Source organism: Zalophus californianus, chromosome X (assembly GCF_009762305.2).
Source record: "Zalophus californianus isolate mZalCal1 chromosome X, mZalCal1.pri.v2, whole genome shotgun sequence".
NCBI lineage: Eukaryota > Metazoa > Chordata > Mammalia > Carnivora > Otariidae > Zalophus > Zalophus californianus.
Window position 1 is genome coordinate 30803406 of NC_045612.1, and position 71123 is coordinate 30874528.

The window sequence follows — 71123 nt, forward strand, 5'->3', positions numbered from 1 at the left end:
CGTTAAGCGTCTGCCTTCGGCTCGGGTCATGATCCCAGGGTCCTGGGATCGAGCCCCGCATTGGGCTCCCTGCTCGGCGGAAGCCTGCTTCTCCCTCTCCCACTCCCCCTGCTTGTGTTCCCTCTCTCGCTGTGTCTCTCTCTCTGTCAAATAAATAAAATAAAACCTAAAAAAATAAAAAATAAAAATAAAAGGGAAAAGAACCCAACATACGCAATAAGCACATACTCTCTCACATACAGAACATCTTAACAAGTTGGGGTTTTGTAAGTTAAAGTGAAGGAAATGAAGGAAAAGGGCCATGACCTCTGGCCTTCAAACTGCCAACCTTAATGGAATGAGTCTGAATATTATTTAATGACACTCCGCAGGAAGACAATCCCAGTCTCAGCTGCCTGGAGGAATCTGAAGTCCAATCATTACAAATAGCTGCCTGATGTCTGTGTGGCAATGGGAATGGAAGCAGCATCATTACCCTCTATTCGGAAGCACCTGATGAAGGGATCAAGTCAGATTTTTTAAAATCACATTGTTATGCCTCCATACCTGACACATGTAGGTGCTCAGGATATGTATTCAATGAATGAATCAAATACATCAATAGGTCAGGATTAGGAGGGTAGGGAGCAGTTTATTCCAGACTTTGTATCAAAAGGGCATAGAAGTGGTTGGAGACTGTGGCTCATTTGAGAAACAGCAGGAAGTTCAGTCGATCTGAAGTATTGAGTGCTCTGGGATGGAGGTAAAACAGCTAGGAATGAGGCTGGGCGGGTGAGGCCAGATCACCAAGGGTTTCACAGGCTCTGCGGGGGTTCTGGATCTCATCCTGGAGGCAAACGGTGGGGGGGGGGGCTGGAAAAGAACTAGGAAAGGATTTGAAGCCGGGGGTGGGCTTTTAGGCTGCGTGGGGTGACAGGATTATCTGTGTTTTTAGAGACCACTGTGGCTTCTGGTGTCAGATGGATGAGGACAGGAGCCCTGGCAGGCCACCCAGGAGGGTACAAGCCTAGAGGTAAGGTGCTCTGTGAGGAGACTCTATGGCAGTTGTGCACACAGGATGAGGGCCTGAGCTTGGCGGTGGGAGCAAGACAAATGGAGAGAGATTAAGTACAGAATGAGCTGGCAAAGAGGTCTTGATAGAAAACAGTGAAATTAGCACCCCCCCCCCCCACAAAACCCAATGACATTTACCAGCTAATCAAGTAGAAAACAGAGCCTTGTGTTAGCAGCAGCAGTGAGAAATAGCCCCGGGGGTTAGTTGACAGTAAATCTAATATTCGTCAGCTATGATATGGCAGTCAGGAAAGCAAATGCCATCCTAGGGAGCTGGACTAGAAAAATCTACTGTCTAGACAAGGGACGTGACTGTCCCAGTCTGCTCTATGCAGAAGGGCCTATGCCTCCAGGCTGGCGGTTAGGGGGGAGGAGAGACTTATTTCCCACCTTCCACTTTTGAAAGATAATAAAGGAATTGGCTTAAACTCAAAGAAGAGCCTCGAACTTGGTTCCTTGGAGCAACAGAGCCTGGAATAACTGTGGGGCCAGATTTGTCTTCAAATTGTTGGGCCCTTGTGGGAAGAGGGGCAAAGCTGCCTTTGTGTGGCTTCAAGGGGGCAGAAGTTACCAGGGGGGCCTGTTTCACTCAGCCTCGTGCTACCCAAGGGGCTGTTCGTGGTGCCAGTGAGTCCTTGTCCCTGGAAGTCGTCCAGCCTAGAGGGCAGAGCCTCTGTACACAGGACAAACAACAACAAAACACAAACAAAACACGCAGCATTGCGGGGACAGGGTCAGTGGATGACCTTCGAGATTCTTGCTGACCCTGTGATGTGCAAGTTCTGGCCAGGCGGGTGCACATTTCGCGGCAGCCCTGCTGGGGGATGAGGAGGACAACAGTACCTCTCTCATTAGCTCTTTAAATACTCACTTATTCAAAAGACTAGGTCGCGTGGGGGTCGGCAGACCAGGTGAGTTGCAGCCTTGAAATCAGTGTAACTTCGTGCGGGGGCTTGGGGGTGGGGGGAGCCTGGGCACAGCCTCGCCATCGTCAGGAGCAACCGCGCAGGGGGATAAACTTTGGCTGCAGCTTTGCCGCACGAGAGGGGCGGGGTTACTTGAACGGGTCCTCAGGAGAAGGCGATTGGCCCCAGGGGAATCGAGGGGGCGGGACTAGCCCATTGTTGCCATTGGTCCTGCGGGCCAGTTGAGGGATGGCAGCGAGGGGGCGGAGCCGGCCAGGGGAGGCAATTGGTTTGGCGAGAGCCCACCGAGGGGAGCAGGCGGGCGGGCGAGCCCGCAGCCGGGCGCCGGGAGCCGGGAGCGCGGGGCCGGGAAGCAGCCGCGGCGAGCTCGCCAGGGCCGCAGCGGGGCGAGGGGCGCACGGGGCGTTGGCACCGGCGCGCGCGCGCGTCGCCGACTTGGATGCGACGGGGACGCTTCTGCGCCGGGTGCGCTCGGCGCGAGCCATTCAACAGCTGGCCTCGCGGGCCACAGTCGCAGGGAGAGACCGGGAGCGTTGGCCGTTACGACTGCGGCGGTTGGAGGGAGACGGCGGCGGCAGCGGCAGCAGCAGTAGCAGTCCCGCTACCCCAGCGGAGGCCGGAGTGGAGACGCAGCGGCTCCTTAGACTCCCGGTAAAATGCCCACCTCCCCCCCACCCCCCCGCTCTGCTCGCAGGCAGGCAGCCACGTCCCGCTGCGTCTCGCCGCTCCGGCCTAGGGGAGCTCCGGTACCTTGCAGAGCCACGCGGGGCCCCGGGTGGGGGCCGGGGAGGGGATGCGCGGGAGACCCGGGCCACCCCGACCTGCCCCTGCAGAGTCAGGTTTTCCAGAGATGCGCCTGGGCTCTTCCCCTGGTCCTCTCCCTTCTCCCTAGACCGTGCCGCACCTCCTCGGGCCCTGGCGCCGCACTAGGGGGCGCTCTGGCACCCGCTCCGGGGCTCCCTCAGGCCGCTGTTCCAGCAGAGGTCACTCGAGGCACTCCCCTGGGCTACGCTGGCAGTGGCATCCCGCTTCTGGGAACTGAAGGTGCCCTCTCCTGTTCGAGCCACACGCCAAGGGCCGGGGCTTCCTCCCCCGGCTCCGCCTGCACTCACCCACTTAATCCTGAGCAGGGCTCCACCGCCTCCGCCCCACTGGTGACCGGGTCCTTGGCTTCACTTGTCAAGAGTCTCGCTTGAGGTTTCTGGTACGGGTGCAGTAATACCATTTCCAGTCTGACTGGGAGAGCGGGACTCACCCACGGGGCACGAAGCCCCGGGTCCTGAGCTTGGGTTGGGGGTCAGCGGGGCGAGGGGAAGAAGCAAGTTGGAGAGGCCCAAGCTGTGGGAGAAGCTGCGATTCCCGAACTGGGGGGGGGGGGGGGGGGGATCGAGGGTAGTCTTGGTCCTTGGGACCCGCGTCCTCACGTTTGTTCTCCTGCCTTTTCTGCGTTTTTTTTTTTTTTTTTTTTGGGGAAGCCAACCGTTACCGGAGAACTTTACAGGGCCGCTAACACTGAGGCGGGACTTACTTGTATTGATTGGAACACGGGCTTCTTACCTTTGGGGTCTCTTCATTTTCCCCGTGTCTTTTCCAGTTTGAGAATAAGGTCTCAAAGATCAGGCCCATGTTGTGCTTTTTTTCTTGCCTGCTTCTGCTACTAACTTTGCCACTTGGTGCTGTGGAAGTAGTGTAGACTTGTCCGGCGGCCTCGGTGGGGCTCAGTCCTCAGGCTGAGGAAACCACTCCTTGGGGTCATCTAGTTGGGACCTCTCAAGGGTTTTTGTTTGGTTGGTTGCTTGGTTGCTTTTTAAAGAGTATGGCATTCCAGGAGTCACATTTTTCTATGCCCCGTTTTTGTTTGGGAGGGAGTCACTCAAAGCACGAGTAACTGGAAGGGGGGGGGGCGGGGTGGAAATTGCACCAAGGTATTTTTACTCTGATTCTTGTTAAGCCCAGAGAAAAGTGAAAGTGACAAGTGACCCAGGGGATCCCAGCCATGGTGCTTGTGGCAGGATGAATGGGCCTGACCTGAGGTGGAGTAACACTGGGGGGACAGGGCCTGCAGAAGCCATCTTGAAGCCATCTTGGCTCCTGTTGTGAGTCACGGGCTTTCCATTTAATCCCAGCCAAAATGACGCTTGCTGTGTGGCCCATTTGTCCAGGTTCCCCCGCATCATACACTCGTGTGAAGAGAGTGGACACTGACTGGCTTTGTGTATCATCTCCAGCATCAGAAGGAAAGGTGAGGAGCCCGGAGCAGGGAATGTGAAGGAGGTGGTGAGGGGGAGGGGGGGGGAGAGCTTGTTTCTCTCTGTCCCTGGCTACGTGTGTCTCTTCCCAGCATGCATTTCTGCCGCTGCTTGAGAGAGGGACTTTTACGGAGTCGTTTCAGAGCCAGGGTTGGGTTACTTGGGCAACTCTCGGATTTAGTGTCCTCTTGGGTCTCTGTGAGTTCTAGGTTCTATCCAACATGGCCCTGGAACTTTAAGAAGCGTTAAAGCCAAGCTGGGAACTGAGGTAGACCAACGCCCGGGGCTCATTCTGAGCAAATGTGGGCCCTGTGGAGTCCATTGGTGCTTTGCCCAGAAGAGAGAGACAGTGTAAGGCTAGAACACTTTATAGGAGGAGAGGGAGGTCAACCATAATAGGAATAAGAGTCCACATTAATTGAGCACTTACTGGGAGTTAAGTATTTTATTTGTATCATTTCCCTTAATCCTTCACAATTTCTGTAAGGTAGGCACTATGACTGATCATCTTCTGAAGCTCCAAGAAGTTTGGTAAATCATCCAGCTGCTTGATGGGAGAGGTGGAATTTGAACCCAGGTCTCCTAGGCACGAGCCCTTGAGCTCAGAAGCATTTTCCTCTTTACTGTCACAAAGGCTTCTGAAAGGAGGTGGGAGGTGAGCCAGGCTTTGAAGGGTGGGTGGGATTTACATAGGGAGAGAGGACGTCTGGCTGAGGGGATTGCTGGTTTGAGTTTGAAGGAGCTTGAGGAACGCTGGCCCAACTAGAATGGAGAAGGGACACAGGAACACGATGAAATATAAGGCTACTGAGGTGGGTGGGCTCACATTTCGGAGAGCCTGGACAGAAACTTGGGATTTGATGTTGTAAGAATTAGGGAGATGCTGGGGATTTTTCACCAAGGAAGAGCACAGTGAAACCAGTGTCCACCCCTTGGCGGGCCCTCCTTGGGTCCCCGAGCCTATCCCCTGTCCTGCTCTTTCTTGAGAACCTTGCCCGGTTGTCAGCATATTTAACTCTTGTTTTTGAATTTCCTGAACCCTCGGGGAGCACCAGTTGCCTGCAAACAAACAGATTCCGGGGTTCAGTGTACAAAAGGAGCAAACTAGGTGAGGGGCCCCAGATCAGCCTCAGATGGGTGTGCTTCAGCCTCCACAATATTTTAAAAAGCCATTGAATTAGGGGTCAACATTGAAAATCCAAAAGATCTTGGGGCGCCTGGCTGGCTCAGTCGGTGGAGCATGCGACTCTTTGTCTCAGGGTCATGAGTTTGAGCCCCAAGTGGGGGGTAGAGATTACTTAAAAAAAAAAAAAAAAAGAAAGAAAAAAACCAAAAGATCTCAGTAAAAATCGGGATTTCCAGTTTCTCTGGAAACCTCAGAAGGCTTGATCCATGTTCCATCTGTGAAGGGCAGAGCTGTGCCTGACGGACTCCCTTAGCTGGGGCCTGAGTGCTCCACATCCGCCCAGTCTTGGGACCTCCTTGCTCCCTGCTGCTGTAGGCCCCAGACCACCACTCTAGGGAAACAACCCCCACTCGGGAAGACTGATTCAGGATCAGCTTCTTGTCTTACTAATTGCTGGACATGCAGTAGAGCCGACTCAGAAATGCAAATAAAGATCCCCCCCAGGGAGGTCGGTGTCACTGGGGACAGTCTGATGGCCAGGGACTGAGCATTATCCACAGGTGGCACCTTTCTTTTGGGCTGGGGTTTTGAAGCCCACGATGCTAGGGCCCCAAGGAGACATTTTGGCGGGCCTTGCTGTTCCCCTCCATCCTTTGCTTGGACTCGGGTTTCCTTTCTGCTGCGGACCTGGTGGATACGTATAGCAGGTACGTGGAAATGGTAAAAAGAGTTCAGGGAGAGAAAAAGAACTCAGGAACGACTACCTAGTGACCAGCATGTTAAGCGTGTCAATCCAGAAGTCCCTGAAGGTACTCCCTGTGTTCTGGATGGACAGGCGTAAGCCATTTCTGCATTGGCATTTGGGGTGGTGGCCTCTTCATTGTGCAGAGGACGTTTGGCACCTCTCTGGCCCCCAGCTGACCACATGGCAGGGGTGCCCTTCCCTCTGCCGGCCCCTGTGACAACTACAACCCACTGTTGCTACACACGTCCCAGCGCTCTTGAAGGGAGCATATTCCAGAAGCCCAGAAGCATATTCCCAGGGCCTCTCACACTCATTCCGTGTGAAAGGGTGTTCAAACCCTATTCGCTTACCTGTGGCCCAGAAGTATCCTCTGCTTCTCGTGGCACTCGCCATTTGATTTCTCACATTCCAGTTTGCCTTTGTTTCTTTTCCTCTCAGTTCTTTGAGGGTGACTCCTCACTGTAGCCCCTAAAGTGTCACAAACAGCATAGTTGCTTGGTAGGTACACCTGATGGATCTTGACGACATTCGTTCCCTGATTAACATTAATAGCTCTAGAAGCCCGAAGGAGCATTTCGCTGTTCAGCTCTAGGCGCTATTATTAGTATTTTCAATATGGAAGTAACACCATTTAAATGTAGCTGATGTGCATCATCTCCGAGGTAACGTTTAGCATTATGAAGTTCCCTCGATGTGCCAGACACCATTCTAGGCTCTGAAGATAAACTGGTGACCCAGACAGATGCCATCCCTGCCCTCAGGGAAATTCCAGACTGGGGGTGGGGGCAGGGCAGATAAAAGCCACATTAACAAATGCACCCGACTGAGCCTGTCAGTGTTACAGTGGAAATAAGATGGGTGTTATGCCTCAACACTATGGGCTGGGGTGGGGGCGTGGGGGGGAGGGGGAGCCGTGCTATTTAAGATAGTGTTCTGGGAAGGCTTCTCTGAGGAGGTGACATTTAAGCGAAATCTGAGAAATGAGAAGGAGCCAGCCATGAGAAAATCTTAGGGGAGAGAGCACTTGAGCCAGAGGGAACCGCAAGTGCAAAGGCCCTGTGGTGCATTGGAGGACCAGTAAACAGGCAGAGATGGAGAGAGAACCAGAGCAGTAGGGGAGAAGGGTACAAAATGAGTTGAACCAGGTGAGCAGGGGCTGGATTTGAGGGTAAGCAGTTTGAATTTTGTTCAGAGCATGTTGAGAAGCCCCTGGAGGGTTTTGAACGGAGTGACACGATCTGATTTAAGGTTAAAAAAAAAAAAATCATTTTGCCTGTCACTTCTTAGCATAGACTCTATGGGAGCAAGGACAGCAGGAGAGACTGGTTGGGAGGCTGTGGCAGTAATCCAGGTTCCAGATGACGCTGGCTTGGACCCGGCGGCAATGGTGGACCTAGCCTTGGAATGTGGTAAAGGTGGGGTCAGGAAGACTTGGCTCAAGGGTAGAATGTGAGGGGAAGGGAGGGACAGCTCCTGATTTTGAGCCTGAGCAACTGGGAGGAGGGTGGCTCTGGTTAGGGAGATGGGAATCACTGGGTGGGTGGGGGGCAAGTGGAGGTGGAGAGCAGGTTGTTGGGGCGGGGAATGGAACTGAAGAGTTCTGTTGCATTTGTAAGCTTGGGATGTGAACGGGACCTTCAGGTTGGAGACCTCGAACAGGCTGTGGATTATCAATGTGGGCTGGAGCCAACCTTTAATTTTTATTTAGTTTCATAAAAAACGAAATGCAAACTCAAGTCACTTCAGGTGGGCTCTTTAATACTACTGATGTCATGATAAATTGTCATCATCTTTCACAAGAGCAGTTTGCCAGTATGTCATGAGCTATATAAGCCCATTCCTGCCCTCCGACACGGTAACATGTTTTGAGGAAATGATGTGTTAAGAGACGTGTACAAAGATGTTCATAGTGGTTCTCTTTCCCATTCTAGTAGTATAGAGTAGCAGTGGTACCCCTTTGGAAAGAGTGCTCTTTCATTCAAAAAGACAAACTGGAAAATGCAAATCCCTGGAGATGGGGGAATAGCCAACCAAATACATAGTAAGTCTCTCCAGCACTTCTATATAGAGTTTCTTTCTATATAGAATTTCTGCAGAAATTTGCGGTGGCCACAAAAAATGAGAAGTGTGTTGACCACGTCGATATCTGGAATTGCTATTAAACAGGTACAAAAACAAAACAGAACGAACAAACAAAAAAACGGTCACAAAAACCAGATCGTGATGGTCTGTAAGCACAACTACGTAAATCTCAGCGCTGTCTGTGCCCAAAGTCATAAATATACAGGTGCCTTATTTTCTCAAGTCATTTCATCTGCTTTTGACTTTGTACCCCTTTCTCTCTTACAGCGTTCGGTGGTCCAGATGCCACGACGTAGCAGGCTACCGTGACGAGCTCACGTGAACTGTGGCTTCTCCAGTCTTTCCTTCCTTGATCACATTTTCGCCATAAGGTATTGGGAAATATCCTCTTCTGTAGGACTTGTATTCAAATAAGTTCACCTCGGGATTATAAAAAGGTGGGGAAATAACTGCTTAGTTGTACAAAGCCCAGTCCCATGTATGGCTTACTTTTCCCCTGTAGGTGGCGACTAGCGGGCAGGGATTTTGTTGGTCCTTTTCAGATGGGAGGGTAACACTGAGAAGGAAAACATTGGTTACGCCATGAGATGCACTTCCCACAAATCATGCCCTGACTGTTCAGTGAGTGAGGTAAAAAGATTCCCAGCCACATTCCTTTAAATCCCTGGTAGCTCTTATTTTGTAACGTGAAGGAGAAGTCTGCTTCAGGAGCGTTATAGTATATTAATCTAAGATATGAAGTGGTGTTCCTGGCTAGAAAGGGTTGTTCTACAACAAGAATGTTTCTGGTGCTGAAGAAGGGGCCAGAGACCAAAGGATCGGTCAGCTGGGTCTGCTGTCCTGTGCATATTTAAAAAAAAAGAGCGCCCCGTCTCCAAATTAAAAAATAAAAAATAAAAAACCAGCTTCCTCCCATGCTCCTGTCCTCACCAATATATAGCATTATGTAAATGCATTTGCATGGAGAGGGCTAACACATATCTTTCCTTAGGTTAATTTATTTTTATTGGTTTTATTTATTTATGTATTTATTTAAGATAGAGCATGCGCACACAAGTGGCACAAGTCGGGGAGGGGCAGAGGCAGAGGGAGAGAGAGAATCTCAGTGCGGGGCTCGATCTCACAACCCTGAGATCATGACCTGAGCCAAAATCTAGAGTCAAATGCTTAACCGACTGAGCCACCCAGGCACCCTGATTAATTTTTATCAGTTTTAGAAACTCTTTACTTTTACAAACATTATCGCACCAAGGAACCATTTGTATGATCTTTCAAAATAAGGAAACGAAAACAGGAAATTAAGTTGCCCAAAGAGATGAATTAACAGGAATCCAGGTTTCTTCAGTTCAGGGTCAGAATTTCCTGTACTCTTAGGGAAATGCAAATCAAAACCGCCGTGAGCTGTCTATCACCTCACACCTCACCTGTCAGAATGGCTAGTGTAAAAGACAAGAAATCACAAGTGTTGGCCAGGATGTGGAGAAAAGGGAGTCCTTGTGCACTGTCGGTGGAATATAAGTTGGTGCAACCGCCATGGAAAACAGTGTGGAGATTTCCTCAAAAAAATTAAGACTAGAACTACCATATGACCCAGCCAGTACATTACTGGATATTTACCTGAATATGAAAACACTAATTTAAAAAGATATATGCACCTCTATATTTATTGCAGCATCATTTATAGTAGCCAAGATAGGGAAACAACCTAAATGTCCATTGAGGGATGAATAGATAAAGAAGATATGAAGATATGTGTGTGTGTACACACACACACACACACACAGGAATACTACTCAGCCATCAAAAAGAATGAGATCTTGCCATTTGTAACAACGTGGATAGACCTAGAGGGTATCATGCTAAGTGAAGTAAGTCAGAAGGAGAAAGACAAATACTCTATGATCTCACTCATACGTAGAATCTAAAAACCAAGCCACACGAAGACAAGCAAAACAAAACAAAGCAAAAACAAATTCATAGATACAGAGAACAGATCAGTGGTTACCAGAGGGGAAGGGGGATGGAGGATGAGCAAAAGGGGTGCAGGGGGTCAAGTGTAGGGTGATGGATGGTAATTAGACTTTTGGGAGCGATCACTTTGTAGTGCAAACAGATGTCAAATTACAGCGTTATACACCTAAAACTTAATAATAAAAATGGTCGAACTGAACTCTACCTGAGAGCAGATTTTCTTTGAGTGCTGGTAGAAGAGATTCTCCCTCAGCAGGACTCCGGAATTCAGTGGTCACTAATTTATCACTGCTGCGTGGCTGTGGGTCCCCAGAAGCCCCTTTCTCTCTGTCCCCAAAGCCCCCAGTGCCCCAATAAACCCTCTGGGACCATCTTGATTTGTAGTCATTTGATGGGTCCCGTATTGGCTCTATTTCTGTTACTGCAACACTGAGTGCCATTCATTTTAATGATGTGATTTTTAATTTTGTTAAGATCAGAGCATATGGTCAGCCTCAGTTTGAAAATTGCTGTTTGGGTTAATGGTGTGTCAAAACATATGAATGTTTATCTAGGACCTCTCGACTGGAGAGCCAGGGAATATTTCTCTTTGGTCAAGAGTCCCTGGGTTCTGTACTAGCCAGGAAACGAAATTGGCTAGGTGGCTTTGACCCGAATACATTTTGGCTGCCCCACTGACTGTAAATATGTTGATAGAATCTTATCCATCTTAAATGCTTTCAAAATGACCAACTTTAAGGTTCAAAGGCCTGGAAGGAAACAGAAAGGCAGCAAAGAACTACTTTGAAAGACGATATGCAGTTGTGCAGATGGTTCCATTTTTTTTTCCACTGTTTTTAAAAAAAACATGCCTCGTTGATGTGGCCTCGCTAGCACTCTGATAGCAAATATTTATGAGCGTGAGGAAAAGTGAGAGAGGATGAATGATGCATACTTTGCTTATGATTGAAATGCTTTTAAAGTTGTAAAGTTATACTTCTGATCTAAAAGCCCCGTGACATGGGGCGCCTGGGTGGCTCAGTCGTTAAGTGTCTGCCTTCGGCTCAGGTCATGATCCCAGGGTCCTGGGATCAAGCCCCGCATCAGGCTCCCTGCTCAGCAGGGAGCCTGCTTCTCCCTCACCCACTCCCCCTGCTTGTGTTCCCTCTCTCCCTGTCTCTCTTTCTGTCAAATAAAATGAATAAAAATCTTAAAAAAAAAAAATAAAAGCCCCAAGACATAGCAGAGGACTCTTTCTGAAAGAAGGTATTGGAGTGGCTTTGGATGCAGACCTGGCAGAATTTCTGGAATTTTCACTGCTGGTCAGAAGAACCATTTTACACTTGACCGGTTTCTTTTCTCTGTTCTCTTATCCTGCTGCTGTTTGGTCAGCTTTGCCACCAGGTATAGAGACAAGAAAGGTGAGGTGAACAGATGACTAGAGAAAGCAGTCTTTTTCTCTGCAAATCTGCTAGAAACGTTCTGGCACTGGGAGCGAGTTGAGTGAAATGCCTGTGTACACAAGATACCGCTGGAATGCACGCTGTGTAAACGTTATTGAATGACCATCATTTCTGAAGGCTGGAGGAGCTCTTGTTTGCCTTTGCAAAGGTGTTAAAGAATTAAGCTTTCTCAGAAGTGTTGCTTTTAATCACAAGGACTAGAAGAAAGGTGTGGGCACGTGGGGGGGGGGGACTGGGGAGGTCATGGTGGAACATTAAGAGAATGTGAGAAGAGTTAAACTTTTTATTAAAATTCAGCTTTTTATAATTTATGGAGGCATAATTATGGCCTTCCTTGCGATCCAGGCTTGGTTGATACGAGGCTGTCAAACCTTCGTCGAATAAAGTGATCTGTGCCACTGACAGCGATGGGTGAAAATGAAGGGAAAATTGTCAGTGAATTCTACCACCACTGTCAGTTGAAGCACAGATGTATGAAAGGGGAATTTAAAGGGCCAATTAGGATGTGCTAGAGAATCAATGTTGTCATGGCCTAATAACTTGATCTTGGTGATTCCATCTATTTTAAGTAGATATAGGTTTATTCCTATGTATAAATATGCATAAAGTATACAACTGTATCTACTCAATAATATATCTCATTTAGAACAGATAGTTTTTTGAATGTTTGTTTGGTTTAACCAGGGTTAAGAACAGGGATTGTATGGGGACAGCATAAACCATTTTAGATCTATTTTTCAAGAGCAAAGTAGGGCCCTATACAGCTTTTTAAAACATTTTAAAATTTAAATTCAATTTAGTTAACATACAGTGTATTATTAGTTTCAGGGGTAGAATTTAGTGATTTATCAGTTGCATATCATACCCAGGGCTCATCCCAACAAGTGCCCCAACCCAACAAGTTACCCCATCCCCCCACCCACGGGCCCTGTACACTTTAACTAGATTCAAGGACTGGCACATTTAAACTTGGAGTTGAGAAACTATCGTGACAAAGAAGAAAGCACCTGTTAGTTGAGTACTAAGTGTAACTATGAGTATTTTCCAGTAACATCTGTGTGCTTTTGCTAGAAAATAAAAATCAGTTGTGACTTAAACATTCTGCAGCCAGATCAGTGGTTGCTGGGGGTGGGGGAAGGATTATGAAGGGGCACGAGGAAACTTTTAGGGATGACGAGCATTTTCACTATCTTGATTGTGGTGATGGTTTCATAGGTTTGTGTACATAGGTCAAAACTCATCAAAATGTTTAGATACACATGTAGTTTGTCATGTTATGAAACGTGGCCAAGTGCTTCCTCATTATCCAAAGTTCTAATCTCCCAGGCTTCAGTCATGACTCACACAGATTTTGGTTATGGGAGCAGATGCCTGTGGGCCCTTCCAGTGATGGCGGACTGAGGGGTGTGCCCGATTGGGGAAGGGAGGTGCTATTCTATGACTGTTTTGATCCTTTCTGGGCAAATTTAGATCAGCAGTTGTGAACTGCCTCCTTTTAATCGTTTATCACCATGTGACTTTCCTCTTTTTCATAAACAATTTTAATATAGGGGCGCCTGGCTGGCTGAGTTGGTAGAGCGTGTGACTCTTAATCTCAGGGTCGTGAGTTCAAGCCCCACGTGGGGTGTGGAGCCTACTTAAAAAATTTAAAAAAACCTCAAAACAGTTTTAATACAAAATTAACACATGCTTATTGTAAATATTAAAAATCAAAGGAATAAGTGTACAAAGTAAAAAGGGCAAGCCCATTCCTCTCCTATACTTTTAGTCCATTTACCAGGGGAAATAGTGTTCACAATTTGATGTCCATCTTTGCAGACTTCATATGTAGAGGGACATGTATGTGCCTGTGCATACCCATGCATGTGTACTTATATTACTTTTATTACTTTATTATATTACTTATACAAAAACAAGATAATATTGCACATTATCCTGCAACTTACTTTGTTTAAAAAAGATTTTATTGAGAGAACGAGCACAAGCAGGGGGAGGGGCAGAGGGAGACGTGGGGCTTGATCCCAGGACCCCGGGATCATGACCTGAGCTGAAGGTAGACACTTAACCGACTGAGCCACCCAGGTGCCCAATCTTGTAACTTGCTTTTAATTTTTCCCTGTAATAAGTATCACCGGCATCCTTCCATGTTAGGGTGTACGGAACTAGCCCTCCCTCCCACCCTCCCTCCCTTTCTTCTTTCTTCCCTCTTCCTCTCCCTTCTTCTTCCTCTTCCCTCTGTCCCTCCTTCCTGTCTTCATGGTAGTAATCCTCCTCTTCTCCCTTTGTGTTTTGTTAGTTTTTGGCTGAGTTCTTAAGGAAAAAGCATCACAACAGGAATTATTGTGCACCTATAAGCCAGGCACTGTCTAGTTAATTTTTAGTGATCTGGCAGAAGTTGCCAGTGACATTGCTGTAACATTGAAGCCATGACATACATAAAAAGCCTACTTCTTGGTACAGACTTGGTCCTCTATATATATATATAATATATATATATATATTATATATATTATATATATATATGAGAGGGGGTATGAGGGAGATATTTATATATAATATATTTATATTATATATATTTATATATTATACATATATATAATCTATATATATATTAGAGAGGGGGTGCAGAGAGAGAGAATCTCAAGCAGACGCCACACCCAGCGTGGAGCCCGATACAGGGCTTGATAAGGGGCTTGATCTCACGACCCTGAAATCATGACCTGAGCACTGAAATCAAGAGTCAGACACTTAACCGACTGCACCACCTGGATGCACCCCCCCATATATATATATATCACAAGTTTTTAATTGAAGTATAATTAACATACAGTGCTATATTAGCTTCAGGTATACAACATATTGATTCACCAATTCTATACGTTACTCAGTGCTCACCACAATAAGTATTGTCACCATCTGTCACCAAAGAACGCTATTACCATCTTATTGACCATATTCTCTATGTGTCAATATTTTTATACTTCTTTTATGGAAGCATAATTAACATACAGTGTTACATTCATTTCAGGTGTACAATATAATGATTCAACAATTCTATACATGGCTCAGTGCTCATCACCATAAGGATATTCTCAATCCCCTTCATCTATTTCACCCGCCACCCCCCTTCTCTGGCAACGAGCAGTTTGTTCTCTGAATTTAAGAGTCTGTTTTTTCTGTTTGTCTCCTTTTTCCTTTGTTTGCTTTGTTTCTTAAATTCCACATATGCAGTAATCCCATCCTGAAATTTTGTCCTAGGGCAATAGTTCAACAGAAGTTTGATTCTAGATTCACAAAAATACATATTAATAATAATAGTGCCCATATTTATTAAGTGCTTACCATGTGCCAGGCACCGTTTTAAGCACATTACAATTATTTACTCATTTAGTCCCTGCATCAGTTAAATTACATGCTGTGATTGTGATGATACTTATACTAAAATGAACAAAGTATAGAGGACTTAAACAGTTTGCCCAAAATTACAGAGCTAGTAAGTGATAAGAGTCGGGATTTAAACCCAGGCAGTATGGTTCTGGAACCTACAATCTTATCCCTATGCTGTATTCTGTCTCTACTATAAAGGCAATGTCCACAAGAGAAACAAAGTGAAAATAACCCAGACCCTCCATGAGAGGAATGGTTCTATAAATTATGGTAAGATCCTTCATAAACAAGACATTTCTAAAACAATACAGCATGAGTTTAAGATTATTCAAATTCTTGGCATCATCCCCCGAAATTCTGATTCAGGAGGCCTGAGGTGAGACCCTGGAATATTTATTTAAGACAAGCCTATCTGGATGCAGGTGATTCACATGACTATATTTTGTGAAACACAGCAACAGACCATAAAGTGCTTGAGGTCGGGGAATCCAGACATTCCTTCTTAAAACCCCAGCACTGAAGGACAGCACATAGAGCAGAAGAAGTGCTCATCTGTCTCTTGAGCTGAACACCTCTCAGAGTCTCTTCTTCCTCCACTCTCTAAATGAGGGTGTTCCCCAGGGTTGCGTCCTTAGCCATCTTCTTTCTGGATTTCTCTTTACACATATGTAGCAAGTTACAATTTCCAAATCACTTTCTCATACATTATATCCCACGATCCTTAAAGCCTGAACTGACCATATAACATGCTCCCAATATTGCCTGCTTGCTTGCTTGCTTTCTCTCTCTCTCTCTCTCTTTCTTTTCTTTTCTTTTTTAGTGAGCTCTATGCCCAATGTGGAGCTCGAACTCACAACCCCGAGATCAAGAGTCCCATGCTCTACTGACTGAGCCAGCCAGGCACCTCTGCTCCATTTCTTAAAATCATAATCTACACACTATCTCTGCTTCTCTACTTCTTTTTAACTCTTCAACTTACTATAATTTGGGTTTTGCCCTCAACAGCCTCTATGCTGCAAAATTCAGTGGACACTTCTTGGGGTGCCTGGCTGGTTCTTTGTTTTCTCATCCCAAGAAGAGCTCATCTACAGCTGTCATTTTAAACACGATTTATTTGCTGAAGACACATTACATATAGAAAAAAAACCCAAAGGCACAACCAAAGTTAAGGGGAAACTGAAGGCAAAAACCAAGGCACAACAAATAGTTGAGGGAAAGGTAGATGAACAGGGACCCACAAAGAAGACGAGGAGGACCAACTAGGAAAGTGAGAGGAAAGCCAGAAGAGTGTGGTGGCCTGGAAGCCAAAGGGAAAGCAAGCTTCAAAAAGGCACAAGTGTCAGCTCCCATCTGTATTCACGGATGCACAGAAGGAAGACTGTAAAGAGCCACTGAAATTTTATAAAGAAGGAAGTCATTGGTTAGTTAAAGAGATATGCAGTGGAATGGAACAATAACACAAAGAGAAACAGAGATGAGAAATCATATGGTCCCTGAGACAGATGAAAAAGTAGCAGCTTCAGTCCCTTAGCAGCTTCAAGAAGAAAAGTGAACTTGGCAACAGTACAAAAAAAAAAAAAAAATCTAGTGCCTTGGTGGACCATAAGTTCATTATGAACTGACATGTGCCTCAATATTTTTAAAAAATAAGATTGGAAAATTAGCTCCTTATTCTGGAAGAGTATTTTAAAATACTCATAAACATTTAATCTTAAAGCCTGTGAACAAGAGGGGAAGAAATGAGAACAACTGTTTCATTTCTTACTGTTTTTGGGAAACAGGGATTTGCGTTGGGGATTTTATTTTTTTAAGTTTGTTTGCTTGTTTCTTTTTCTTTTCTTTTCTCTTCTCTTCTCTTTCCTTTTCTTCCTTCATATAATCTCTACACCCAACCTGGGGCTTGAACCTACCACTCCCAGATCAAGAGTCGCACACTCCTCTGACTTGAGCCAGCCAGACGCCCCTGTGTTGGGGATTTTTTAAAAAAATATTTTATTTATTTATTTGACGGACAGAGAGCACAAGTAGGCAGAGCTGCAGGCAGAGGGAGAGGGAGAAGCAGACTCCCCGCTGAGCAGGGAGCCTGATGTGGGGCTTGATCCCAGGACCCTGGTATCATGACCTGAGCTGAAGGCAGACGCTTAACCAACTGAGCCACCCAGGCGCCCTGGGGATTTTTTTTGTTGTTGTTGTTTTTTTTTAGATTTTATTTATTTATTTGACAGCACAAGCAGGGAGAGTGGCGGAGGGAGAGGGAGAAGCAGGCTCTCTGCTGAGCAGGGGGAGCCTGATGTGGGGCTCAATCCCAGGACCCCGGACGACCTGAGCCAAAGGCTGTCGCTTTAACCAACTGAGCCACCCAGGCACCCTGTGTTGGGGATTTTAACGGAGGCTGGGTTTTGATTTTTAAGAACAGCTGGGTCCTCTTGGGCAAGTCCGAAAATAACTCAGATGCTTCCTAATCCAGGTGTAGAGTCCTATCCCTGGAGAAACAGCCGAGAAAAGATAATCTAGAGCAGAGAGCTCAAGGACTGGCAAGCCTGTGAGTCATGCAGATATGTTTATTTGCACCCGGCAGTGCTTTTAAATTGTTTAAATTGATTGCCAACATCTGAAAATCAGATTTCACATAAGGACCTAGATTGCTGGTCTCTTTGGAATAATAGGAGTATCTGGCCATCCCAGGACCTTCTTCTGTCACTGCAGCTGGAGCTGAGGAGCGGCTGCCCCTTTAGATCATCCCATTCCTCGGTCTCTGCTCAGTACGCTTTGCTCCCTGAGACCATCTTGCTGTTTGCTGTAGTTACCTGAGTTATATCCTCGGGCCTAGAATTTACTGCTTATTCTGACTTTGAGATGGAGGTGATAGCCAGTTTTTTGAAAACTGTCAAAAATTCAGTTCATCAAACACTGTAGAATAGTATTGGACTCATTTCTGTCCAAATTTGATAAGAGCCTTTTTGACACTTCAGAACAATGGAGAGATCTGGCTAAAATATAGACACTTGTTTTATTCTGTGGAAATTGCCCTTGTGAGGGACATGAGGCATATGGCAAATCTCAAAAAATTTATGATTTTTAGTAGTCTTTGTGAATTTAATTTTAAGTAGAAGAACTTTTTAAAGAAGATCCATTTATAATTTGAAACGAGTGACTAAAAAAACCTATTGAAAGTTTGATTAAATAGAACATTTTTATTAAAACTACTTCACAAAAAGTCATAACTCAATTTCTGGACTTTATTCCTGTGCATACATGGTTAGGACAAAATTGTATCCAAATGACACTGTAATAAGCAGCTTTGAGCATTTTTTTTTTTTATAGCAGGCTCCATGCCCAACGTGGGGTTTGAACTCACACCCCTGAGATTAAGAGTCACACGCTCTACCTACTAAGCCAGCCAGGTGCCTCATGTTTTTTTATTTGCAATTATTTCTCTAGGATAAGTTTCTAGAGCAGGTTACTTGATCAAAGGAAATGAGCCTTTTTATGGTTCTTGGTTTGTTTTGCTAAATTATTATAGAAAAAAATGATTTACATTATCTCTAGCAAGATATGGATATGAAGGTACCTGTGTTTTTCTTCCCAAAACTCTCCCAGAAATTGGTCTTTATGATTTTTACTCATTTGTGTAAAAACTATTAAGTGGAATTATGTATCTTGAAACTAATTAGGAGCTAGATGTTTGTATCAGTTAGCTATTGTTGTATAACAAACCATCCCCAAACTTAGTGGCTTAAACAACGGCAATTTATTATTTCTCACAAGTCTATAGGTTGGCAGGACTGTTGCGCTTGCTCACCGGTCTGTGGTTAGTTGGTGGGTTGGGGACTGGCTGGTTTAGGATGGCTCATCTGCCACAAGGGGGCTCTTTTTCGTGTGGTCCGGCATCCTCCAGCAGGCTAGCTCAGGTGTGTCTTCACGGCATGGCTGGGTTCCAGGAGAGTCAAGGCCACTTGAGACCTAGGCCTAGAACTGGCACTTTGTCACTTCTGCCACATTCTAGTGGCTGGGGAAAAAAAAAGGCCAGCTCACATTAAAAAACTGGGGGAAAATAGACTCTGTCTCTCGATAGCGATAACTCAAAGTCACATTGCAAGAGTATGGATGTGGGGCTGGGTGGGAACCTGGGATTATTTTTGCAACTGTTACACCACGACATTCAAATGAATGTTGTCTTTCAGAGTTGTCATCTTTCAAAGCTCTAAACTCATTCCAACGATGTATGAACTAATTAAAAAAGAAAGAATTAGGGCCTTTATTGGAATCTCCTTTTAAGGGGGGGTGCTTATAAGCCAATTAAGAAAATCAGGTTTTTTTTTTTTTTTTAAGATTTTATTTATTTATTTGAGAGAGAGAGCGAGAAAGCGTGAGAGGGGGAAGGTCAGAGGAGAAGCAGACTTCCCGCTCAGCGGGGAGCCCAAGCCGGGTGTGGAACTTGATCCTGAGACTCCAGGATCATGACCTGAGCCGAAGGCAGATGCTTAACCCACTGAGCCACCCAGGCGCCCAGGAAAATCAGTTTGTTTTTTATAGTCACCCATTTTGTGCTACATTCTTGATTCTAGGTAATTTTTGATAATTTCTAAATATCAAATCCATGAGAAAAGAATTTCAAAATTGACCTCCATCAAGACTATTTAAAAGAATATAACCCAGACTTGGAAATCAATCCAAAAGGAAGCATTCGAAAATGTTTAACACAAAGGCAGTATCACTGGAATAAGTGGGAAGAGCATGACAAACCTGATTACTTTGAAGTGATTAACTATGTGTGCATTTTTTTCTGGAATGTTTTTTCAAACCTGTTGCTTTAAGGGCACCTGGGTGGCTCAGTGGGTTAAGCATCTGCCTTTGGCTCAGGTCATGATCCTGGAGTCCCGGGAGCCCCAGGATCGAGTCCTTCAGTGGAGAGTCTGCTTCTCCCTCTGACCTTCCCCCCTCTTGTGCTCTCTCAAATAAATATAAATAAATAATAAATAAATAAAATCTTAAAAGAAAAAGCTGTTGCTTTAAATTAGGTTGTATAAACAAATACCTATTGACTATAGATACATTTTGGAGTTGAGTATATCTTAGTTGAATATCAAATTAATTTTTCTTCTAAAGGAGCTTAGTGTTAACTCTTACTTAGGTTGCAAATTGCAGCAAACTAACTGGATTTTCTTCTTCATTTTGCTATTTAGATAATGTTTTTGGAGAAAGAGAACATGCTTGTTTTCATAACGTCCCAGTTCAGTGTTGCTATTATAAGAATTTTTAGTATCTTAGTATCTTAGATATAGCCTTTGGAGGCCTTTTGAAAAAACAGCTTGGGGCGCCTGGATGGCTCAGATGGTTAAGTGTCTGCCTTTGGTTCAGGTCATGATCCCAGGGTCCTGGGATCGAGCCCCACATCGGGCTCCCTGATGAGCAGGGAGCCTGCTTCTCCTCTCCCTCTGCCTGCTCCCCCTGCTTGTGCTCTCTCTCTCTCTCTCTGTCAAATAAGTAAAATCTTAAAAAAAAAAAAAAACAGCTTATGCAAACTCAAGGAAATTGATTTGGATTGTCCTTTATGGACAGTTATTTTGTAAATGGGTATTACATGCAACTGATGAATCACTAAATTCTGCCCCTGAAACTAATAATACACTATATATTAACTAAATTGAATTTAAATAAAAATTTTTAAAAAAGAATTATGTACTTATAAAGTTTTTATAACTTTATAAAAACTAATTTATTTAATAGTAAATTTTGTGTTAGAATTTCCATCAGCTAACCGTATATGTTTGAGTCTAAACCTCCCTGAAGTTGACAGTGAGAAACTCAGGTTATGTGGGGAGTCTGAATATATACACTTTAGAAAGAACCCCTCTTTTGGGAAGTTCTCTTTGAAGTCAGCAAATAGCAGAAATCCTTAAGTCCCAGCATTAGCAATCTTATTCACGTTGGGGCAGCTTAAAAGAGTTTGTTAATATGAAATGTCAGCAAGCACTCTTGTTTGGGGGGTTTTCCAGTCCCAGAGTAGAGGGCAAATTCATTTGGTCACTCAGTAGAGGAGGTTGTCTCCTCTGTACTTGAACTTAGAGTTCAGTTTAGTTCATGTCCATAGATTATAGAGGCCTCCAAGCCAGTGTGTCCACGTATGACCTAGGATGCTCAGTCAGGTGCATGTTTGTGAATGCGCTACAGGTATTTCACCCTTGCCCTGTTTCTGTAGCACCCCCCGCCAGTTTTTATGGGAGTCTGCCTTTGAGATCAGTCACTCAATAGATTGGAGATTTGGAATCTTGGGGTTTCAATGTGTGGGCAAGTCATTTCATTTTCCTGAATCTGTCTGAATTTCCCCATCTGTAAAACAGGCATGAAAATGCCTACTTACAGGTTGCTTCATGAATCAGCTGAGATAAAGTAAGACCAATGCCACTAATAAATAATCATTATGGTTTGTGTTTATGGAGAACTTCCTGTGTGCCAGGCACTATTCTAAGGATTTCACATGTGCTCGCTCACTGTATCCTCTCGGAAATCCTAGAATCTCCATTTTTCAGTGAAGGAAATGGAAACACACAGTACAGTTGACCCTGGAACAGCATGGGTTTGTACTGCATGGGTCCACTTATATGTGGAATTTTTTTCGATAAATATAGTACTGTAAATGTATTTTCCCTTATGATTTTTTTAAAGTAATCTTTACCCCCAACGTAGGGTTTGAACTCATGACCCTGAGATCAAGAGTCACACACTCCACCAACAGAGCCAGTGAGGAGCCCCCATTTGTTTTCCTTCCTTAATGATTTTCTTAATAACATTTTCTTTTCTCTAGCTTACTTCATTGTAAGAATATGGTATATCACACATCTAACATACCCAATGGGTGTTACTCGATTGTTTCTGTTATTGGTAAGGCTTCCAGTCCATGGTAGGCTATTAGGAGTTAAGTTTTGGGGGAGTCACAAGTTATATGTCGATTTTTGACTGCACAGGGGTGGGGGGGTTGCTGCCCCTTGCCCCTGTATGGTTCAAGAGTCCACTGTATATGGAAACTCTTTGAAAGCTCTGAAACACATTAAACAAAGGTAAACTATTGTCTCAATTCTCCCCAAAGTACACTTTCCCTTATTGATTGAGCCGAAGTCCGGGAATGCTAGCACCATTCAAAATCCAAATCCGTGTCTTGCTCCATCTGTATGAAAATGTTCTCTTTCGCTCTCTAAGGTCTCCGGGGGCTACCATGACAGTCACCGTGGTATATGATAACTCTGAGGCGACGGAGCTGTGTGCGGCTCAGCACCTCTACCTCAAGCCCATAGCAAAATTGATGATTAATGTCTTGCTCCCAGAGAACTCAGAACCAACGAGGCCCTTCTCCAACTGGGAAGTGCTTGACCAGCTGAAGAGCCTGATTTGCCCTGACCAGTTCACCACCGTTCGGCTCTCCAAGAGCACAAAGGACTTCATCCGATTTGAGGGTGAGGCTGAAACACGCAGTTTGGTTCAGATCTTGAAGGCCAAGTTACATGGGAAGATCATCAAGCTGAATGGTTTGAAAACAGACTTAAAAGTCGTGGCTACAGATGCCCAGGGAGAGTGGGAGCGCTTCCCCAGGGAAAAGGAGGCCCCAGCGAGTGATGGGGCCGAAGAGCAGGACCAGGACAAGAGCCCAGATTCAATCTATTTCGAAGGCTTGCCCTGCAAATGGTTTGCGCCCAAAGGCTCCAGCGGGGAGAAGCCCTGTGAAGAGATCCTTCGGGTGGTCTTTGAGAGCTTTGGGAAGATCAAGAATGTGGACATCCCTATGCTGGATCCTTACAGAGAAGTGATGACTGGTGGAAACTTCGGGGGTTTTAGCTTTGGCTTGCAGACGTTTGAGGCCTTTATCCAGTACCAGGAGTCGACTGACTTCGTGAAAGCCATGGAGTCCCTTCGAGGGATGAGGCTGATGTTGAAGGGAGATGATGGGAAAGCTCTGGCCTGTAACATCAAGGTAAGAAGGAGCCAGAATTTCTTTCCTTTCCCGTCATTCGGGTGGTCCTGAGCAAAAGCTGGAAGGAAGCATCTAGAATAAATTTCCTTAGACCCCATTAGGCTCTGATCAGTAGCTGATGTAGAGATTTGTGTTGTCACTCATAAATGGACATTTAAGAAGAAAACTAATCTGGATGTGGACATTCTTCTGCCAGCTATGGTTTGGAAGGGAGGAGTCTTATAATGCGGGGTCCTGCCCTAAACTTCTTGAGGGCACTGAAGAATTCTTCTGGCCCTCATGGAGCTACCTCTTATGCATGTTCCATCTGACGAGTTGCTGAGAGAGAGGATCCATGCAGTTTGAACCCCCAGGAGAGCAGGTTACTCCCCTTTACTCTTGGGGACAACTTACATTTTCAGGATGTCTGTCAGGTAAATTGCTGGAACATACTCTCAACAAACTGGACACCTTTCCTTTCAAGATCATCCTGTCTATCCAGTCATGTCACCTCATCGACGTCTGCACGCTTGGCCATCTCCTTTTTGACCTCTTAATCCAGCAGAGGAAAAGATGCAGCTAAACACTCTTTAGTCTCTCAGTTAGCCTTGAGCATGCATTTGGATTTTCGGCTTAAGTAGCTTCCTATGTATGAGTGTGTGTGTGTGGTGTGAAACTACTTATGTTAAAATATATCTTTTAAAAGTATGAGCTATTCAGCCAGACAAAGGATAAAACACGTACTATAGCGGCCGTCCGTGTACCCACTGCACGGTGTAAGAAAAGAAACATCCCCTGTGAGATGAGACACCATCCCCCTCCCTCCCCGCAGAGGTGGCCCTGATTGTGAATTTGGTGTTTAGCATTCTTGTGTACATTTAAAGGGCTATTTTTGCCTCCTTTTATTTTTTAAGCAACTTTGTTTGTAGCACCTTGACAGGACTTTTACTTCATTTTGGGGATTTGCAAAGTAGCTTAATAATCACTACAGTCCGATCTCGTACCCCATCAGGTCAGTTCTCTGGCATCTTTGCTTCCCCGATCCTTCCTCCACCCCCAAGCATTTTTTTTTTTTTTTTTTTTTGCCTATTTTTGTCTCTGGCGACTAAAATACCTGAATTCAGTTGATCTTAATAACGAGCCAGAGGTAATAAACTCACATCCCTCAGAGCCTGTGCCCATAATGACACGGTGACGCTGTATATAACTATATGAGAACTCCTCAAGGGTTCTGCCGAAGGCAGTTCTAGAACCCACGGGGCTGTTGTGCAGGTGACCAAGAAATAGCCGAACAGTATGGGGATGGGGATGGGGATGCGAGGAGGACATTTTGAACTCACCAAGTTTTGCGTTGTTCTGTACATACTGGTTTCATTTCCCTGGCCTGGGACACACCCAGCCAGCCGGCAGACTTTTCTAATGGAACTCTGAATTGTTTGTGGGCAGGTTATGTTTGATACAACCAAACATTTCAGCGAAGGGGCTATAAGGAGGAGAAATCAAGAAAGGCTAAAGTTACAAGAGCTGGAGGAAGAAAGGAAAAAAGTAAAGAGAGACGAGGAAGAGGCTGCAAGGTGAGGAGACCAACATAAACCAAGAGGGGTTTTCACTCGTGACGTGTGGGTTTGTCTCTTTGGGTGACTGGCTGCACTCGATAGATAAGATTGACGGGGGGAGGCGGCAGGAATTGGTACAGAATGGAAAACTCGGTGGAAGCCCACAGTCTTCCAGCTGTGCTGTTACAAAACCAAAATGGCCAAACGATTGAAAACGAGAAACTTAAAAAGAAAGTTCTCAGGGAGAACAGGTAATGAGCTAGATTAAGATATCTTACTGGGAAAATCCTAGCCCACCAAATTAAAAAGTTGACCAGTTTACCCCAAATTTACCAAAGTTGACCTTGCCTACTAATTTAAAATTAAAAAAAAAAAAAATCTTTTTAGGTCTGGGAGAGATTTTCTTGGTCAACAGTCAAACCAAGCCCTGGACAGGAAGGCATGGATTTCTTGGCCTTCTATTTCTTGTTGGCTTAAGTTCTTTCGGTGAATTAGAGGAGCCTCTGTGTTTATGTCTTTGAGCTTCTCCTTGTTCTCTTAATTTAGGGAGTTGAGCCTAGAAAGGGCTATTGGATTGCCAGAGGTTTGCCAAGAAGGTACAAATGGGCTCTCAAAACCAATTTTGCCTCTTGGCCCCTCCCCTTGTGTGTTTATTCTTTCAGTCTTTCATGTAAATTAGAGTCATTCAAAAAAGGAGATAAAGGGTCCCCTTCCGTGTGCCTTTCATTTTTTTGGCTGGCGGGGTGATAGGAGTTGCCTGAGATCATGTCTGTGAAACTCAGCCAGAGTTTGAGCCCACTCAAGGCAACTATCCCCCCAAATTTCCGGACTAAACATGCAGTTGAGATGATAATCTTGCTTTTGGCTAAGTCCTCACTCAGGTGACTGTCCCTTCTTTCCCCTTCCCCATGGTTCCATAAGGGCCCAAGCAAAACAGTTTAATTTTTCGGAAAATACCAGTAAACAAAGCCCATATTCTCCTAAGCCAGTATGCTTTTATGATAGTGTCCTGTGTTAAGTAATAGATACCAAGGACCAGTTCTCAGCCATAAGAGTTTCTGAGTGCCTTGACTTCCCTTTATTTATAAGCCTACTTGAAGCCAGCTCCATGGAAGGTTTTGATCTCGGAGAGAAATGAAATCACCACTGTGATGGCTAAGTCCACAAGCTGGACTGCTGGTGGTTTGAGAAAGTGGGGACTTCTAGAAGCCCCTTCTTTGAATTCTGTAGCCTTCTTCTTGTATACTGTCTCCTGTACCTGCTTCTAACTGACTGCCTCAGTTTTGTGGCCTTCCCCTTTGACTGATGCACCAACGGTGTCTTATTCCCTAAGTTGTCTAGGTCAAACCCTGGGGTTAGCACTGCGTGATTCCGGGAAACCTCAATGATCTGTGTCCCCCCCGCCCCCACTGCCCCGGCAATGGGGAAGGAGCTGGAAGGAGAGCTAATGCCTAATCCATGCCTCCTGAATGATTGAATCTTAATCGTTGTCCAGAAAAAGAAAAGAGGAAGAAAGGAGAGCCCAGGAAAAGAGGAAGAAGGCCAGGGTGAGGAGACGAGGCCCGAAGGAGAGAGACAGACGCCGGCGCAGGAAACCCAAGGCCCAAGCCCCCACTGACAGCGCCCGGGAGCCCGAGTCTTCGGAGGGGTGGGAGGAGCGGAAGTTCCTCCTGGCCCAGAGGCGGGTGGAGGCTCTCCGGCTGCTCCGGGTACTCTTGAGGAAACTTGCAGTAAGGCTCTTTCTCAATCCATCTTCATGTTTGGTAGGTACCTGATCTTTCCGAGACGCACTTTGACACGCCATGGCCCATTTAAAATCGACTCCATGGAAGACTCTCTTTGCCTTCCTTGGGGTTTGTTTTGAATAGGCTGATCTCCAGTAAACCCAATTGTGGATTTACGAAGGGGGAGGGGGCACCCAAATGCTCCAACACAGTTGTGTCTCACCCCTGAGGTCTGGCACACCCACACTTTGTGGTCCTGAGCTCTGGGACCGTGTGCCCCAGAGCAGGATAGCTAGTGAATCTATTCCTCTAGGCTCCTAATGCCAGGGGGCAGGGGTGGAGGGCGTGGGTGTTAGGTTGGTAGGAGTCTTCCATTAACTTGACTTGTCCATTCATCTGCAATGGGTCTGGATGGGAAGGAAGAGCCTTGGACAGAGAGCTTTGTGTAGCGAGCTCCAGTTAGTGTAGTCTTAAACTATTTGCTAAGGAATTTCTGACCTCACAGAGCAATTTGTTTTGTTTGGAGAATTTCCATTTTGGAGTTTCGGGGTTTTGGGGTTTTTTTTGCCCCACTTTACTGACCTAAAGATAACCAGATTCCCGCAGATGGCCCAGAGGAAAGGCCGGAAAGGTTCCCAGATTGTTCATTTAAAAATGCATCCTCAGTGTTTTTAAATATGCAGAGTGAATGGCATCAGGATCAGATAAGAGGTACTTTCATGGATAGCTACATTCCCAGCCTTTCTCTCATGAATGCGGATGACCAACCTTAGTGAAATCAGGATCAGAAAAATCTCGCATTTACATTTATAATAAGGCGTGCTGAATCTTTTAATTTACCGTGATGACCTCCAGAGGTGACTCCTTTCTAAGAATTTGTCTCTTTAAATGGACGTGGTGCCTAACTCTTGGCCCCATTGATGGGGCCTCACACTGCTGACGCAGTCTCCAGGTTCGAATCCCGGGTAATGGGTAGGCACTATCCCAAGGTGCGCCCTGTGTGAGCCAGAGCACGGGGTGATCTCTCCCAGCAGGGTGGGGCCCGTGGGTGACCTTTCACCTGCCCTGCACTTCTGCAGAGCAGACATCACAGACCGACCCATTGCCACGGCCACACTTTCTACCTGCCGCTTTGCTTCCGACTGAAGCAGGTGAGGGGGTACAGCTCAGGGACATCCACACCAGCAACCCATGGGAAGAGGCTGGGATGACAAACAGAGGCAAGGTTCTCTTTTAAACCAGTTGATTCCCTTTTAGACACACATTTCACCCATCAGTCTTTTCCTGTTCTAGGATTTTCTGGAAAGGCTGTAGAGCATTTCTTATTCCTCTTTCTATCCCCAGCCCCTAGCCTAAGACCTGGAACTGTAAGTCCTCACCAGTTTGTGAACAAATTAAAAAAAAAAAAAAGGGTCATGTGCTTTGAAGGTACGTAAATCGTGGCGCACGGACCTCATGAACATGGCTCACGTTCGCCCGAGAGATTGAATCCTGTACCTCTTTCCTCCGTGCAATATTGTTCCTAATTTGGATCTACCTTACATGTTAGAAACCTCTTCAGGGGCCCCTGGGTGGCTGGCTCAGTTGGTCCTAACGCCTACGTCTGCCTTCGGCTCAGGTCATGATCCTGGGGTCCTGGGATCGAGCCCCGCATCGGACTCCCTGCTCAGGGGGGAGCCTGCTTCTCCCTCTCCTCCCCGCTCATGCTCTCTCTCACTATCTCTGTCTCTGTCTCTCAAATAAATAAATAAGATCTTAAAAAAAAAAAAAAAAAACCTCTTCAGAACCACGTCAGAAAGCCCAGTTTTCTTTGAGATTTTTACACTGTGAGGTTTTTCATGTGAGATTTTTAACCTTTTTCTTTAAAGGGATCCACACAGTTTAACCCGCAGGGGGTAGGTGATGCAAGCCCAAAAGTGAATCATGCTCCAGGGAGCGCGTTGGAAACTCTGAAGAAAGAAGAGTTAAACACTCAGTGTCTTCAAAATCAGGAAGAAATGCCAAAATACCAGGTTGCCAAGTCAGACAATAAGCGAAAACAAAAAATGAAGAAAAGAACTAGGGCTCACTTACGTAAATCTTCCCACCACCTTGGGAGAAAAAAAATAAGATATTCAGCTAGGAAAGAGAGAACTGGAAAATTATCAACCGAGGAATACAATCACAGTTTGGTCTCTGACCAGAATTCTTTGCGGAATGTGATGATTCAAGATCAGTCTCTTGAGAAAGAAGACCACTGCAGTTCTAGGAAATCCGATTCTTCCACATTATTTAAGCCAGACCATGGCAGGAAACAGAAGATCTATGAAACAGATGAATTTATTGATTACCTATTAAACTACTATCAAACTCCAAAGTATGCCCGGATCTGCCTAGAGCCAAGTCATATAGCAAGCCCATGTCAGTGGCAGAGGTCTGTCCATGCTAAGGGAAATGGATTTCAGATCAATCTGAGAAAACGTAGACATCACTCCACCAGTCTGGGCCAAATGCAAAACCTGGCAACGAGAGAATGGGTTCAAGAAGATGACTACCCATCAGAGGTCTGTACTAAGGATCCTGAGCATAAACCACAAAAGAGAGGAAAAGCGGATGATGCCAAAGCATGGACCAAGGAGTTAAAAGATCATTGCCAGGACACAGCTAGTGAAACTGGTGATCACCTGTCCCCAGCTGATGGAAAGAGCCATCTGTTGGAAAAGACGCAAGCTTACCAGGTCAAAGATTCCAACTCCCCATGTCAGAGTCCCGTTTCCTCACCCAGTCGGTCAGCCGACTTAGATTTGGACTTGACAGATTTCTTAGAGGAAATCAGTAGTGATTCCGAGTGCTTTAGTGAAATCCTTAGCATAAACGAAGAGGAGAAAGAGAGGTCTGTAGCCCCAGATGATAGCTCCCCAGAAAAAAGATCTCTTGATGACGACGAGATCACCGCTAGCGATCGAGAAATTAGGGCAAGTCCGCAGACCTTGTCTTCAAAGTGGAACTGTTATGGGGAGGACGGCTCCTCTAAATCCCAGCTGAGGCAACCAGGTGAGAGGTCCAAGCCTGAACTGAGATGTTCATGGCTGGAGGGCGAGAACAGTTCCAGGAGAGGTGAGAAGAGCACCAGCAAAAGGAGGGCAATGCTAGCCCCCAAATACTTGTTCGACAGAGGCTACTACCACGAGCCCGGTCCTAGTGATCTGTTGGACCACAGCACAAGGAAGAGGAGGAGGTTCGGCGATAGCACGCCCGGACAGCAGGTGCACTGTGGGCCCGCTCCCGTGCCGATGGCGTCATCAAAAAGTGCTCCTGTTTTCTCTGTGGGGGATTTGCCCCAAAGAAGAGAGACTCCGCGGAAGTCGGAATATAACCAGGAGGCCAGAAGGTTTAAAAGACACGAGCATTCTAGAGATTCCATGCTGAATTCTGGTAATTATTATATTAGACATAACAGTCAGGAGCACCTCGGCTATGGAAGCTATTTTGGAAACGGCTACGCTAGTTCTCTCTATTTTCAAATGTTTTGAAGGCCTCTTAGATCAGAAGCACCCTCATCCTCAGCAAACAATGTGCAGGATAGAACATTTAAAACCAAATACAGTTATGTGGCTAGCAACTGCAGAGAAAGACAGCAGCACTTAGAAGCTTGAGCAAGGTCAAATGCAAAAACCTTTCTCTTGCCAAAGTATGAAGCATAAATGACTGCAGGTGTGTTGGCAAACTTTGAGAAATAAGAAACATCCAGATTCCAAAGGTTGGCAAAACAACATGCCTGTACAAGTTGATCCAAGGACAGACTTTTCTAGTTTGGCTGCAACCTGAACTTGGTGCCAGTGAGGAAGCAAATGAACACTACGAGGAGTTGATAGCCCTCTGTGGCTCTCTAGCTGTTAGAACATCATCATTTAGTGTCAGTTATCTTCAAAGGGGACAGCAGTGAATGGCATAGGATCTTTTTACAAGTGCTTGGATTGGGTCAGAAACGCCAGCCACAAAGCCGTCCTGACTTTTATCTAGAAATAACTACAGGTAGCAGAAGAATGCATCATAGACTTCTTCGTGACATTGGAAGTTTTCGTGACCACCCACCAGAAGGGAATTAATCTCATTCGTATGTTCATAGTACTCGAAAGAGTTGTCCTTTGAGAAATGGAACTTGGAAGAACCAACACAGAGGGGCTCGGATTGTCCTTTGAGGCTTAGACGGATGGTGGACCATTTGCAGAGCTGTTTTTGGAAGAACCCCATGTCATTCCATCCTAGAAAATCAAGAGAATTGAAGTAAAATGACCAGTGGGATTTGCAAAAGGCAACATGGAAAGATCCCGGGACACCACTAATGGCACTTGGGAAGATAGGACATGGCAGTATTCCATTTCAGGTTATGTAATTCTTTCACTCAGGGTTGGGTGACATCAGTTTGTAAAAAGCCACTGACTATCCCCAAACTGACTTTTATAAAACATTAACAAGTGCCTCCTTCAATCCTCAATAATGCCATGGAGTTAGGAGGAGTCAAGGGTAAAGCCCTAGTTTTCTAGCTGGGGAAAAATGGTATGTGTGCAGGATTTGTAAACTCTTAACAGAAGCAATTTATCTTTTTACCTACTGGTTTTGGACTTCTTGAATATGTTTTTAAATGGAGATATTTTATAGATTCATAAAGACTTACATCTTAAAGCAGTGCATGTTCTCTTGAAAGCTCAGCTGATTCATTCTGCCTTATATAGGATTTAGGACCTCAGGGGCAGGAAATGACCTTTTTTTTCCCAACAAAGCTATCCCTGACTCGGCAGTGGACGACATCAATGAGATCTCAGACTGGCTGCGGCAGGAAAAGGAGATTTCCATTCACAGAAGTAGTGGAAGGCAACATTTTCATAGGGCGTGATTCATTTCGGTCTTAACTTGACATTCTGTAGAAAAGTACCAGCTGGTAGGGCCAAGGGTAGGATGCCGGTCAGTGGGGTTGCCCTGAATGATGAGGCATGTTTTGTGCTCAGAACCAGCCCCTTGAGCAGCCTGATGTCTGAAGGGGCTACACCATCTTCTAATTCACCGAAAGTTAAGAACCGCACATTGTTTCATTGATCTCTCCTAATCACATGTGATCGAGATATGCTAGTTCATGCAAAAGTTCAAAAATGAATGTAACATAGCAGGTCATGCTTATTATTAATGAGACAATAACCAACGAATGATTTGTGGGCTTCCTTGTATTCAGTTCCACTTTCAAGCTAGTGACTCTGCCATCAAAACTAGGTTTGGCTTGTCACATTTGAAAAATCGCTCATGGGGTGAGTGCCTTTTCTCTTCTGAGGACTAGCAAGGACTATTAATGTTCAAAGTACTGTTGTCCAGAGTAGCCTTTTAAAACGCTAAGAGCTTGTATTTTGTCAGACTTTTGGTAACTAGGTATTTTCTCTCCTCCGGTGAGACCCTGCCTCATTTTTTTTTTCATGTTTCATGCCATTGAAACAAAGAACATTAGGGGTTCGTAATGGAAAGCAGTTATGCTTGTTTTGAAAACAAATCTTCATTTCTTCTGCCATTAGATAATTTTTCTTTGCAGAGATTTTTAGGCATGAAAACAATTTGCTGCTCAGTAACCAGACATAAAAGAAATAAATTGCAGAATACAGCATGTGCAATTTTTGGGGGGTATAATAGAACTGGTGCTAAGTCACTTCTATCTAATATTTTATCTGGTTTTGTTTGTTTGCTAAGTACCATCCTGGGGCCTAGAAGTAAGTAAAAATACTGGTTTCATGTTTACTTTCTGTACAACCTTGGATTTTTATATGTCTTGTGGTAATGCATTTTAGATTTGAATACACCTTTTTTTTGTGTGTGTGTGTAGGCCTTAAATGAGGAAGAGAACAATTCATCCTATACTTTTCGGTGGAATGAATGGCTTAGTAAGGAATGAAATAGAACCGAAAATATTGTGATCACTTTCTATTAATTAACATTGTTCTTCTTCGTTGTGCTGTTACTTAAGTGGTGCAAAAGTATTTTCTCATATCTTTTTTCTATGACCTATTAAGTAAGTAAGGGCCTGAACTTTAAACTCTGTCTTTTTAAATAGGTGTTTTCAATGTGTTTCCCTTGTATGTGCTGCTGATAGCGCTTTAAGAAAACTAAAAATCTGTCAATGTTTTTTTTGTCCAATTTGTTTGAATTTCTCAGGTAGAAAGCCACATAACCTGGTAATTTTGAAAGTAAGAACCAAATAAATGTATTTTTATTTGTTGCGAGACTGTTTAAAATGTTTTAAATAAATGCTAATAATTCCACTGGGGCGGGGGGGGGGATGAATTTCTACTTGTAGTAAGCTGCTTTGCACTCCTGTGCCCGACCCTTTGTCTCATTTGCATTGTTAGAGAAATAGTACATAGTTAATTTTCAGATATATTAAAAATAAAATGGTCATGGTGACTAGAGTCTGTTCATTTACCATGCACATTGGCTAGGATGTCACACATCTCCAGCATTTTCTATGAAAATATACACACACATCCAGTTTTAATATTGATTCTACGCAACTTTTCCCTATATGATGCTGATGTTTGGGAATGGACTATGTCAGAGGTCATGCAGCTGAAGATCACAGTTTTATCTTCATTTTGGATAAATTGAAATAACAGTATTGGACTGAAGACTATCCTCCCTTCAGCAAAGGTTTTATCAATAATCTTAGTAGGCAGCGAAATGGACCCTGTGGCGTTTCCCCTCTCCCCTTCAGCACCTGGTGGCAGTGTTCAAGTTTCTACAATCTCTTGATATCAGTGAGGGTGTGGGATGGGGGGGTTCTAGTCAGAGAAGCTAGGGGCTTCACTAGTTAGTCTTTGATCAGTCAGGAGTTACCTGCGTTTTGACGTGACACATACAGCAAACTGTTTCCGAGTGTTCTGTAACAAAGGCTGTACCTTAGTACAATCTGGGTACTTTACAGCTGAAAGGGTCCTTGTTGGTGGGGGGCAAAGAGCACTATCTGAAACAGCAAGGGCTATCTGGATGTTTGTTCTAGATCCTGGATTAGCCTCTTGGGCCCTCTGAGGTGTCACTATGCAGAGAAGCCACAGATCTGGAGAGGTACGGGAAACCACGGAGAGAATGCTTAGGACCCAGAGGTGCCAATCCTGAGAACACAGTGCCTCTGTGGGGGAGGGGGGGGTGGTTAAAGCAGGGGAACCAACCCGTGGGTTTCACCTGACACCGCCCCCACTGGCTGGGCACCTGTAACCACCACTCCCCCCATCTTAAATGGTGCCTTTTATGTAATGTGATTTCTGAATATGCTAGCTGGATTTGAGAAGTTTTTAGACCGAAGTCCTGCCTTATTGTAATATCCTTTTACGTGTAATCGATACAATGTTGATTTCATTCTGAATGGCGGGGAATCTGACTATTTGAGATCGAAGCTTTAACCAGGCTCTGGACGGTTTCCTCTTGGCATCAAACCCATTTAACTCAGAGAAAGGAGTAGCCTAATCTTCGCATCTGAATGAGATTTCAGGCTGCAAGGTGGCCCAGCTTCTCTCTCCCACCCCTTCCCCGAAGCACTCGGTGTAACACGGTGCTTGGCACAAAATGGGCAACTCGAATATCGGTTGAATGAAACCTAGTGGGGGGGGGGCAGAGCTCTTTTAAAAACAATAGAAACAGGCAATGGTTTGGGAACATAAAAAGCGGAAAGTTGAGTGTCCTCTCCCAGTAGGAGTACATCCCTTGTAAGAAAACTCTGATTTGAACGTTTAAAACGGCAAAACACTAATATTCAGAGAAAGAAGTTGTGCTGACACAACGAACTGCAATATGCAAATCTGATGTTTTGACAGGAGGTGAATTAACTTTCCTAGCCATGTTAAGAATTTCCAAACGCTTTCCTGATGGATGGTGTCTGAAAACAGAACCAACCAACCCTGCCCAGGCACTTTTAATGTCGTCCTTAGTAAAGTTACCCCTTAATAACCTTGCTATGGACCTCAAGGCAGGGGTGCATTTGAGTTTAGAAAGTTCTGATTTAAAGAGGCAGAATTTGAAACAAGTAATACATTATATGTTAAAAAAAAAAAAAGATAGCAGGAAGGGAAAAATGAAGGGGGGGAAATTGGAGGGGGAGACGAACCATGAGAGACTATGGACTCTGGGAAACAAACTGAGGGTTCTAGAGGGGAGGGGGGTGGGGGGATGGGTTAGCCTGGTGATGGGTATTAAAGAGGGCATGTATTGAATGGAGCACTGGGTGTTAAACACAAACAGTGAATCATGGAACACTACATCAAAAACTAATGATGTAATGTATGGTGACTAACATAACATAATAAAACAAAATTTAAAAAAAATAGGCAGAATTTGACAAGTCACAAAAAATAAATTCACACTTTTTAAAAAGTCAGTTTGCACATTTTCATTAGGGCAGTTTAGCTAATGTCAATTCACTGGTGTTTTTTTTTTAAGATTTTATTTACTTGAGAGCCTGCACGTGGGAGGTAGGGGCAGAGGGAGAAGCAGATGCCCCGCTGAGCAGGGAGCCCAGCATGGGGCTCGATCCCAGGATCCTGGGATCAGGACCTGAGCTGAAGGTAGGGGCTGAACTGACCGAGCCACCCAGGTGCCCCTCAATTCACTGTTTCTTAACAGGACAAGGTGGTACTTGGTTTGTGGTGTGAGATCCCTGAAGTTTTGCCCCTTTACTGGTTTCTCTTGGCACACACACACAGAAGGGAAGCTGAGTATTAAGCTAAAGTAAAATGATCGAATCTGGTTTCTTAGGTTAAGGTTTAAAAACCCACCACACTATACTGGGTAAAACCATTTTTATTAACTGACCAAAGCACTTCATTTTGTTTCCTGATTTGAGGTAAATCCATGAGACACGGTTCACAAGAAAATACAAGGACTATTCAACTACAATTACAAGAGTTTGAAACCTCACTAGTTGTTCATATAATACTTTTACAAATTCATACAACTGTACAGTCTACTTAAGCGAAGTTTATTGTTAACCAAAAGACCAGTATCAAAGACCTAGACGCTTGGCCTACTACTCTTGCAGTGGCTATGGTTTTGTAACAACAGAAGAATAACTGTTACCTTAAGGAATATACTTTAAAAACCACTTGGCTAGTGATGTGTACTTTCTTCATTCCTGGGGGGTGGGGTGGGGTGTGTGTGTGTGTGTGTGTGAGTGAGTGTGTGTGTGAAGGCTCTCCGGAGAGCAGAGGCCTGCTCCTGTTCAGCATACGCCCCCCCTCGGCAAACCGTGTGAAATCACCGTTGTCCCACCGTGAACGTGGGGATAGGGGAGATAGTTCTATGTTTTCTTCATATATTTAGGTTTTTCGGCAAGCCAGCGGATCTCTTCTAAAGCTTTCTTTTGAATGTTCAGATCCTGTTTTAAGTCTTACCATACGTTGCTGTGTTAGTAGGGGCATCTGAGTGTCCAGAAGACAAAAAGAATGATGCAGTCTACGCACACAGTGAATGTACTTTTCCCAACCGAGCCCAGCTTTGAGATTTCTTTCTTTTTTTCTTTTTTTTAAATGGGCAGCTCTCTTTCATCAATACCAAAGGCGGCTCTGGAACACTGCAGATTTGCTTTAGAGGTAGATAAAACAGAAATCATGCAGTTAAGTCAATTGAGAAATAAAGGATTTGCTATCTTGAGGACAGCGAGACTAGAAATTGATCCTTTGTTCTCGGGGCTAGAAGGACTTTGCACAGTTAACATTTTTTTTTTTTTTTTTTTTTTACCTGTTTGGGGGAAATACCCAAGTCTTACCTGACTCGCTCAGGAAAAAACGAATTTTAAAGGCAGCCTGCACTAACTATAGACAGAAGGGGAGAGTCCTAACATTTGGATCGCAGCACTGCAGTTCATGGTCTGGATTTGTGACACACAAACACGCCATGCACTTGAAGACAGAAGAGTTAACTGGTTCAGTGTCACTAGTGATGTTAATTACAAAAACTTAACAGCAAGTTCGAAACTGCTCGAAATACTGAAATCACCATGTTTTAAAGACAGACTGGAATGTTACAAATGATTCCGCAAAATACAAAAATAGATATGCTTCCACGGGATGCTTTAATCATTTTTCCGAGCATTCTCATCTTTTGGTTCTTCCTCGTCAGAGTACACAGTGGGCTCCTCCCCCTCCTTCAGCAGTTTGCCCACATGATGATACTTGACTGGAGGGAGAGAAGAAAACACAAATGAGCACTCTCAGGCTTCACAGAGGGGCACTACATTTCAGCTGAAAGTATTTGGGAGAGGCCTGCGGTCCTCAAAGCTGTCAGTCACACAGGACTCACCCCGCTGTCCTTGCCCACGGGGAATTAAAAGAGTTTCGTTCGGAAGAAATACCAAACAGGCAGCGATGTCGGGCACCAAGTGTGCAAGGGAAGGTCAAAGTGAGTCGTGTCTGCGTGCAGGAGGGGGTGAGAGGAGCAAGGGCTCGTGAGGAGTTCGTTAGAAGGATTTCAGAACACCTGACGAAGAAGGCTATGCTTTGGAAAACTCATGGAAGGATCTGAGGCGAGAGGGGTTTCCAGAAAATGTCAACGCCGTGTACAAAGGCACTCAGGTGAGACTGAACCGATCTGGGGAGCACCAGAGAGACCAAGCTGACAGCAACAGAGTGGGAGTGAGTGTGGGGGGGAAGCAGTGTGGGGAAGAGACCAGGAAGGTTGTGGAACGCCAGCCTGAAGTGTTCGGACTTAATCCTATAGGTGGCAAGGATTTATGACAAAGGAAGCCAGTGCCCTGGCACACATGGGGTGGTGGTGGCCTAGCAGGCGGATCACAGCAAGGAGACCAGGCACAGGCGGCCCAGGAGGCCAGCGGGTAGATCTGTGTGTGAAGGAATGAGAGCCAGGAGTAGGGTGTCCATGGGAACGGAAAGGCTAGGATATGAGCTACTTTAAAGGAAAACTGGAAACATGAGTTAATGAAGTTAAAACTGGAGCTTCCGTGGACCCAGCTGGGGACTCTGGAGAGGGAGTCCCTCGGCGGGGGTGGGGTGGGGAGGGCACCCGACAGGAAATCCGCAACAAGGGCTGGAGAAGTGAAGTCAATGCTGGCAAGAAGCAGGTCTCTGGAAAGCTCTGAGAAAGAGAAGCCCAGTGGAACTGGGCTGGAAACTGTCGCACGGAGTAAGGAGGTGTGGGGAGGAAATGAAGCCGTGGCTAGGGACAAGCACTTCGCAGGCGGTTGACAGTGAAGGGAAGGGATGAGGAGTCTGGTGGATGGGGGGAAGCAGGAGACCAAATTTTTTCCCAACACAAGGAAAAAGCTATGCATAGCAGTTAAAGCGAGTGGTTAAGGAGGCCAGGAGGGCACGGGAGACGCTGGAGAAAACAGATTTAAGAGTGCAAACCAGAAACCCAGCCACCGGGAAGAATGAAATCTGGCCATCTGCAATGATGTCGATGGAACTAGAGGGTATCATGCTAAGCAAAACAAGTCAGAGAAAGACAAGTAACCATGTGATTTCATATGTGGAATTTAAGAAAACAGATGAACATAGGGGAAGGGAGGGAAAAATAAAATAAGACGAAAACAGGGAGGCAAACCATAAGAGACTCGTAACTGTAGAGAACAAACGGAGGCTTGCTGGAGGGGAGGGGGTGCGGGGCTGGGGTAACTGGGTGACGGGCATGAAGGAGGGCACGTGATGGAAAGAGCCCTGGGTGAGAGAGGCAACTGACGAATGACTAAACTCTACCTCTGAAACTAGTAAGAGTATAGGTTAATGAAATTGAATTTAAATAAAAAATTAAAAAAAAAAAAAGACGTGAGAAGGGCAAGAGTCCGCAGACCACCATCCCGCCGGCCGCATCCTTGCAGCCCAGCTAACGCAGGGTTAATCCTGCCGCTGTCTGAGGCGAGGCCCAGACTTTCGCGTGTGGGCAGGAATTAGAGGAGTAACCAACCTGTCTAACCAGGTAGCCGGACCTGGTTTTGTGTGGAATAATCGCCGGGAACAATGGGGACTTTCCTATTTGAACATGTTATAAAGGTCCCTAGAGTGCTCAGGACCACACAACAAATACACGCCGGCTGGCGCCAGGGCAACCTGCTTCAAGGGGCACCCACGCCAGTCTCGAGTGGCGCTCCAGCGTTACCACAGAATTGGGGGCTGGTCTTAGTTTAAGGGGGAGAACGTTTTCCCACAGTTTTCGCCTCCTTGGGGAAGGCAAGCCCTAGGAGATAGAGCTCTGTGAGTTAGAAATTACAACTCGCTGGTTCCACATAGAAACATCTATGTTTACAAAGGCATCCTTAGGATACCAAAAAAATCAGGGGCGATGTTAGATAGGGGAATTATGTTTTCAAAGTAAAAAGACCTGCCTCTAGGCTTGAAAGCTCTACTTCTGTCTGCTTGGGACCCAGAACCTAAAGGTGGAGCCACAGCTGGCTAATAATTAGCCCAGAACTCTGAAGTCAGCATTATTTTCAAAGAAAATGGTTGGGTTTAGCCAAAAGAGTCAGTAATATTTAACTGGCTATAGAGAACAGCAAATAGAAAGGATACATTTTTAAAATAAAAAAATCTTTAAGCGCTGGTCACGGTCTTTATATACTGTTTTAAAGCTGGGAAAGATTAGTCAGAATTCTTAGCAGTGCAATGTCGCTAAAGTGATCATTAGACACTTAGGTCTGACAAAAGCCGATTCCTCAATTCCCGAAATTTGAACTTAACCCCCATCCTCACTTCCCCCTCCTCCCAAAGACCTCAGCCTTATAGCATAAGCCAGGAAACAAGCGGCTCCTTTTTTTTTCTCTTTTTAAAAATGCAGACACCATTGTTGCTGGGCAGATTTAAGCATCATTTGTAGATGAGGCCTACCGTTAGGCTCAATTAGATTCAAAGAGAAGCTGTTTTGTAGAACACAAGTCTCCCATTCTTCGACAGAAATGTGGGCTGCTTTTAAACAGCAAGCCTTACTAGTGAGGACTTCTGAAAGTCCCTCTCTGTAGCCTACAGATCCTTTCCCCTACACACCAAGCACCAAATCCTAGTGTGGAATCTACGCGAACCTGTCAAAGACTTAAATAACAGAAACCCAAGTTTCCACAGAGAACTAGCTAAAAATTGGATGCAATCACAGCAAGTGACTCAGCATTGCTGCAATTACTTCAAGCCATGAACTTGATCCGTCCAAGATTCAGGAGCCTATCAAAATGCTCCCCAGTTTCAGGCTGCTTAGTAATAACTATTGTACTGCTGTGAATCCCATTACTGGTAGAAATTTGATCCAGGCACAATTTTTAAAAAATGCTTACAAGTGAACTGAGAGTCCCAGTCACTCAGGGTCTCCTGCTGGGCAGGAGTGAGGTCAGAAAGGTCATCGTACTCGTCCTTCAGTGCTTCCTTATCCAGGCAAAATGTGGCAAGGCCCCGGGATGCGTCTCTTCCAGCAAAGACCCCGTATGGCCCCTCTTAAAAAACAAACAAAACCAAAGACCAGTTCTTTATTAGACAGTCAATTTCTCTGTGGTTCATACACAGAAAATGGCTTCCTTACCCATCAACAAAGACAGCCCTCTTTTGCAGTATCAAATTCCATCTGGAAACCAGAAGTGATGTTGATACTTTCATCATTATGTGGTGGATCCCCAAGGACCTGTTATCAAACTTTTACAAACCAATTTGCTATACATTATCATCCATTCCCTGTGATTCTCAAATGGCTAATAAAAAAGCCACGAATGATTATCTCCTGGGGCGGGATGGGGGGGTGGTGGGGGTGGTGGGAAATCATCCAAGATAATACTGAATCCAAGGGTCAGAATTCAACTTTAGGACGTTGAACCCAGAGCCTGTCTCTGTTCTAGGCATTTGGGCTACACCAGTGAAAGTTATGGCTCCTTAAGGTAGTAAGTACTAAGACATAAATGAGAACATTTCCTTATGAAATGTATTCTGGTATGTTTTAATGAGTCAAAAGTATCTTACAGTGATCTTCAGTTGTGAGACTGGCATTTGCAGCAAAAATCATTTGATAAGAGTATCAGTGGTCCAGAAATGTATCCCCATGTTACATAATCTACACTCTCAGTAAAGAGGTAGCAGAGGAGATCAGCTCCGTCACTCTGGTGAGCTCGAAGACTCAAAATACTTAGATTTTCATGGGAAAAAAAAAGACTGAATTAATATCTCCAAATAATTATATAAAACATTAGAATGTTATTATATATTATACTGAACTTTTGTCTAAAAGAGTGGTGAATTATTTGTAGGTACTTAAAGTAGATGTTTAGACTTATTTAAATATTCACAAGTAAAGGAAAAGAAGCCAGTGTACTTTAAACTATGTGTTGTTTCCCCAAGGTAGATTGGGTAGCAACTCTGACATTAAAGTTTGTAGGTAACCACTATGCCAAGTATGAGAAGAGATCAAATTTCAAGATGGCCTGGTCACTGGAAACCTCAATCCCCTAGGAATTTTTTTTTTCACAAATTAGACAAAATTTATGATCAACTTTTAAATGCAAATAAGGTTCTAAAGAAAACTGGTTGTTTGCGATCTTCATTATATACTATGTCTACTAATGAAGGTTAAAAAAAAAACCCATTACACTTTTCACAAATGTGTGTATGTGTATACACTTCTAGTGGATATGGTAGCATCTAGTACTTGAAAATAGGCCAATTGTTCTGGTTTGGGACCAGAACAAGGGACCTCGATACTTCAGAGATTATGGTCACAGAATATTTAAAAATGGCTCAAGGGGAGCACTAAAAGTTTTGGGAGAATATAGGTTATTCACCCGAATGTATCTTCACTAGAATGTAAGCTCCATGAGAGGAGATGTGTGTCTGTTTTGCTCCCAGCTGTATTCCCAGTACCTACAATGAATAATGGGCACTGGAATGAGTAATTTTTAAGAATCCTCTGTAACATGAACGATCATTTGCACATCATGTCACATATTCATGGGCTCACGGGATGATACCGCAGAGCAGAGACTGAGGAGATCTCACAATGGGCCATCCTTAGCATTTTTCAGAGGGACAACTAAGGCCCAGAGAGAACAATGCTTTGCACCACGTCACACAGCTAGTCAGTAATCCAACCAGGATTAGAACTCTGGTCGCCTGACTCCCAGAGTTTTGTGTTTCTGTGCACAGGCCTGCATTCCTCTCAATGACTTTGCAAATTACAACCCTATGATGTTGCCCCACGTACCCGGCTGGAATCCTTGATGGTGTAGCTCAGGAGAGACAGCCGTTTACATGATTATGTAAAGTGGAAGTGACAGGGAAAGTGACAACAAAGGTGTGGTTCTCAAATTCTTTGGACAGTTACATGGCCTACAGAATGCAGGTCTTCTAAATCAGTCACAAGGAAAAACCGCAAAGGGGACCAGTTCGGGAAGAACCTGAACCCATCTGATTTTGATTAGTTGGGCTGGGCGAGTAAAACAAAGCAGGAGTGGAGATGATGGAGATCACCGCCTTCTAAATCCTCTTCCGTCGCTCCAGGCCAGTGAGCCAGAGGGCCCTCCATGTGGACACACTCCCTGAGCTCCCCGTTTTTAGGAGTCCATATTAGAGGAGCTAAAATCTCTTCCTCCCCCTCTCCGGAATATTCTACAAGGCACGACTTTCCAAACCTGGCCGCTTCTCAAATGCGCCTGGGCGAGCCGCTTAAAATGCAGATTGCTGGACCTCCCCCACAGAGCCTCCTCCACCGTGGCTGCGAGTAAGCCGGGAATCGGTGTTTTTGCTCAAGCTCATCAGGTGATTCTGATCCGCAACCAGGCTTAGAAAGCCTCATCCCTAAAACCCTCCAAGCCTGCCCCCCTCCAGCGGCTCAGCAGTCATCCACCCCCATTTCCCCTCTGGTTGGCTTTTCCTGAAATCCCCACACCCAGCAGCCCTCACAGCCCTACCCCTTTTGTTTCCCAGGATCCTCCCACTTCTCCCTCCCTCCATTTTTAATTTTTTTTTTTTTTTTGGCTTCCAGTGCTTTCTCTCCCGCTAAAGACTAAAATGCTGTTATTACCTTCTCATCTCGCCACGTTCCCATTGTCCGCTACGTTCAGCCTCCTTCCGCCCTCCGTCAGCTGCCCCCCCCCCCCCCACGGAGGCTCCCCGTTCACCTTCCAGCTTTTCGGTCGGCCACACACAGCACGCGCACACACATACCAAACACATGCCACACACATACCTGACACATGCCACATTCCGAGCGCGCGCGCGCACGCACACCCGCGCCCGGCAAGCCCCAGCCACGGACCACGCACTTCACACATCACCTGCCCGCACGCACTCGGCTGCTACCTGCCGCCCATCCCACCTCCGCTCTCCTGCTCCCGCACCTTCACACACGCCGCGGCCACTCCCGGCCGCAGCGGCCTTCGCGTCTTCTCGCAGGCTGGACCTCCCCCCTCCGCCCTCCCCTCCCCGCTTCCCTCGAGACGCCCACGTTTCCCTTCTCCAGCCCGACACCGCCTCTCCTTCCAGGAACCCCCAAACCCCATGCCCTCGAAGCTCCCTCGACACTGCGCGCGGCCGTGACCCCCCCTTCCAGGCCGGCGAGCTCGCCCCCCACCCCCCCCAGGCCCCCCCGCCCTCGGCCCCGGGCGCTCCAGCCTTCTCTCCGCCCCCCCCCAACCCCCATCCCGGCGCTGGCGGCGTCCCCCGCCAGCCGCAGCCCTTCTAGAGCGCCCCTTGCCCGCTGCCGCCGGGGAGCCGCCATTCCTCCCCTCGGGGGCGCCCCGCTCCCCCTCGCTTCCCCCGGCCCCGGCCCCGGGCCGGGGCCCCTTCTTTTGTCTCCGCGTCCCCTGGGCGGCCGCCGTTACCGGGCCCGTAGAACTTGCGGCCTTTGGTCACGTCGAACACCTTGCCGTTGATGGCCATGAGTATGCGCGGGTCCTGGACGCCGTCGAAGCGCCGCAGTTCGGCAGGGGTGAAGTCGCGCCGCTTAAGGCGGGGCAGCGGGGGCGGCTCGTCGTCGTCGCTATCGCTGCTGGCCGCCGGCTGGTCCCCGCGCACGATCTTGTACAGCAGGAAGACGCAGAGGCCGAGCAGCAGCAGGTTGAGCGGCGACGTGAAAATCTCGTGCAGCAGCCCGCCACCCTCCAGCTCGCTCGGGTCGGCGCCGGTGGCCGCCACATCCTCGGCAGCCATGATCTCTGGAGCAAAGGTTGGGCCGGGCTAGGGAGGGCTCCGGAACTGGCTGCTTCCTCCTCCCTCTCAGCGAGCTAGTGGCGCGCGGGGCTCGGCGGACAAGGACTAGCCGGGGGAGGAGGCGGGGCGGGGCGGGGCGGGCGGAGCCTCCGGGCCCCGCCTCCCCCGCCGCCCGCCCGCCCGGGGCGCCGCGGCCCGTCCAGCTCCGGCCCGTCCAGCTCCCGCCCCCCACCTGGCCCCCGGACGGTCGCTCCCCTTTCCCCGGCCGGATCCCGCCGCCCCCCACCCCCCACCCCCGCTGAGGCGGCGGGAGCGGCACGCCCCCCCCCCCCCGGGCCGTACCTGCGAGGCGGCGGCCGCAGCCTCACGCCATCCCCGCGCCAGCCTCTAGCTGAGCGCGACGCGGCGCGCAGCCCTCCTCTGCACCCTCGCCGGCTCCTTGCACCCCGACCCACTCCGAGAGCCTCGGCCCTGCCGAGCTCGGTTCGAGGCCCGCTCGGCCACCTGATGCGCGCCACACACGACTCCATTTCTCTTGCTTCAGCTTCTCCCTCGCCTTCCATTCTGAAGCTTCACCTTTCCCCGCCCATCCCCCCGGGCACCGTGAGGCTCCCTTGGGGGACAGGAAGGAAACTCTCCTCGAGCTCCTCTTTCCACCTTGGAGTCCCAGACTACCCATTTCCACCTTGAGAACCCCCTTTTACTCTCCTTAATGACCCTTCTCCAGGCCTCCCCGCCAGAGGCTGTGGCGTGGACACCCCCGTGTAGCCCAAGTCAGCGCACAGGCCCCTGCCTGACAACTCTCCCAATATCTGGGGGAGGCCGATCGGCTCGCCGGATGAAATTGGATTCATTCTCGGAAATCTAAACCCTTTCGCAATCACAGATTTGCTCAGTCCCAACGCATCAGCAAGCGGCCTTCTGTTGTTGCGCTTTTTTTGGCTCAGAATAATGACCGAAGTTTCTTTGTTGGCAGAGTTGTTTTATTTGAACTCTGTCGAGCTACCCTTGGCAGTCTCAATAACCCTGTGCTGTATCCCAGACGAAAGCGGGAGTTTGGAAAGATCCTAAGTTTGGTCCCTTCCTTTCCTGGGTATTTCCGCCGGCTGTTGATGGGCTAACCGTCTGCACAGGAGCAGGCCTTACGGAGGAAGGGCCGTCTCTACCCATTAGAATCGTAATCCGGCCGCCCTCTTCAGTGTCACGGGGTGGGGGGAGGGGAGCGGAAGAAAGGATAGAGAGAAGGGGGAAAAATAATTAAAACCAAGCCCTGCACACATCTGCAACCCAGAGCAGTACTTTTCCATCAAGAGTTCTGTTCGCTTGCACATAATTTACTCCCCCTCTCAACACGCAAGAGATTTGAGAGAATTGGCGTCTTACCTCAGAATTCTAAAAATTTCTGGCACCAACTTCTTCCATCCCTGCCCCCACCCCATCTTCTTAAATCCTTTAAAAGTACATATGAGCGGAATAATCCTTAAATCGGGCCCACACATTTTTTTCCCCCACAGATCTAAATTTAGGGTTAGCTGAAATGGCCCTCACAGATCTTTTGTCAAACCTCTTCCATGTAATCAAGGGGAAATAGGCTTAAACTGAGGGCCCAAGGCCGGAGTTACACTCTACTCATCTTTTGTTTTAAAAGTCTATGGCCAAGATATTTTTAAAAACCAACAAACTTGTGAAATATATTTTCATCTAATGACAGAGAAAGGGTTAATACCTTGCAAGAGTTCATTTTAATTGATAAGAAAATCCAGAAGAGGCTTAGTCAATGAATGGGCAAAAATGGAAATAGGTAGTCCACAGAAGAGGGGATACCAATGGTGCCTAAGCATATGAAAAATGTTCAGTCTTACTGCAATGAAAAATGGAGATACCGCTGTCACATACCACCTTCCTGTCAGAAAGATGCAACAACAACAAAAAAGGATGATCTACAAGGCTGGCCCGAGGGTGACGAGACTCTTGTACACTGTTGGGAGTAGAAATTGATATAATCTTTTGTCATTCATAGAAATACTCTCTATCCATTAATCCCACTTCTAGAAATCTACTCTTTGGTCCAGTTCTTTGACCTCTAGGTATCCATGGCAAGGAAACACTTAGAAATGCAAAGATTTCATTACTAAGATGCTTGTCAGAAAAACTTTTTTTTTTCTTTTTTAAGTAGTGAGCTCTATGCCCAATGTGGGGCTCGAACTCATAACCTCGAGATCCAGAGTTGCCTGTTCTACTGACTGAGCCAGCCAGCCGCCCCAGAAAATCACTTTTAATATGAGAAAATTGGAAACAACCTAAATGTTAAACTTTAAGAAATAGCTAATTAATCCACTTGAAATGTGACAAAACCACAAAATATTATTATGACATGCATGACGTGGGAAAATGCTTATGTCTTAAGAGAGAAAAACAGGCTACAAAACTATGCAGTATGAAAACTCAGCTATATAAAAAAACATGCATTAAAAGGAAGCCTAAATGGAAACATGCTAAAATGTTAACTGTTGTGATTGTTAGTTTCTTCGTACTCTTCTATATTTTCTGCAATGAGCACATGTCACTTTTAGCCTCAGGAGGAAAAAAAAAAAAGATTTATTATTACTTTTGTGAAAAAAATGTAGAAGGGTAATACATGCTCATTGTAACAAACTTAAACAATATGTAAGTGCATAAAAGAAAAAATGAAATTCATTCTCTCTCTCCCAGCTCCCCAGGCAATCTTTAAATGGGGCCCACACATTAGCAGTTTGGTTTATATTCTTGCAGACATGGGACACACACACACACACACACACACACACACACACACACAGATTTTGTTTTACAAAACTGGGGAAATTTAAAAATTATAAATGGTTTACCAGGTTTTTTTTTCTAATGAAGAGAGATACAAAGTAAAAACTAAGAATAAGTCATGAGCTCCCACCCAGATAACACATGTTGAAATTTTTTTAAAGTCATATTTGTTTAAGGTCATAAAATTCAAACTATGGAAAGACACAAAAGGTAAATTAAAGCCCTTCTCTTCAGCCCTGATTCTCTCTCCTCAAAAATAAGCACTTTTGGAAGTGGGGGAAATGCCAAACACAGAAATACAATACTGTATGATATCTCTTATACGTGGAATCTAAAAACAGACACTGAACTCAAAAAAAACAGTGGAATGGTGGTGACCAAGGGCTGGGGGTGGGGGAAGGGGAGAGATGTTGTTTAAGGGTGCATACTAGCAACTAGTAGATAAATGAGTCCTGAAGATCTAATGTACAGTACAGTGATTATAGACAACAAAACTGTATCTTAAACATTAAACTTGCTAAAAGACTGGATACTAATTGTGCCAACCACTAGAAGAAATGATAATTACATGATGAGACAGAGGTGTTAGCTAATGTTACAATAACAATTGTATTACAATATAAATGTATCAAAGGTACACCTGAAACTTACACAATGCTGTATGTTATCTCACTTATGCTTTATTTTATCTTTTTTTTTTAATTTGAGAGAATGGGGGTGGAGAGCAGAGGGAGAGGGAGAAAGAGACTCTCAAGCAGACTCCCCGCTGAGTCTAGAGCCTGATGTGGGGCTCGATCCCACAACCCTGAGATCATGATCTGAGCTGAAATCAAGAGTCAGACACTTAACCCACTGAGCCACCCAGGCACCGCTATATTTTATCTTTTTTTTTTAAGATTTTTTAATTTATCCATTTGACAGAGAGAGACACAGCGAGAGAGGGAACACAAGCAGGGGGAGTGGGAGAGGGAGAAGCAGGCTTCGTGCAGAGCAGGGAGCCCGATGCGGGGCTCGATCCCAGGACCCTGGGACCATGACCCGAGCCGAAGGCAGACGCCCAACGACTGAGCCACCCAGGCGCCCTATATTTTATCTTAATAAAAAGTGGGGGATATGCCTTTATGTAGGGCTGGGGAATTTATAATTTTCTTCCCCCACACAGAGGGTAGAAAAGTTGTGCAACTTGAAACCCCAAGCAGTGATACAGCTTGAAAATATAAATGCTCTCAAAACATATTTGATATTAAGGTGGGCTCTTAAATAACCCTGGGATGTTGAAATTTTTGAGGAAAAGTATCACCTTCACCTCCCCCCCCCCCCGCCCCACCCCATTCTGGCTTATAGTCGGTGGAAAGGTCCAGAGTTCTCAAATTCTGTGGAAATTGGAAGGGAGCTCCTGACTAAAAAGCCCTCTCCAGAACATGAGAGTTGCATTATATGTGCTCTTTGGCTTCAAATCAATTTCTAAAGCTTATGTACTAGACCTGAGGGCTACCTATTTCACAAGATATATATTAAGTCTGTTGATGTTTCCAAACTTCCTGCCTCCTTTAAATTATTTTCAAAGGTTTTCAAAAGCTTTTAAAGAAAAATAGGACAATTGGTTGATTAGCTAGAAAATGTGTGGGAAGTAATTCAACTTCACTAGTAATCAAATCTAAAAGAACATAATAACAACGTACCACTTTTCATCATTCAAATTACTGGAGCATTCTGTTTTGCCTTTTGTTTCTTGAAGCTTTTTAAGAATGGTAATTCTTGGTGTTGGCAAGCATACAGCAAAGGCAAGCACTCTGACACAATGCTGGCAAGAGTGAAATTGCTAGAATGAAAGATTCGTTTTGTTCACCGGTGTATTTCAAGCCCCTAGACCATGTCTGCCTCAATAAAGTAGTAGGCACTCAATATAGTTAACTAAATTATATTTTAAGTGAGTATAGACTTTCTAGAAAGCCCTTTTGGCAATATGCAGCAAGAGCCTCAAATTATTCCTAACCTGTGACCAAGGAATTTAACTTCTAGAACTTTTTCTTAGGGAAGTGCTCAGAGATGTGAACAGAGGTTTGTATAGAAAAATCACAGGGGCGCCTCGGTGGCTCACTTGGTGAAGCGTCTGTCTGAGGCTCAGGTCATGATCTCAGGGTCCTGGGATGGAGCCGGAGTCGGGCTCCCTGCTCAGCCCGGGAGTCTGCTTCTCCCTCTCCTCCCCGCTCATGCTCTCTCTTGCTATCTCTGTCTCTCTCTCTCAAATAAATAAATAAAATCTTAAAAAAAAAAAACAGAAAGTAGAAATCACAAAGCATGAGAGATGGTAGCAAAAACTGGAAACCACCTAAGTGTTCAAAGATGCTCCCCATCTCACTCAGAGTAAAAGCCCAAAGGCCTTACAGCAGCTTACAAGGCCCCACGGGATTCAGCACCCCCCACCCTTACCTTTAGGACTTTAGCACCTCATTTTCCAGTTCCTTCCCTGGTCACTCAACTTCCAGCCACAGCCATCTCCTTGCTGGCCCTGGAACAACCAGGCATGTTTCCAGTTCAGGGACTCTGTACTTGTGATTCCTTTTGCTGGAATGTTCTTGCCCAAATATCCTCATGGATCATCCCTTCACCGCTTTCGAATTTTGAAACATCCTTCCGCGCCTCTCCACCCCCCTTCTTGGCTTTATTTTTCTCCATCGCATTTACTGCTTCCTCAGATATATAATATCCTTTACTCACTTTTTTGGTTGTCTCCTTCAACTTGAATGTGAGCCACACAAGAAGAGACATTTTATTTCCTTCCCTACCGTAGCCCCTGTACTTAGAATAGTGGCTGACGCATAGCAGGTGCTCAGTAAATATTTGTGGACTTGAATTGATTTGAGTATGGAAACCCACTATGTGAAACATACATGCACAGACAAGACATGAAGGAAATACACCTACTAGTTAATGGCAATGGCGCTTCCGCCACCGCCGCAGCCGCCTCGTGGTTCCCGGGCTTCCCAGGGTGGCGGTGTCCCTGTCCACCTGTCTGCACCTGATGTCCGGAGGCCTTTGGAAGGCACGCTGCGCAACGACTCCAACGTGGAGCTGAGCCAGTACCGGGACCTGCCCTTCTGGGGGGACCATGAAGAACAGGAAAAATTACTGAAGAAGAGCTGCACGTTGTATGCTGGAAAACTTTCCTTTTGCACCACGGAAGGGCACACCTATGAACTCTTCAGCAGAAGTGGCGGCATAAAGAAAATTGTGATGGGCCCGGATGTGGGTTCTGCTTTGTGGAGTCCCATTCAAGAGCAGGTGCCGAAAATGCCATGAGGTACAGACATGGAACTTGTCTGGGTGACCGGATCATTCGCACAGACGGGGATGCAGGCTTTAAGGAGGGCGGGCAGTATGGCCGTGGGCCATCTGGGGAGAGCCCCATCATGAAAACTCACTCCTTTGGCCTGTTGAATTTGCGGGGCACTACCCAGGGTCTGCAAAGTTGCCCACTCTTACTAGCCTTTTTTATTTTTTCAAGAAATCTCTACATTCAAGGTGGGGCTCGAACTCACAACCCCGAGATCAAGAGCGGCTAGCTCCAGGGACTAAGCCAGACAGGCGCCCCCACCATGCTTTGTTCAAGGTCTCTACTGAGCTGGAAGCCTTTTCATGGTTTTCCTATTAAGGGACAGAATCCAAAAGGAAGCCTTTAATTCTGTAGTCTTAGAATCTTGGCCATGTGTCAGGTTACCAGAATGATTTTATGTTACCAGGTTGCGTTCGGTGGCAACAGATTTGATCTCTGATGTTGATCTATCAGCCCCCAAACACCACACTTCTTCTAGGAAGATGGAAGATTTTAAAAAATTGATAGTAGATTCATGGTCTACATTGGGGCCTGCAGTTATTATTTAAACATTTTTAAGTGTGCAGAAGATAAAATGTAATAAATGGGGTTTTGCTGTGTTGTACAGCTTTGCTCTAAATTAGTAGCTCTTTGACAACTGACTTCGCTTTCTGTTTTGAGTTCTCATCTCTAAAGGCAAACTCAGGAGTCAAGGGAACTTCCTAATTTGTTGGGGCAAAAGTAAGCCTTAGACTGTCCCAGGGGAGACCGCCAACTTATGTGTTTTATGTATTAGGACTTGAAAAGTATTGACTGTACACATTTTTCAAAAGATGTGTTTTACTTAAAGCTACCAAAAAAGGGTTTATGCATCACACTGATGCATTTTCAGAGTGATCTTAGGAATGGACTGGGTTTCAAAAGAGCTTGAAGATCAAGAGAACACTTAACCAGGACAATCCGAATTGCTTCCCTCAGGAAATGTGTGTCGACCAATTCTCACACTGAAGTCTGTTTCCCGCCCCCCCCATTCTGCCTACTGAGTTTCAGAGCCTTGTTAGTGAGCTGATGGCCTCTACAGAGAAGGGGGTCAAAATTTATTTTGCCTTTGTAAGGCATAAGGTGATTTCTCTAATATATGTGAACTCTTGCTCACTTAAACTGTTCATCTAATACAATTTTCCCTGACATAAGCGAAATTTTTACATCTAGCAGCAGAGCATCTCCCAACTCCCACTAGAGTCTGTGGAAGTTGGGGCTGAAGTATCTCGATGTGAGCGCCTTTCCCATTATGGGAAGAATAGGTTCTCTCATTAAGTTCAAGCTGATTATTTGGATTTTTAAAAGCTGTGTCTAGTTGGATGTGTTTAGGAAAGAACCATTTGCAGATGTTTAATGAGGACGTATCCTTCATTTTGAAAATTTCTTTTACAGTGTAGTTTGAATGAATGTATTTTATAATTTTGTAGTAAAACATAACTCAGATTTCTATAGGCCTTAACGCAAACAATGGTTCCTACTTGAATTGTTGGACTGAGTTATCATTGTCTCTGCCCATTACTTCACCTAGAAAGAGGGACATTGGAACTCTTAAAAAGACAAAGTTAATGGGGGCGCCTGGGTGGATCAGTCATTAAGTGTCTGCCTTCGGCTCAGGTCATGATCCCAGGGTGCTGGGATCGAGCCCCGCATGGAGCCCCGCATGGAGCCCCGCATGGAGTCCCGCATCGAGCTCCCTGCCCCGCATGGAGCCCCGCATCGAGCTCCCTGCTCCACGGGGAGCCTGCTTCTCCCTCTCTCACTCCCCCTGCTTGTGGGGAGCCTGCTTCTCCCTCTCTCACTCCCCTGCTTGTGTTCCCTCTCTAGCTGTGTCTCTGTCTGTCAAATAAATAAATAAAATATTAAAAAAAAACTAAAAAAAAAAAAAGTTAATGACATCTAGTATGTTAACTACAGTAGAATTAAAATTTTTAAAAAGTTAATGACAACTATTTCTGGGTTGTGAGATTATGGATAATTTTGCTTCCTTTTTTGTACAGTGAGCATAAATTACTTTTATTATTGTAAAAAGTAATACAAAGTTCAAACAATGAAAAGGATAAAACCCAAAACTTCAAAGTTGCCAACCATGTCTTACATAGTAGAAATATATGGATTCCAAAACAACCAACCAACCGAGTGTATGGATTCTACATTTTCAATTTCAGAGGTTACAGTAGGCAGCACTTGGTGCTGAGATTTTAAAGAGACCCAAAAGGGGCCTGTCCATTTTTTCACTTGACCTTGAGGACCTCTTGAGACCCTGCTCCGTGCTAGGCTCTGTGGTAGACGTTAAGAATGCAAAGTCTTTGCCCCTCAAGGAAGGAGCTCACTGTCTAGCAACAGGAGACAGACAGTCAAAAGGTTATAGATGCTGTGATCGTGGTCTGCACACGATAAGGAGGAGGTAGAGAAAGGAGGGCTGGAAGGTCTGATCTAGGAAGATTTCATACAGGAGGTGAGTCTGGGCTGAGCTTTAAAAATGTTCACCAAGTGGACAAGGAAGCAATGAGTTTTCTAGGGAAACTAGTGGTTCTCAAACTTTAGTGAGGATCAGAATAATCTGGAGTGGGGGAAGGGTACTTATTAAAACGTCTATTCCTAGGGTCAGCCCCCAAAGATTCTGATCCAGTAGGTCTAAGGTAAAGCCTGAGAATCTGCATCTTTAGTAATAGCTAACATCGTTGGAGCACTTCCTGTGTGCTAGGCAATGTTCTAAGCCCTTTGTATGGAATGACTCATGTCCTCTTTTTTATTGAAATATATTTGATGTGTAATATTGTGTAAATTTCAGGTGTACAACATATGAATGATACATTTATATATTGCAATATGATTGCCATTGTAGTGATAATTAGCGCCTCAGTCACATCACATCATTAGCATTTCTTTTTAGTGGTCGGATAAGTCATGTACTCTTCATAAAACACTGCGAGGCAGGTAGTTTGTGGGGCAAACTCTGTGGGGCCACCTCAGTGTCAGAGCTCCCTGTGGGATCGACTGAGGCTGTGTTGTGACTGCTCTCTGGATCCTGCTTCCTTGCCTTACCCTTCAGGTGTAGATCCCAAGAGCACTCTCCCATCAACTTCTGATCAACTAACTCGCCATTGTAGAGTCTGTTTTCCCAGGGAACCTGACCGAAGACTCTAACCTTCCATGATCTGGCCTCAGCCTACCTACCTAGCTTGATTTCTTTCTACTTCTTATCTTACCTTCAACAACTATACTAAAACTAGGAGTGATGTGGCTGACATCACAGCTAAGGTGTGTTGAGTGCTACAGACACTTTCCATATATTAACTCATCTATCTAACCCTCTGAGTTAGGTTCTATCATCATCCTCTTTCTATAGATGAGGAAATTGATACACAGAGAGGTTAAGTTATTTGCCCAAAGTCACACAGCTAGTAGGAGGCAGAGCTGGGATTTAAACCCAAAAGTCTGGCTCCAGAGTCCAGGCTTTACATGAGATCATTTTTCTTTGTAGAAGTATTATGCTGGGAGGAACCTTGAGGATGCATTGGAGGGATGGGTACTGGAGCAGGGACGCCAATGAGGAGCCTTCCTCGGGAGGAAATGGGGACGTGAATCAAGGCTGTTATAGTGAGGACATAAACACAGGGATGAATGTGACATATGCGAAGGAGTTGGATGCAACAGGGCTTAGGATTCCTCTACTTTTCCCGTTCCCTCTACAACAATAATTTGCCCCAAGCCCTTGCTTGGGTGAGTGGGTAGATGGTGTGTCATCCACCAGGAGGGGGTATGTATACAGGGGAAAGAGCAAACTTGCAGAAAGGACCTTGTATTCAGATGGGGGTTGTGTCTTAAAGTGTGATTCATGGACCAGCAGTGTAGGCATCAGCTGGGAGCTTGTTAGAAAGGCCCCATCTTTGGGGTGCCTGGGTGGCTCAGTCAGTTAAGCGTCTGCCTTGGGCTCAGGTCATGATCCTGGGGTCCTGGGATCAAGCCCTGCATCGTAAGGCTCCCTGCTCAGTGGGGGGCGGGGGGGATTTCTTCTCCCTCTACCCTTCCCCACCCCTGCACCCCAGCTCATGCTCACTCACTCTCCCTCATGCTCTCTCTCCTAAATAAATAAATAAATAAATAAATAAATAAATAAATAAATGTAAGAAATGCCCCATCTCGGGCAATATCCCAGAACTACTGAATCAGAATCTCCAATTTTAATAAGATGCCCACGTGAGTCACATGTGCATTACTGTTTAAAAAGCACAGGCATAAGGAAGATCTTGGTGGAGATATCCAGTAATGTGTCCAGTTGGATCTTTGGGTTTGGAGCTCAGGCCAGACGTGTGCAATGGAGAGTTAAAGAGAGGAGAAACCAGCCTGTGAGCGGATCACCAGGGAGAATGTATACAGCAGAGGTCTCGCCAAGGCTCATTGTACACTGTGCTAAACCAAGGTTGAAACTTCTTGGCCCTGGTGATTAGAGCTGTCTCGAATGCATGTTTATTTGACCTTCACACTGTGTTAATTTTTAAAACACTAAATGTAAATATTTTAAAATATTAGATGTAAACACCAAAAGACTTTTACGTAAACCCGTATTTCCTACTTCTTGTGAAGAGTCAGACAGTCTGCAGTCAGATCCCTCTGTGGCAGAAACCGGCCAGAGCTGACTGGCAGCTTGCTTCCACTTTTCCTTTTACTGTATCCCCCCCACGCTGAGACCAAATATCATTTGTCTTTTATCATAGTTGCTCTGTTTTTATTAATAGTGAAGAAGAGAGTCAAATGTTTTATGTACTCATGACTCTATCAAAAATGAAGAGAAGAGGGTTACTGTTTCCTTTTCTTTTTTTTAAAAAAAGATTTTATTTATTTATTTATTTGTCAGAGAGAGAGCACAAACAGGAGGAGTGGCAGGCAGAGGGAGAAGCAGGCTTCCCGCTGAGCAGGGAGCCCGATGGGGGCTCGATCCCAGGACCCTGGGATCATGACCGGGGCAGGGAGCCAGCCACTGGGCTCCAACCCAGTTCCTTGGGATTATGACCTGAGCTGAAGGCAGACGCTTCACCGACTGAGCCACCCAGGCGCCCTGAGGGTTACTGTTTCTTAAAAAAGGTGGGGGGAGGTATATTTCTTTGTGAATTGCAGCACATACTCTCCACGGTCACACACCCATCATCCTCCCATTATGCATTCATATTATTTGCTCGGCATCTATAGGGGGTTCGTGGGTTGTGGAGAGAAAAAGAGGGCCGGGATCCCATCTTGGGGAAGATTACCATTATAGGGATAGGGAGAGAAAGAGGAACCCGCCAAAGAGATTGAGAATCACAACTGGGAGAATTCAGTCAGACCAAAGCCGAGAGAGGAGAGGTTCACAATGTTGAGCACTGCTGAGTCAGCAAGGAGTCAGACTAAGGAGTAAGTTGGCCAAGGCCACTAACAAACCCCAGGTTACCTAAGCCAGAGTCCTTTTAATGTTGCATCAGGAGGGCGGAAGCCTGGTTCCAGGGGCCTCAGGAGCGGGTGAGCTGTGAGGGTCGGGGAGATCTAGCTCTCAAACAATAAGCTTTAGAAGCTTGCCTACAGGGAGCAGGATGGAAGACAGGGAAGTTGGATTTCTTGGTTTGACTTGTTTTTCCTAAAGCGTAATAGACTTAGGCCAGCAGTGCCCATGGCCAGTCAGCCGATGCTCAGAGGCGGAAAATACAGGAGGGGGCGGGATAGTCACCAATCTTGTGGCAGGAAGTGAGACAGGAGACCTTGAAATCAAAAGGACAGGCACAGGGATGTGCCTTGTCCTTTAAGAGGGGAGGAAGAGATTGTGGGGACCTCAAGGTTGAAGGAATTTACACCTGATAGCCTCCATGTTTTCCCTGAACTAGGAGGGCAAGGTCAACTGCTGGGGGAGTTGAGGGGGGAAGGGGAGGGAAAGAGCAGGGACTTGAGTGCTGGCCAAGGTTAATATTTTCTCCATTCCCTCCATAGGGGCTTTTAGAGACAGGAAGAAACAGGAGAAATACAGGCATTACGTTGCCTAGGAAACTCAGTGGTTTGCTAAAGCAACAGTAGAGTTGTTTTTAATCCGATTAACCCATTCCTATCCATTGTCACATAAAAGAGGAATGGTGAATAGGGGTGGAAACAGAATCCTGCATCACAGGGGACCCAGAGGCATCCCTCTGGAGCTAGGGAAAATTGGGGGCATAAGTAGCCCTGGGACAAGAGACTTAAATAAAATGGGGGGAATCCTCAAATAAGTGGCAGGTATGGGATATCAAAGACAAATTTCCCCTATCTCCTTTTGCTTGTGTGTAAACACACACACACACACACACACACACACACACACACACACACACACACGGAGGCTCCATACCTCAGCATGTATATACCTGTGTTCCTACTATCCCACCTAGAAATATCTAGGGTTAAACTTCAGGAATTACTCCTTCTTTTATTTTTTGTGCATGGCAGGATAATCTCATTAATTGTGGCTTTGCTAAATAAAATTGATTTTTCTCTCCCTTACTCAATCTTGCCACAAAAGGTGGCCAGGGCTGGTGACAAGGCGGTCTGGACTTGAATTGCCTGAGGACTTGAATTCAATACTTGAATTGCCAAAGAGGAATTGGTTTCCATACAGTCACGGTTAGGGAGAGCTTGCAGCTGGATTGTCTGAGATTGGCAGCCTCTCAGGGTAGAAGGACTGGTGTGTGGGCCAGCCCTGGCCAGTGCTTGATCCCCTAACTCTGAGCATATATTAGGGAGGGGGGCAGAGTCCCAGAGTGTCTGGGATCTACGCCCTGGGCCCTTCCGCCCTCTAGAAGCCCAGAACAGGAGGTGTATACATTCTACTGAGGGAGCCTCTTCCTCCAGACTCAGTTGTCCCCCTCAAGTTTATCATTCTTGGGGACTTTAACATCCACGTGGATGACCCATCCCATACCCTGGCCTTCTACTTCCTTGATGGTCTTCAACTCCAACCAGCTTTTCCATCTACCCTCCATTGGCCACCTTCCCTCTTGGTCACATATTAGACCTTTTCAAAACCTAACCCTGGTGAAACCCAACTGTCCCCCTATTCCCTCGACACATAAACTGCTGAACATGGTAGCGGGGAGCACAGTACCCCACTGGCTGGTCTCACTTGAAAAAAATTAATTTCTTTTTGGAAAAGAAGAAGTAAAACTTTTTTTTTTCATGGATTCCATGCTCATTTATACAGGAAATCCAATGGATTCTACAAAGAACCTACCAGAACTAATGAGTGAGTTTAACAAGGTTGAAGGATAGAAGATTGACACAGAAATATCAATTTTAGTTTTAGATAATAGCAATGAACAATGAGAAATTGAAATGAAAAAAGATGCCAGTAGCATCAAAAATATGAAAGATTTAGGGACAAAGAGGTGTACATGATATATGATTCCATTGATATAAATCTCCAGAAAATGCGATCTAATCTATGGTGACAGAAAACAGATCAGTGGTGACCTGGGAACAGGGGATGGGGAAGCACTCACGTGAAACTTTTTGAGCGTAATTCACCAACAGACAATGCAGTCCAACAATGATACCACATTGTCACAGTCCATCCTTCCTCCCTCTCTCACACTTTATCACACCACCCCCCTGCTTTGCAGACCTCCAATATGCCCTCTCTGTTTTCATTCACAACTGATGAACTTGCATTTTATTTCATTAGGAAAACAGAAGAAACTAGATCGAAACTCCCTTATCCTCCCGCCACCAAACCCACCACCCTCTCTGTGTGTCTACGTTCTCTGTCTTCCTTCTTGGTACAATGCAGAGAACGTCCTTCCTCCTGTCGATGGCGTCCCCTTGGGCTCTGCATCCATTTGCTTTGTGTACCATCAAGACCTTGGCGCCCACAGTTATCCGTCCTCTCTCCTGCATATTAATATCATCCTGTCTGCTTGATCATGCCAGTGTGCAACAGACATGCTCTGGTGTTTCTTCTCTTTTAACGTGACCCCCCCCACCCCGACCTCAGATCTTCCTTCGAGCTACTGCTCCATTTATCTGATTCCTCTATGACCATACATCTCAGAAGGTTCGTCTATTCTGCACGCACTGTCTCTGTGTCCTTGACTTCCTCTCCTCCACTCGCTCCGTGCGGCTTTGCCCCGCCTATGTTCCCAATCCCAGAGACATTTTCGTAACCTCGTCTTTGTTTCTCAACAGCATTTGACGCAGTTCATCAGTGCACCTTGAGTTACTTTCCTTATTGGGTTTCTGGGATACGTATTCTGATGGTTTTTTTTTTTTTCCTTTTTCTCACTGGCTACTCCTTCTCAGCTTGGTTTCCCATTCTTACCTCTTTTGTCAGACTTTTAAGTGTTGGGGTGCCCCGGGCATGTCCCGGGCCAACACCTGTTCCCATTCTCCAGCTAGGTGATTTCATCTGTTCTTATGGCTTAAAATGTTATTCATATGTTTATGACTCGTATATTTAAACTACTTACCCTTGACCTACGCCTAGATTTTAGACTCCTATGTATGATTAGACACACCCAATGTCAAAAGGCGTTAGCATCTTTACGTGTCCCAGACAGACCTTCTTATTTCATCCTTGTATTAGTGTTCAGTGGTAAGAAACAGAAATCGTTTAGTCCTTTTGAAAAAGGAACTTAACGCAAGGAATTAAGTGCTTACAAAATCACTGGAAGAACTGGAGGAGCAAGACTTCAAGAATGACTCCCGGGGCTCTACCACTCAATAGACCCATCAGGGGTGCTGTGACCTCTGCCCCAATCAGGGAAGTGGGCCATCTGGAAGTTTCTATGAGGATCGTCCATTTCAAGAACATATCACCATAGCTGCAATCCGGGGAAGCTGAACGACTTCCACTGCCCCACAAACTGCTTCTCAACATTCATGAAACCTTTGCAGAGATAGAGGAACATGGAGTTGGGTGGCCACCATTATAGCAACTGTCTTTTAACCACCACTTCTCTCTCTCCTCAAACGTGCGTGCATGGGTGCGCACACACACATACTCACCAGCTAATACGTAACACTTTGTATGTGCAAGGCACTATTCTAAGTTCTGTTGTTATTTATCCCCATTTTACAGACGAGTAAACTGACAGGTTTGGTAAGCTGCCAAAGATAATACAGCTAGTGAGTTTTACATGGGGTTATCTGCCCTGCTTTTATCTGCGAACATTCCTTTGTCAGTTTCTCTTGCCCGGGAAACATACTCTCAAGACCTTGGTGCCCACAGCTGTTTTACCCACCGTGTTAATACCATCCTCTCTACTTGAGCAATTTTAGTTATATCTAAAATTCTTCATAAGCATCATTTTAAGGACTGCATAATACCACCATGTGCATTAGCCCACCATAATTTATTTAATCATTTCCTTATTTGCATATTTAAGCTTATTTCCTTTTTTTTTAATGAACGATAACTGCAACTAGTGCTATGTGTACAAGTTACTGCTTATTTCTGATTATTTCCTTAGGACAAACTCCTTAAAATTCAACTCCTAGGTCAAAGGCTACAGTGATTTCTAAAAATAGAATTATTTGGGTCAGAGGTTGTGAATATTTTTTTAACATTTTTTTAAAAAGATTTTATTTATTTATTTGACAGAGAGAGACACAGCGAGAGAGAGAACACAAGCAGGGGGAGCGGCAGAGGGAGAAGCAGGCTTCCCGCTGAGCAGGGAGCCGGATGCGGGGCTCGATCCCAGGACCCTGGGATCATGACCTGAACTGAAGGCAGATGCTTAACGACTGAGCCACCCAGGCACCCCATTTTTTAAAAACATTTTTAAATTTAAATTCAATTAATTAACATATAATGTATTATTGGTTTCAGAGGTAGAGGTCAGTGATTCATCAGTCTTATGTAACACCCAGTGCTCATTACATCCTGTGCCCTTCTTAATCCCCATCACCCAGTTACCCCATCCCCCGCCCACTTCCCCTCCGGCAACCCTCAGTTTGTTTCCTATGATTAAGAGTCTCTTATGGTTTGTCTCCCTCTCTGGTTCTGTCTTGTTTTATTTTTTCCTCTCTTCCCCTATGATCTTCTGTTTTGTTTCTTAAATTCCTCATAGCAGTAAGATCATATGATAATTGTCTTTCTCTGATTGACTTATTTTGCTTAACATAATACCCTTTAGTTCCATCCACATTGTTGCAAACAGAGGTTGTGAATATTTTTAAGGCACTTGGTGTGATGGTTGATTTTTATGTGTGAAGCTGACGGGGCCACAGGGTGCCCAGATTTTTTTTCTCTTTTTTAATTAAATGTTTTATTTTAATTCCAGTATAGTTAACATACAGTGTTATATTAATTTCAGGTGTAGAGTGTAGTGATTCAACAATTCTATACATCATTACTCAGTGCTCATCAACATGAGTGTACTCTTTTTTAAGATTTTATTTATTTATTTGACAGAGAGACACAGCGAGAGAGGGAACACAAGCAGGGGGAGCGGGAGAGGGAGAAGCAGGCTCCCCGCGGAGCAGGGAGCCCGATGTGGGACTCGATCCCAGGGCCCTGGGATCATGACCTGAGTCGAAGGCAGACGCTTAACCGACTGAGCCACCCAGGCGCCCCAGGATGAGTGCACTCTTAATCCCCATCACCTATTTCTTCCATCCCCCACCCACCTCCCCTCTGGTAACCATCTGTTTGTTCTCTAGAGTTAAGAGTCTGTTTCTCGGTTTGTCTCTTTCTCTTTTCCCCCACTTTGCTTGTGTGTTTTGTTTCTTAAATTCCACATGTAAGTGAAATCATATGGTATTTGTCTTTCTCCGACTGACTTATTTTGCTCAGCATAATACTCTGTAGCTGCATCCATGGCAAGATCTCATTCTTTTTTAATGGCTGCGTGATATTCCATTGTATATGTATATCACCACATCTTCTTTATCCATTCCTCTATGGATGGACAATTGAATTGCTTCCATAATTTGGCTATTTTAGATAATGCTGCAATAAATATAGGCGTGCATGTATCCATTTGAATTAGTGTTTTTGTATTTTTGGGGTAAATACCCAGTAGTGTGATTACTGGATCATAGAGTAGTTCTATCTTTAACTTTTTGAGGAACCTCCATACTGTTTTCCACAGGGGCTGCACCAACCTGCATTCCCATGAGGTACCCAAATGAAACATTATTCCTGGGTGTGTCTGTGAGGGTGTTTCTAGATGAGATCAGTATTTGAATCCATGGACTCGCCATCTCCCTGCTTGCTTGCTGGAGCTGGGGCATTGGTATCTTCCTGCCGCTGGACTGGGATTTACACCGTCAGCCCTCTAGGTTCTCAGGCCTTCGGACTCTGCCTGGGATTACACTTTTGGCTGTCCTGGGTTTCCAGCTTGCCGATGGCAGACTATGGGACTTCAGCCTCCATAATTGTGTGAGCCAATTCCTACAATAAATCTCCTTTTATATATTTCTCCTACTGGTTCTGTTTCCCTGGAAACCCCTGACTAATACACTTTTACTAACAAAACCGGCAATGTGTGAGAGTACTCTTCTCCCTGTGCCCTCCTTACCTAAACTAGGCATGATAGTCTTTTCAAGTTTTTGCTTTAAGTATGTCCCATGCAATATTTGCATACTTATACTAAAAAAAAAAATTCAAGAGAACCTGGTTGGCTCAATCGGTAGAGCATGCGACCCTTGATCTCGGGGTTGTTTGAGCCCCATGTTGGGGTGTAGAGATTACTTAAAAGTAAAATCTTTAAAAAAAGCATTCATTTCCCCCTGAAACTGGCATTTAACTGGATGTCCTGTATTTTATCTGGTAACCCTCTTTGAGGGGATATCCGAACCCTCTTTTATTATTTTTTTTAAGATTTAAAAAATTTTTAAGTAATCTCTACACCCAACTTGGGGCTCGAACTTACAACCCCGAGCTCTACCAACTGAGCCAGCCAGATGCCCCTAAACCTTCTTTTTTGAGGCAATCCTTCACTGTGAATCTGGAAGGCAAGGCCTCACCTCCCACCATGAAAACCAAGGGAAGCACATAGTGTGTCTTCACACGCCCTGGGCAGTTAGGGTACCACTAGGGGACCCAGGGTCTCACCAAAGACTTTGAGTCTTGAGAGGCTTATACAGCAAGTGGCCGTGTTTGAATTCCTTCATAGGACCTGCATCTAACAGAGGCCCCAACAGTGTCAGATCAGTTGGGTCCAGAGGCAGCGGTGATTTCTGGTGGTGGTATCTAGAAATGGTAGAGGTAGCCTTTGCCGGTAGTGACATACTAACCAAGCCAGTCCTATGGCATGACCTTCCCTGGGGTCCCCTCTGCTCAGCCTCCCTTGCTTCCTATCCATTTCCCTAAGCTGGTTCATCTGCCTTCCTGTTGATTCTGTGAAAGGCTCAATAATCTGCTTAATTCAGCCCAAGTCAGCTTTTCTGTTGTTTGTAATCAAGAACATTGACTGTTATAAATACAAGCCCAGAGAGACTAGAGAAAAGTTGAAATCAGAAGATATTTCCAAAAAAAATATTTGTATCCCTAAAAATGGTTCTTATCACTTTCTAAAAGATATTCTCTTGGGGGGCCTGGGTGGTCCAGTCGGTAGAGCGTGCCACTCTTGATCTCCAGGTCGTGAGTTCAAGCCCCACGTTGGGCATAGAGCTTACTTAAAAAATAAATAAATAAAATATTGTCACAAGTAAAAAAGAAAAAAAATATGTATATGACACCTGGGTGGCTTAGTCTGTTAAGTCTCTGACTCTTGATCTTAGCTCAGATCTTGATCTCAGGGTTGTGAGTTCCAGCCCCAGGTTGGGCTCCACGCTGGGCTTGGAGCCTACTTTAAAAAAAAGAAAGAAAAGACACACTCCCAAGCAAATGATTGTTGCTTGGATAGATTTGGAATTTCCCCAAACAAGCACTAGATGGTGCTATGAGGTAGCATAGACTGAGTAAGGAGGTTGAAGACTATCCACCCCCAAGGGCACCGTCAACAGGAATAGCTAATGTTAATCGAGTGCCTAATATGTACCAGAAACTTCTGTTTTATAGCACAAACTCATTCCTTCCAACCAATAAAGCAGGTACTTTCATTACCCGTATTTTGCCGAAGAAACTGAAGCATGTTCAAGTTAGGTAACTCGTCTAAGATCAGAAAAATTAGTGATGAAGGTAAGATTTGAACTCAAGAAGTCTGGCCCCAGAGCCTGTCTTAAACCATACGCTTTACTACCTCTCATCATTCTGCTATAGCTGCCATTTACCAATCGCTTACTCTGAGCCAGGTTCTGAGCCAGGCATTTTGCATAATGAGATCATCATCGCCATTTTACAGATGAGGGAACTGAGGCCCAGAGAGGCTAAGTCACTCGTTCATGTTCCACAGACAGAGACAAGTCCAAGAGCATTTGTAAATGTAATTCCATCATAGTACCAATAGAAGTAAGTTAAATAAAAATAATATTTGCCGCTTGAGGGAATAATTCTACTTCTGAGAGAGGGAAAAATAGACTTTGAAACTGGTTGGGATGGTAAGCTATTCCTTTTCAGTTCAGCTTTTCAGACAAGTGTGGCCAAAATATCCTCCCTCTTTAGATTCCTCCCTCTACAAGCTAAAGACGGCGTGAACTCTCGCGGCGTAATTGGAGCCTGGTTCATTTTGGCTCTTGCATTTGTTCATTATGAGGATGCTGTTTGATGATCCAAGCAGGGGAATTAGGCAGCCCCCAAATGGTGTAACTTAGGTGGGCCCCGGGGAGGAACCAGCCTTCCTGACAAAATGATGGTCATATTTATCTGGAGGAGTAACCAATATAAAGAGCTAAGAAACTTTGAGTCAGAGGACTAATGCTATCAAAATATATTACAAAACCACAGCATTTAAAACAGCATGATAGTTCCAGCAACAAGATAAAACCTAGAGAAATAGGCCCGTAGGACTGAGTTTCTCAGAAATGCCCATGCTGCCTCTCAGTCCCTCTTAGCACTGGTCTTCAGTCCTACCTTGGGAGCGGGAGCCTGGGTGTTTGGGGACATCTTGCTCAGTCATAAGATTCTTTCCCATGGGCTTGATTTTGCCCTGAGTAGTTGGACAAAACTCTGTGCGGTCCCAGGGAGTAAAGCTGTTCCTCACCAGGGCACGGAGCTCTGTGCGTGGACCTGTTTGCCTCCACACAGCTGGGCCTGGCTTGTACCCCTTGGAGCCTGAAGCTTTTCAGTGCTCCCAGGAGGGGGCATCAGAGAAAGACATCCTGAATTTAAGTGGCTTGACACCCTTCTCCAGGGAAGTCCTGTGAACCTGAGCCAAAGGGCTGGTGTGCACTTGTTTACCCTGTAAGCAAGAGTAGAAGAATGTCTAATGTATAGTGGAAGCTTGTACAGAACGAATACTAGTTTTTTGTTTTTAAAGATTTTATTTATTTTCTGACAGAGAGACAGCGAGAGAGGGAACACCAGCAGGGGGAGTGGGAGAGGGAGAAGCAGGCGTCCCGCTGAGCAGGGAGACCGATGCGGGGCTCGATCCCAGGACCCTGGGATCATGACCTGAGCCGAAGGCAGACGCTTCACCAACTGAGCCACCCAGGCGCCCCAATAAATACTAGTTTTGAGAAACAGAAAGATAGTATAATAGTGGTGCAAGATGAGACAAATTAATGGAACAGATTAGACAGCCTAGAAAATAAAATAAAAATATGTGCATATGTACATATGTATACGTAAATATACAGGAATTTATAAGGTAAAGGAAAGATCGCAAATCAATGGGAAAGGGAAAGATTATTGAATAAACAGTGGTAGAATGATTTACGATCTGAGAAAAATAATCACATCCTACACTGAACTAAATTCTTCATGTATAAAAGATACATTTTTAAAAGGAAAAAATGAGGTTATCCATCTAATTGCTGGATGGGGAAGTGATTTCTAGGCAGACATGTTAGAAGAGATCATTAAGGAAGAAATTAATTGGTATGCTTACAGAAAAACGAAGCCTTCTGGACCCTAAGAAACAGCATAAACATAATTAAAGGCAAGCCCCCGCCTGAAAATTCTTACAATAAGTACTGAAGATAATTGATTAGAGAGATGATGTACCTCAATAGGAAAGACACTGGGGTGCCTGGATGCCTCAGTTGGAAGACTGTGCAACTCTTGATCTTGGGTCATGAGTTTGAGTCCCATGTTTGGTGTAAAGATTACTTAAATAAATAAATACACTTAAAAATTTAAAAAAAAGTAGGAAAGACACTAGGAGAGCAAAAGACAAATGGACAAAGAACTGAACAGATGAATCACATATGAAGAAACACAAATGTGTAATGAAATAGTATCAAACTTTGATGTCACTCGAAATTTCAAAATGACAGCTAAAACTAAGGTAGCGTATTTCACCTGTCAAATCAGCAAAGATATTCTAAAAATCATAAGCCCCAACATTATAAAGCACTCTTATGTGCCGAAGAATAAAACAAATGGGTCTGGCCTTTCTGGATAGCAATTTGGCCCAGATGCTTCAAGAGCCATCTTTTGTCCAGGAAATTCCATGTCTAGGAATTTATTTTAAGGAAATAGTAATACAGATGGAGATTTTTGTACAAAAACATTCACTTCAGCCCTGGGAATAACCTGAAGAGAACCATTAGGAGTATGGCTAAATAAATCATGGGATGGCCATACAATAATAGCATATTCTACAGCTATCAAAGATGATATTTACAAAGGACTTTTAATGGCACAAGGAAATGTACGATAATAAACCAGATAATCCAGATGAAATGGACACATTCCCAGAAACACACATATTACCAAATTGACTCAAAAAGAAACAGAAAAGTTGAACAGACCTACACCAAGTAAAGAGATTTATTTATTTTTTTTTAAGATTTTATTTATTTATTTGAGAGAGAGAGAATGAGAGACAGAGAACACGAGAGAGAAGAGGGTCAGAGAGAGAAGCCGACTCCCCGCTGAGCAGGGAGCCCGACGTGGGACTCGATTCCGGGACTCCAGGATCATGACCTGAGCCGAAGGCAGTCGCTTAACCAACTGAGCCACCCAGGCGCCCCCAAGTAAAGAGATTTAATCAATAATTAAATACTTCCCCTTGTTACCCAGGCCACTCCTACTCTGGGTCTGCATCTTCTATTTTTTTATTTATTTTTTTAAAAAGATTTTATTCATTTATTTGCCAGAGAAAGAGTGAGAGTACAAGCAAGGGAAGCGGCAGGGAGAGGGAGAAGCAGGCTCCCCGCTGAGCAGGGAGCCCGATGCGGGGCTGGATCCCAGGACCCCGGGATCATGACCTGAGCCGAAGGCAGACACTTAACCACCTGAGCCACCCAAGCATCCCTAGGTCTGTATCTTTTATAAAGAAAAGTCATTTTTCAAAGAAACAAAAACTATAAATAGTTTGAGGTTCAGGCTCTGGACCAAGGAAACACTGGAGGGAGAAAAGGTTTGTCTTCACCTCCCTCTTTATAAGCTTTTTTTTTTTTTTTTTTTTAGAGAGAGAGAGAGAGCGAGTGCAAGTGTGCAAGGAGTGGGGAAGGGGCAGAGGGAGAAGGAGACAGAATCCCAAGCAGGCTCCCCGCTGAGCACAGAGCCCAACATGGGGCTTGATCCCACAACCCCGAGATCATGACCTGAACTGAAATCAAGAGTCAGATGCTTAACTGACTGAGCCACCCAGGTGCCCCTTTATATGGTTTTGCATTATCTCAGGGGCACTCTATCCTCTTTCCAGTGGTATCATCACTTTCCCCTCCAGCCTCCTGATATCATCACTTTCCGCTCTAGCAAAATTTTCCCTAAGGCAAAGAGCAAGTAAATGAATTTATACTCAGTCCTACTTGGCTGATAATATACTTTTCCTAGGAATATTTGCATCTTGATAGAGGCCAAGGCCTTAGCCAACAGAATGAATCCCTAAGTGGCCTGACATTCAAGGCAATTCCCTACCTCCTCTCACTGGTCTTTTATTTGACTACCCCTCCCCCGCTTTGCAAGCTGAGTGATGGTCTCTTGCTCTCAGCCAAATGGATCTCCTGGCTGTATTCCCCTGATTACCCTATGCACGCTCAGGTTTCTCAGGATTTCCATTTGGAATCCTTCTTGCCTACCTACCTATTCAACACTTACCCATCCTTTGGGACCACCTAAATCCCACATCCCTACCTGAATATTTCTTCCATTTATTCATTAATTCAACAACCATTTCGTGGGCACTTGCTATCTTCCTGGCACCATTTCAGGCCCAGGAGATACATAGAGTGGTGGCTAAATCACACCTGGGTCTGGCCTCATGGAACTTAGTTTACTGGGAATGGCTGACACCAAACAAGTAAACAAATACATATATGACTACAAAGTGTGGTATGTGTATTGAAGGAAAACGACTGGGTGCAGTGAGGGACGCCTGGGTGGCTCAGTCGGTTAAAAGGCTGACTCTTGATTTCAGCTCAGGTCATGATCTTGGGGTTGTGGGATTGAGCCCCGCATCAGACTCCATGCTCAGCGGGGAGTCTGCTTGAGATTCTCTCTCTCCATCTCCCTCTGTCCCTGCCCCCTGTGCGCGTGCTCTCTCTCTCTCTAAAATAAATAAATCTTAAAAAAAAAAAAAGAACTGGGTACAGTGAGAGAGAATACTGAAGTCAGGGGAAGCAGCATCCTTGCGTAGCCCCGCTGTCCCTGATTTCTCCCTAATTCAAGCCCTTAAAGCTTTATTGTGTGAACCACTCAGACACTCACATATGTATATGACATCCTTTAGACGCCAGGTCCTGTGCAATCCTAATACTAAGTACCACCGACTGAGCAATTATTATAGGCCAGGCACTGAGCTGTGCACTTTAGAGATATGCTCACACTTAGTCCTTAAAATGATTCTATGAGAGAAGTACTACTATTATTCCCATTTTATAGAGGAGATGACTGAGTTGCAGAGTGAGTCAGTTACTTTCCCAAGGTCATTCATTTAGCGAGGGACAAAGCTGGGTCTCAAACTCAAGCTGCCTGGTTCCTGAGTTCACCCACTTAACCACAGCCATCTACTGTGCTCTGTGAGATGTGCACACGTGTGTGTGTTGTGTGTGTGTGTTTGGGGAGGGGACAAAGTTGAAGAGATGGGCCTAGCTGGGGAGTCTGCCAGATCACACTGATCATACTTGCCATACTCTAGACCTCTCCTTGGTGCACAAGGTAAAGGGAAAGAAATCCAGTCTGCTGGAAGTGGGGGAGCAGGGTGCATGGGCAGTGGGGTTCACAAGATGCAGCGACAGTATTTGAGCTCTATCTTGGCTGAATTTGGAATTTGCAGAGAACAGGAAGAGAATGAGAAGCCTTGAGAACAGCCTGCCCCAAGGCACAGAGATAAAAAGAAAGAACACGATGTGTTTGAGGAATGGACAGTCTGCACTTGACCCTGCTTGGGGCTGGGACTGGGGCAGGAGATGGGTGAAGCTGGGTGATGTTGACTTGTCTTCTTCCTTCCATTTTTGAAAATAAATGTCCCCTCTTCCCAGGGAAGATCCTTCCATTTCTTCATTTTGCAAAGCACAATTCTTCCTTTCACAGTGCAAAGTCTGGCTTTGAGAAGGCATGGACACAGGAGGCCACATGCCACCCCTCTGCTTTCCAGAAAGTGAAACACGGTCACTGTAGGAAGCACAATAAAACTGTTAAAAGCGCATTCAATCTCTTACCAAAACCGAGAGAGACGAGTTATGGTTCTCTTCATTCTGGGATGGTATAAAAATGGGAAATTTGTCTTCAAGCTAGAAGATGAAAACATCACTAGCAAACCATCTCTGATCTTCTTCAGCTCTTGCAAATCCTTTCAGTGACTTTATCCTAGGCAATCGACATAATTTTAGTTAGCAGAACCTCTGTAGATGTTAGGGAATGTGCCCTCCTGCGCCTCTACTGCTTGGTAACACCCATAGCTCCTGGAAGAGTGCTGAGCGCAGGTGAGGTGCCTCAGTTTCCCCATCTGTAGGACCGGCATAGCAATAGCCTCTACCGCATAGCATTGTCGGGAGCATTGCCCAATAGCATTGTCCATAGCTATTGGATGGAAATAAAGTTCTCAGCACAGTGCCTGGTGTACCGTAAGCCCCTCCCTCCTTCGTGTGAATCTGATCCTTGAGATCTATTGATTGCGTGTGGGCTTTTTGTTTTGTTTTGTAATGGTAAACTGGGAAAAGAGGTATTTGATGGGGGCAAAGGAGTCCTTCTGTTCCCAACACTCCTAAATGGAGACAACTTCTAAGGTCCATCCTCCTGGAGTTATTTTAACCATTATTGAACTTAAGAAAAGCTCCTAACCAGTCACCAACATAACCCCCATTTCCCTTGGCTTGCTTCTTGATCCAGGGCAAACATAAATACCCTTCAAATCACTTCAAATTCTTTCTCCGTGGAAATCAGCCTATATAAACTTGAAACTGAACCAGCCACACCTTCTTGCTTCCTGCCCCCTTTTTCTTGGCCTCTGGAAGCATCCCACAGATTCTCAATCCTGGTCTCAGCATTAACCCCCTCCTGGCTGCTCTAAGTTGATACACCTCATTAGCTATGGTTCTATAAACCATAAAATGGCCAAACTGGCAAGACCCTTAGATAACAATTTGTCACGCTCTTCTCCCTCATTTTACAAAGGAAATGTACCAGGAAGGGGGGAGGGCCATGATTTTGCCAAGGCCACACATTGAATTTGTGGCAGAGCCATGCCTAGGGCCCTGAGACTGTGCACATACAGCCCGGCCTTGGTTCTTTGGGCTCTTGGGGCAGACCCCAGTGTTGACAGCAGTGTCAAAATGATTGGCCAGGCATGTCTCCTGGGTATAAATTAAAATCAAGTCATGAGAGTGGCCAAGCATGACCATGAACTATCCCACAGAGTTGTTTCAGGGTTCTCCGCCTGACCCAGCAGGAGAGCTAGCCTGGGACAGGAGGGAAGGTAAATTTGGGCATGTGTTTGTCACACCTTTCAGTTCTCCCTGTGGAGTATTTGTCATCCAGTGAGCGCTGCTCTGGAGAGCGATTATGCAGCCATGGGGAGAAGATAGCCTGATGAGCCATCTTGTTCTTCTTATGGTGCCTCGTGCATGGTGGGCACTCACTAAACATTTGTTGAACCGAGTTTCGTACAGTTCTAAGGAGAAGTATTCATTGCAGTGTGGATGAGGGTGTGTGCAGCACCATGCGTTGAAAACACCCACAGCAGCACATTCAAAATGAGGAGGGGAATCTCGGATGTCAGCCAGATGCTGAGGGAAGATACATTCATGCCTAGAATCCCAGGGAAAGGGATGAGCGCAGTTCATTTTGATGTCAAGATTCCTCCACAGTACTGCCAAGGCCAGTGAAAGTTTACGTTATCTGAAACGTAAGCACTAATCACTTTCATGGGGTTTGTTGGACTTTGGTTTTGTTTAGGACTTTTTTTTTTAAACCCAATAGCCTCATCATCAGAGAAAACAGCCCTCCACCTACCTACCTTTACCCCATCCCTGGGGTTTCTGAGTTTTAGCAAAGGACAATTTAGGTAACATAAGTGCAATTGCCAAGTATTAATAGCCATACCAACTCTTATGAGCAATAGGTGAAGGAGATTAAGAGGTACAGTCTTCCAGTTATAAAATAACAGTTATAAAATAAATAAGCCATGGAGATGAAAATTGCAGTATATGGAATATAGTCAATAATATTGTGATAACGTGCTATGGTGACCGACGGTGACGACACTAGCGTGGTGAGCACATGGTAATGGATAGAATTGTAGGATCACTATGTTGTACACTTGAAACTAATATAACACTGTGTCAACTCTACTTCAGTAATACATTTTGATTTTTTTAATTAATTAATTAATTTTAAAGATTTTATTTATTTATTTGATGGAGACAGACACAGTGAGAGATAGGGAACACAAGCAGGGGGAGTAGAGGAGGGAGAAGCAGGCTTCCCGCTGAGCAGGGAGCCCGATGCGGGGCTCGATCCCAGGACCCCCGGATCATGACCTGAGCTGAAGGCAGGCGCTTAAGAACTGAGCCACCCAGGGGCCCCCAGTAATACATTTTTAAAAATTGCGATCTGTCAGTGAAAATGCAGCTACCCCTCAGTGTGTACACATTTTTTGGGTTTTGCATGAGACATGAATGCAGAAATCTACTTGATAGTTTTCTTAAATAACGGCTTTATTGAGATAGAATTCACATATCATAAAGTTCATTCCTTCGAAGTGTATCATTCAGTGGTGTTTTAGAATATTCGCAGAGTTATCTGGCTATCAGCATTATCTAATTCTGGAATATTTCATCACTCCAGAGGGAAACCCTGTACCCATAGCAGTCACCCTTCACTTCCTCTCCTGCCCCTACCCCTGCCCCTGGCAACTACTTATCTGCTTCCCATCTCTATGGACTTGACTATTCTGGACATTTCATACAAATGGAATCAGACAGTATGTGGCCCCTCTGATTTCTATGTCACACCCCAGTAGTGAACCCTTTCTATTAGCCTCTGAGCACTTTTGTCTGTGTCATCTTCTCGGCAACAAGCACAAGCTAAGACGCCACTCGGGTTATGACAGGGGAGTTAGGAATGTACCCAGAGTAATGAAGACCTGAAAAGTTGTTAGTATGAAGGTCATCTCTGCCCCAGTCCAGGGACACCTGG

General features: G+C 45.3%; 2 protein-coding genes across 6 annotated transcripts; one reads left to right on the forward strand and one right to left on the reverse strand.

Moving 5' to 3' along the window:
- Positions 1 to 2292: 2292 nt before the first annotated feature.
- On the forward strand, positions 2293 to 32549 carry LOC113930617 (A-kinase anchor protein 17B). Of its 5 annotated transcripts, XM_027607881.2 has the most exons (7): positions 2293 to 2630; positions 4142 to 4221; positions 8449 to 8552; positions 22182 to 22950; positions 24376 to 24503; positions 25981 to 26248; positions 28078 to 32549. In XM_027607881.2, exons 4-7 carry the CDS (start codon positions 22198 to 22200, stop codon positions 29719 to 29721), a joined length of 2793 nt encoding a protein of 930 aa, XP_027463682.1. In that variant the 5' UTR covers positions 2293 to 2630; positions 4142 to 4221; positions 8449 to 8552; positions 22182 to 22197; the 3' UTR covers positions 29722 to 32549. The 5 variants fall into 5 exon arrangements, with proteins under 5 accessions (XP_027463682.1, XP_035581392.1, XP_027463679.1 ...); XM_035725499.1 differs by lacking the exon at positions 22182 to 22950; XM_027607878.2 differs by lacking the exons at positions 2293 to 2630; positions 4142 to 4221; positions 8449 to 8552 and having other exon boundaries at positions 21922 to 22950.
- A 2450-nt stretch (positions 32550 to 34999) lies between these two features.
- PGRMC1 (progesterone receptor membrane component 1) lies at positions 35000 to 43449 on the reverse strand. The gene is made up of 3 exons (XM_027607882.2): positions 43014 to 43449; positions 39489 to 39644; positions 35000 to 36391 (listed from the first exon to the last, which is right to left on the reverse strand). The coding sequence occupies exons 1-3, from the start codon at positions 43339 to 43341 to the stop codon at positions 36288 to 36290; spliced, it is 588 nt and encodes a 195-aa protein (XP_027463683.1). The 5' UTR covers positions 43342 to 43449; the 3' UTR covers positions 35000 to 36287.
- Between the last annotated feature and the right edge of the window lie 27674 nt (positions 43450 to 71123).

Coding starts and splice junctions, on each gene's coding strand:
- PGRMC1 (XM_027607882.2), bottom strand. CDS start 43,341: ATGGCTGCCGAGGATGTGGCGGCCACCGGCGCCGACCCGAGCGAGCTG. Junction 39,645..43,013: donor CCGCAAGTTCTACGGGCCCG/GTAACGGCGGCC, acceptor TTGTTTTTTAAG/AGGGGCCATACGGGGTCTTT. Junction 36,392..39,488: donor CTGGGACTCTCAGTTCACTT/GTAAGCATTTTT, acceptor CTCTCCCTCCAG/TCAAGTATCATCATGTGGGC.
- LOC113930617 (XM_027607878.2), top strand. CDS start 22,108: ATGCTAGCACCATTCAAAATCCAAATCCGTGTCTTGCTCCATCTGTAT. Junction 24,504..25,980: donor GACGAGGAAGAGGCTGCAAG/GTGAGGAGACCA, acceptor ATCGTTGTCCAG/AAAAAGAAAAGAGGAAGAAA. Junction 26,249..28,077: donor TCAATCCATCTTCATGTTTG/GTAGGTACCTGA, acceptor TTTTCTTTAAAG/GGATCCACACAGTTTAACCC.